This window comes from Salvelinus fontinalis, chromosome 30 (genome assembly GCF_029448725.1).
Source record: "Salvelinus fontinalis isolate EN_2023a chromosome 30, ASM2944872v1, whole genome shotgun sequence".
Taxonomy (NCBI): domain Eukaryota; kingdom Metazoa; phylum Chordata; class Actinopteri; order Salmoniformes; family Salmonidae; genus Salvelinus; species Salvelinus fontinalis.
The window spans coordinates 36,089,213-36,158,938 of NC_074694.1; the positions used below are offsets into that span (position 1 = coordinate 36,089,213).

Sequence of the window (69,726 nt, forward strand, 5' to 3'; positions counted from 1 at the left end):
AAGGGTGGAGAAGGCTCCTCTGCTCTGGTTATCTTGCCAGTGAAACTTACCAGTAGCCTGCTGAGAAGCTGAAAGTGTCTATCTTCACAATCAACTTTGTAGTACTGTATTATGACTAGAAAAGGCAAAAGCAAGGTCAAGTCATCACGTGTAATAACAGTTCTAATAACGTGTTGAGTTTATAAAGTAGGCCAGTAGGGCAGAGTAGTAAACCTAGTCTATATCGTATCACTTGGATTCCTCGAATAGACCTACAGAGAAAAAACTAAAATGTAGTCTATCAGTAGCATACTGTACATAGTGATAAATTAATCGCTCGAGCCGTTTCCTGGAAGTCTAAACAGACCCTGGCTGGGAGAAGTAAATCAGTCAGCACTACTAGGCAGTGCACACAGCAAACCCGCGCACTTACGTAAGGACATCCATGGTATCCAAGCTCGTAACTATGAACCTCCTCTTAAACAACATGGCGCATGTGTACAGCTGCGCTGCAAATATATACGATACATCCAGTTAGGTGGAAAATTAGTCATTTATGCTCACCTAGCACCTAAAATAGATTTCGGCGACACGATCGGTTGCAGACGCTCGCGCGTGTTTACTTTGACAAACAGCATCAGTCTCTGCGCGCTTTGACAACTTTGCGCGAGCTCACCTGTTTACCATGAAGACGAGAGAGCCTTTCAGGTCCTGAACCGTTACTTCGTTTCAGATCGAATGTTTTGTTACTGCGGGTACCGTGTATGCGGGTACTGTGAGTTCTTTTAACTTTTAACTTTAACTTAAAAAAGCTATGTGACTGCGACCTTAACCAGACTTCAACGGATGAAGAAATGCTACTCAACATTATGAGAGAAAATAACACACAACTGCACCAGGGGGAAAGGGAGAGAGATAGACTCCCTCCAATTTCAAATCATTCCTCCGCTGTGAGTATTTTTTACATTTTTTTATTTATTAAATATGACAAAGAAATGTTTTCATGTTCAAATAACAAAGACATCAAATAAAAATGTTAATTAAAAAAAATCATGTGGGATCAATGTCATACAAATTAAGTCATAATGTAAAAATACAATTAAACGTTTAGAAAAAGTGTGTTAAAAATGTGCATAATAGTAACGTACTAACCCATTTAAATGATCTCAGAGCTTGTCCTTTTGGGGAAATGTGTTAACGTTAAAACTGAGGGTGGAACTTTTGGACAGCTCTTCCTACCCTATTATGCTATAAAACAGCATCGCAGCTCTGTGAGTAATGAGTGCTAATATGCAGTGTTGGGGAAGCTACTCAGAAAATATAGTTCATCAAGCTACCAATTACTATACACTGAAAGAAGTTAAGCTATACCAAGCAGTAAAATTTGGTTTAAAAAACAGATACAAATATACCTTATGGAACAGCGGGACTGTGAAGCAACACAAACATAGGCACGGAAACATGCGTACACACGCGATAATATACACACGATACACACGTACGCATGGATTTTGTATTGTAGATAACGTTATGTTGTAGTGGTGGAGTATGGGGCCTGAGGGTACACAGTGTGTGAATGTTTTTACAATTGTATAACTGCCTTAATTTTGCTGAACCCCAGGAAGAGAAGCTGCTGCCTTGGCACTAGCTAATGGGGATCCATAATAAATACAAATTCAAATAGCAAAGCTACCCTTAAAATATAGTTGACTTAATTCAAGTTACTATCAATCAATCAATCAAATGTATTTCTAAAGCCCTGTTTACATCAGCCGATGTCACAAAGTGCTATACAGAAACCCAGCCTAAAACCCCAAACAGCAAGCAATGCAGATGTAGCACTATGAAAAAATAGTTCACCACATCCAAACTACTTCGTGATAAATGATCATATCATAAAAATCTGAAATGTCATAGACTACAAATTGCATGAACAGATCACCCTGGAGTTAACCCGAATGTGTAATTTAGCTTATTAAGTTTCAAGTGAGAATTAGCCGGGTCTGATGTCGAAAATGAAAATCAATTAGGCAGTATTTTCTTTCCGTTAAAAAAAAAGTTGTGTGTAGTTCCAGTAGTCAGCTACAGCACTACATGGCAAAAAAATAAATAATTAACTACTGAAACACTACCCAGATTTGAATTTAGTTCAACTACCACCAAGATACTGCACAATGTTGTTACATTACTAGTTGACCTACATGTAGTTCATTACTCCCCAACACATTATCACTAAAACAAAGCCCACATATTTTACTGTACATTTTGTTTATGTATCCCACTTTTATTTCTGTAGCCTAAGTGCAGCTGTACTTGCTGTGAATGATCAGTATTCTATGCTGTTATAGTTCTCATCTATACTATTATAATTATGATTACATCCAGGACTTAATGTCAATTTTTGGACATCCAAGACTCCATGATATCTGTAATATGAATAATGTTTTTTGTCATAGAGTACTGATCGTGGACCAAAGCTGCCATATCCTTCCCTCAATTTCATCTCAAACCACAAAAAGGAGGCTGGTAGCCACAGCCTCTCCTCCCAGTTTATCCTTCCTGGCATACGGCATGGTAGGTCCCGTCATGGTAACCCTAATGAACACATTACTTCATTCAAGAGTCCGTCTTGAGATTGTGAAGCTCATAGTGAACCAATATCAAAGTGCAGACATGAAGAACTTACTCCAGTTTGATCCCGATAGCATTTCCAACATGAGCTATCAGTATGGCTACCTAGCACATTTTTTATGTTCTTACCTTCAGGTACAGGGTGTCTAACAAAACTGATTTGATGAACAGATATTGTCTGTGGCATCAATCATCTCTAATTGATCAACAGTACTGTCCTGGGATAGACTGCACCTTGGCTGAGTAGGAACAAAGTGTTCAAGAGGAACACATTGAGACTTAGAAATATCAGTGAGATGTTTACAAGGAAATCATTTTCACAGCGCTCACAAAAGAAAGGCTTGTTTCAATTTCAAAGTGACCCAAACAGGCTGCTTTGAAATAATGAACAATACACCAGGCAGATTTGTTGTCATGGCTTCATATTCTTGAGATCAAAGATGTTGGAGAAGACTTGAGGATCATTGATTGATGCAGATGAGGGAGACAAAGGGCCATTCAGAGCTGCTCATCCTTTAGTTGGGGAACTTGTTCTGGGTAAAATGAGCACTACTGTTGTGTTTTCAAAATACAAGATGTTAATATGTTGTTGTCACTTATACTTGTAAGTATGGAGAGTTCATTGACCCATGCAAAAAAAAAAATTATGCAGGTTTCATCTAATGGCTCACAAAGTCCAAGGTTGCAAGTCTGTCCATCTTGTTATATAACAGTTAACTGAGATAGTTAAACTATAATATTGTGGATTAGAGTACCTGTCTTATACACCTTATACTCTGGTACCTGGGCTCTCATTGCCAGTAAGTAGAGTTGATCGTATGAATTACCACCTTCATTTTAGTTAGGAATTGGTTCATGTAAAAAACATTTTCTAGGATGATATATTTGTGTGTGATTATTTGTGTGTTTTTATATGTGGTTACATGTGTTGTTATTCCCCCTGCAGGTAGAGATCTTCCCCCCATCTGTCCTGATGTCAGACAAAAGCATCAACATCGCATCACCATTGACATTCTGCCTCCTGAGGTCAGGGCTCGCTTTGCCTCCGATCCTGTCATCCCCATCCGCACCAAGACAGCCAAAGAGTTTCAGTAAGCACACACACACACACACACACACACACACACACACACACACACACACACACACACACACACACACACACACACACACACACACACACACACACACACACACACACACACACACCTGTGTCATCGTTATCATCAATATTATACTCAAACAGAAACATCTGTTCATATTCATCTAACGTTCACTAGGGAGGACATTGAGAGGGCAACGGTCTCCGGTGATTGGAAACACGTCCATGATTTCTACTTGACCACATTCGACTCCTTTTTGGAACTGAATGCTGCCTTTAAGGTGGGTGATCCCCATGTGTGTGCCATATCCAATCCTGCGGTTCCATATTTGTATCGTCAGTCAAGCCAGTGCTAGTTATACAGCATGTTTTTAAATGACTTATTACACTCAATTCATTTGTATGGATAAGTGCGATGGTAAAATTGCTAAAGCAACAGTGATCATTTTGAAATATGACTGATCTATGCAAATAAAAGGTGACCATTGTTTTGGTGTTTAAAGTCGGTGAATAGAGTCTTTCTGGGAGCCAAGAAAAGGGGAATTTGGAGAGTTGTTTTTGAGTCTGTAAATGAATGAATGAAGTCATTCAGAAGGTTGTAAAAAAAAAAAAGGAGCACATGTGTGTGGTTTCCATAGAGAGTATTAATCATGAGAGCAGAACCTATAAGAAAGCGTATGATCATATATGGCAAGGAACAGTTGGGTAAATGTTTAGCACATGTGATGGTCGACTTAACTAGCTCATGTGTTAGTCCTAATCTAAATGTGTTCTTCATTTCTCTTTTCAGAAAGAAGCAAACGCTCCGTTCAACACGATTGAAGACTCAGGAATCAACACCAAATTTGTCAATGCTGTCTATGACGCGTTAATGCTCACGGTATGTAGAATGATGGAGCAACGAATAACCATGTTCATGCTGAAATGAAAACCTTTCACTAACGTTGATCCAAAATTGATTCAACAGCCTCCTGATACCCAGAGAGCAGTACTGAAGGGGATCATTAACAGCTTGTTAAGAGAATGGAAGGGGTGAGTGGTACTCTCATACATAAGTGCTCTTATATTTCTCACTCAAATCAAGCAATTCCTATCTACATAGTAAAGTTCTATACTTTGTGACTTGAATATTAATGCAAATGTTACATACTGGATGAGAAATTAAATTAATTTCATATTATCTGCTTTGTTTTGCAGTCGACGGACGAAGGATGACCTGAGAGCATATTTCATTCTAGTTCAGGTAACCTCATGCATTATCTACATGTACATACTGCTGGTAGAAATTACATACAGATTTGGCCAAGGAGCTCTTTCGACCGCTAATACTTAATTCCACGCTATATATAGCAAACCATTTCATTACGTAACAAGAGTACATGGTGTACTTTCCAGTAACAATGGCAATTTCCTCATTAGAAGTGAGACAGTTTTTGCACGCAAATGTATGCGTTAAGCACACGCACGCATGTGCTCCACAGCCATCTTACAAAATCTCTTTTTGTTTTGGGGCCTCAGTATGTTAAACACAGCAGCCATCAGTCTAAAGGCGAATCGGAAACACAGGAAACTCTCGATCTGCTACCTCGCCACATGGCCCATTGACTCCAGTCAAAGCCCTGGCAGTTAGTCAGTCTCATTCAGGCTCTGGATATAATGAGAGCAGAGTGTTTACTTCACACATGAGCAACAGACTAGAGGCAGGCTTGGTACTGGCCAAATATGGACACGACCATTAGACACAGAGTCTGGGAAAGACTTGGGGGGGCAGACTGGGAAATGGCTGAATAGAACTGGAAGGATTTCTGTCTGCTAAAAAGTGAGACTTTGGTTAGAGACTTCTGTTTCTATCCCATTCTAAGTTGTATTATTGTTTCAGATGTTTTATGGGGTTTATGGGGCAGTAAATTAAAAAGCACGTCTTCTATCCCTTTCTTACCAACAACCTTTTGTGGCTATTGAGCCTCTACAGTTCTCTCTTTCATCCACATTTTGTGTATGATGATATACGTTTGTCTTTGGGCTGTTGATAGGCTCTCTGACCTATATTTTGGTGGCGGATCCTGTGAAATTGAAAGGCACGAGGCAATTATTGGGTGTGTATCCCAATTGGCACCCTATTTCCTATATAGTGCACTACTTTTGACCGGGGCCTCATTTGGGAAGCAGCCTTAGTAGACGTGTTTGTCTGACATGGTTGATGTCAATCAGCCCCTGGTAATACCAGTGGTATTACTCTCTCTCTCTCTCTCTCTCTCTCTCTCTCTCTCTCTCTCTCTCTCTCTCTCTCTCTCTCTCTCTCTCTCTCTCTCTCTCTCTCTCTCTCTCTCTCTCTCTCTCTCTCTCTCTCTCTCTCTCTCTCTCTCTCTCTCTCTCTCTCTCTCTCTCTCTCTCTCTCTCTCTCTCTCTCTCTCTCTCTCTCTCTCTCTCTCTCTGCCAAAGGAACGGATGAGGTCATGTTTGGAGTGGAAAAGTCTGGTTTGCTCTGTAAAGCCAGACGTCTTATGTTGCTGCTCCAAATGAAAAGCTATATTTCCTTTTTGAAATGCACTGCCACTGCTGAAAAAGCTCCTCTTTGTTGCAGAATCCTCAGTGCACCAGCCCAGCCACATATGTCATCTATGCACACTTACTGAGGCAAATAGCCGCGCTGGCTGAAGCAGACCATAATTTCCTGATGCACTGGTTTAAGAAGTAAGAGTCTGAATTGTTCCTCTGTGTTATGCAGTCCCATGCTTTTTCAAGCCAGAAATCAAGAAATCGTTGTTGTTATTCTTTATCCAGGAAAGTTAAATTAATTACGTAAAGAATATGTTTTCTAAATTGCTTTAGTAACAGTTGGTAGGGATCGAGCAGTCATACTGTAGCTTTCAAACAAAGACCATCTATTTTGACAGTTAAAATGTGTTCCTTGTCGTGTGCTCAGCGTTTTCCATTATATCATTCTGATGATGATGGTGATCCTGATAATGCCTCGATTTTTTTATGATGATTATCTAACTCGTGTCCTCCTCTCCCAGGCTGTCCCAGAAGCGATTCAAACAGCTAGTGGAGCGGCTCCACTTCTTCATCTCCACCCGTTTGTTCCCAGCCAAGCCTGAGGAGCTGCCCCCCATGGCCAAGTGCTACTGGTGGATCCCCTCCGCCACCAAGGTCCTCTCCCTCCTCAGTGAGTAGGACGTCTTCTATATCCACACCCACAGGGAGGTAATGGGGGGTGGTAATGGATTGAACTACACTTTCTACAGACATTGAATTCTCCTGTCCATATACACTGTGCATTCGGAAAGTATACACACCCCTTGACTTTTTCCACATTTTGTTACGTTACAGCCTTATTCCAAAATTGATCAAATAATTTTTTGCCCTCATCAATCTACACACAATACCCCATAATGACAAAGCGAAAATAGGTTTTTAGACATTTTTGCACATTTATTAAAAATAAAACACAGAAATACCTTATTTACATAACTATTCAGACCCTTTGCTATGAGACTCGAAATTGAGCTCAGGTGCCATGAGGTCGAAGGAATTGTCCGTAGAGCTCCGAGACAGGATCGTGTCGAGGCACAGAACTGGGGAAGGGTACCAAAATATTTCTGCAGCATTGAAGGTCCCCAAGAGCACAGTGGCATCCATCATTCTTAAATGGAAGAAGTTTGGAACCACCAAGACTCTACCGAGAGCTGGCCGCTCGGCCAAACTGAGCAATCAGGGAAGAAGGGCCTTGGTCAGGGAGGTGACCAAGGACCCGATGGTCACTCTGACAGAGCTCCAGAGTTCCTCTCTGGAGATGGGAGAACCTTCCAGAAGGACAACCATCTCTGCAGTACTCCACCAATCAGGCCTTTATAGTAGAGTGGCTAGACGGAAGCCACACCTCAGTAAAAGGCACATGACAGACCTTTTGGAGTTTGCCAAAATGCACCTAAAGGACTCTCAGACCATGAGAAACAAGGTTCTTTGGTCTGATGAAACCAAGATTGAACTCTTTGGCCTGAATGCCAAGCGTCACGTCTGGAGGAAACCTGGCAACATCCCTACGGTGAAGCATGGTGGTGGCAACATCATGCCGGGAGACTAGTGAGGATAGAGGGAAAGATGAATGGAGCAAAGTACAGAGAGATCCTTGATGAAAACCTGCTCCAGAGCACTCAGAACCTCAGACAGGGGCGAAGGTTCACTTTCTAACAGGACAACAACCCTAAGCACACAGACAAGACAACGCTGGAGTGGCTTCGGGATGTTGAATGTCCTTGAGTGGCCCACCCAGAGCCCGGACTTGAACCAGATTGATCATCTCTGCACAGACCTTAAAATAGCTGTGCAGCTACGCTCCCCATCCAACCTGGCAATGCTTGAGAGGATCTGCAGAGAAGAATGGGAGAAACTTCCCAAATACTGGTGTGCCAAGCTTGTAGCATCATACCCAAGAAGACTTGAGGCTGTAATCGCTGCCAAAGGTGCTTCAACAAAGTACTGAGTAAAGCGTCTAAATACTTGTGTATATTTGTATATTTATGTATATATATACTTATGATATTTCTGTTTTTTATTTTTAATAAATGTGCTAAAATGTCTAAAAACCTGTTTTTGCTTTGTTATTGTGGTGTATTGTGTGTAGATTAATGAGGAAAAAAACAACCATATAAACATTTTAAAATAAGGCTGTAGCGTAACAAAATGTGGATAACGTCAAGCGGTCTGAATACTTTCCGAATGCACTGTATGTCTGGATCGCCTATCCATATTTGTCTTGGGTACACATAGTTTGAGGGTCAGGAGAAGTTCAGAGGTGTCAAGGTTCAAGCAAACATCTGTCTCCAAGAGACCTTGATACATTTGTATTTTTCTACGTTTTTCATTGTAGATGCAGCCAATAGCATTTCTTGCACTCCCATCATGCCCTTTGTTGACTTCTACAACCTCACACTGGACCACACTGACTTCATGGAGGATTATCACACATGGCAGACTCATGGAAACTCTACCAGGTGAGGCAGGACAATATCAGAGCAAAGCTTATGTTGACCAGTACTGTTCAATTCTGCCCACAACCCGTGTTGTTATGATACCTGTGTTTCTCTGTAAATAAATGGAACTTCCTCTTGTGCCAGCTTTCAGCTTTATAACAACAGATTTATTGTTTATGATATCAGATTGCAACATCAGATACACTATATATACAAAAGTATGTGGACACGCCTTCAAATTGGTGGATTTGTATGAAAGTATGAAATCGAGCACACAGCCATGTAATCTCCATAGTCAAACATTGTCAGTAGAATGGCCTCTCTGAAGAGTTCAGTGACTTTCAACATGGCACCGTCATAGGATGCCAACTTTCCAAAAAGTCAGTTCGTCAAATTTCTGCCTTGCTAGCGTTGCCCCGGTCAACTGTAAGTGCTGTTATTGTGAAGTGGAAACATCTAGGAGCAACAATGGCTCAGCTGCGAAGTGGTAGGCCACACAAGCTCACAGAACGGGACCGCCGAGTGCTGAAGAAAGTAAGGCGTAAAAATCATCTGTCCTTACACAAGCCTAAGATCACCATGTGGAATCAAATCAAATCAAATGTATTTATATAGCCCTTCTTACATCAGCTGATATCTCAAAGTGCTGTACAGAAACCCAGCCTAAAACTCCAAACAGCAAGCAATGCAGGTGTAGAAGCACACCTGCATTGCTTGCTGCCTTTCTAGGAAAAACTCCCTAGAAAGGCCAAAACCTAGGAAGAAACCTAGAGAAGAACCAGGCTATGAGGGGTGGACAGTCCTCTTCTGGCTGTGCCGGGTGGAGATTATAACAGAACATGGCCAAGATGTTCACATGTTCATAAATGACCAGCATGGTCAAATAATAATAATAACAGTGGTTGTCGAGGGTGGAACAGGTCAGCACCTCAGGAGTAAATGTCAGTTGGCTTTTCATAGCCGATCATTGAGAGTATCTCTACCGCTCCTCCTGTCTCTAGAGAGTTGAAAACAGCAGGTCTGGGACAGGTAGCACGTCCGGTGAACAGGTCAGGTTTCCATAGCCACAGGCAGAACAGTTGAAACTGGAGCAGCAGCACGGCCAGGTGGACTGGGGACAACAAGGAGTCAACATGCCAGGTAGTCCTGAGGCATGGTCCTAGGGCTCAGGTCCTCCGAGAGAGATAAAGAAAGAGAGAAAGAGAGAATTAGAGAGAGCATACTTAAATTCACACAGGACACTGGAGAAATACTCCAGATATAACAGACTGACCCTAGCCCCCCGACACATAAACTACTGCAGCATAAATACTGGAGGCTGAGACAGGAGGGGTCAGGAGACACTGTGGCCCCATCCGATGATACCCCCGGACAGGGTCAAACGGGCAGGATATAACCCCACCCATTTTGCCAAAGCACAGCCCCCACACCACTAGAGGGATATCTTCAACCACCAACTTACCATCTTGGAATGCTAAGCGTCGGCTGGAGTGGAGTAAAGCTTGCCGCCTTTGGACTCAGAACGCAGTGGAAATGCGTTCTTTAGAGTGAGGAATCACGATTCACCATCTGGCAGTCCGATGGACTAATCTGGGTACCTGCTCAAATCCATACTGCCAACTGTAAAGTTTGGTGGAGGAGGAATAATGGTCTGGGGCGATTTTTCATGGTTCGGGCTTGGCCCCTTAGTTCCAGTGGAGGGAAATCTTAACACTACAGCATACAATGACATTCTAGATGATTCTGTGCTTCCAACTTTGTGGCAACATTTTGGGGAAGGCCCTTTCCTGCTTCTGCATGGCAATTACCCCGTGCACAAAGCGAGGTCCATACAGAAATGGTTTGTCGAGATCGGTGTAGAAGAACGTGATTGGCTTGCACAGAGCTCTGACCTCAACCCTGTTGAACACCTTTGGGATGAATTGGAGCGCTGACTGCGAGCCAGGCCTAATCGCCCAACATCAGTGCCCGACCTCACTAATGCTCTTGTGACTGAATGGAAGCCGATCCTCGCAGCAATGTTGCAACATCTAGTGAAATGCCTTCCCAGAAGAGTGGAGGCTGTTATAGCAGCAAAAGGGGGGACCAACACCATATTAATGCCCATGATTTTGGAATGAGATGTTTGACGAGCAGGTGTCCACATACTTTCAGTCTTGTTGTGTGTATTTCATTTACAGTTAAACCCAGACATATCATAACATCCAGCTATGATGCAATCTCCAATGAGTATCATACACCAAGAGAACACAATCCCTGATTAAACCAAAACACATGATAAATTGTGAAAACCAAACATCCCCATTCCTACCTGTTCTTCCCCATCCGCAGGTTTACATTCTGCCAGTTCCCCTTCATTCTATCCACGGTGGTGAAGAAAGCAATCATTCAGAAGGACTCGGAGCAGCAGATGATCAGCATGGCCAGGGTGAGACAGAGGTCACTGCTCACATAGGTCCTTGTCATCCATCTATGACAGTGTCATTGTATAGCATGGACAATGCCTCACAGTCTCAGACTAACCCAGACTAACCAGCTTCATGAGGTAGTCACCTGGAATGCATTTCAATTAACAGGTGTGTCTTGTTAAAAGTTAATTTATGGAATTATGGAGTCAGAGTCTCGAGTGTGGGAACAAACATATACTGTCCCACGGTTGAGTAAACAAGCAAGTTCAAGTCAACAAAGAGTCATGAGGCAAATAGCATTAAGGTAGTCACCTGGAATGCATTTCAATTAACGGGTATGCCTTGTTAAAAGTACATTTGTGGAATTTCTTTCCTTAATACGTTTGAGCCAATCAATTGTATTGTGACAAGGTAGGGTTGGTATACAGAAGATAGCCCTATTTGGTAAAAGACTGTCAAGAACAGTGTCAAGAACAGCTTAAATAAGCAAAGAGAAACGACAGTCCATCATTACTTTAAAACATGTAGGTCAGTCAAATATGGAACAATTCACTTTGAAGCTTTGAAAGTTTCTTCAAGTACAGTCACAAAAACCATCAAGCGCTATGATGTAACTGGCTCTCATGAGGCCCACCACAGAAACGGAAGACCCAGAGTTACCTCTGCTGCAGAGGATACGTTCAATAGAGTTATCAGCCTCAGAAATTGCAGCCCAAATAAATGCTTCACAAAGTTCATGTAACAGACACATCTCAACATCAACTGTTCAGAGGAGACTGCATGAATCAGGCCTTCATGGTCGAATTGCTGCAAAGAAACCACCACTAAAGGACACCAATAAGAAGAAGATACTTGCTTTGGCCAAGAAACACGAGCAATGGACATTAGACCGGTGGAAATCTGTCCTTTGATCTCATGAGTCCAAATTTGAGATTTTTGGTTCCAACTGCCGTGTCCTTGTGAGATGCAGAGTAGGTGAACGGATGATCTCCACATGTGTGGTTCCCACCGTGAAGCATGAAGGAGGAGGTGTGATGGTGTGGTGGTGCTTTGCTGGTGATACTCTCTGTGATTTATTTAGAATTCAAGGCACGCTTAACCATCATTCTGCAGCGATATGCCATCCAATCTTGTTTGCGATTAGTTGGACTCTCATTGGTTTTTCAACAAGCCAATGATCCAACACACCTCCAGGCTATGTAAGGGCTGTTAGACCAAGAAGGAGAGTGATGAAGTGCTGCATCAGATGACCTGGCCTCCACAATCACCCGTGCTCAGAGTGAAGGAAAAGCAGCCAACAGGTGCTCAGCATATGTGGGAACTCCTTCAAGACTGTTGGAAAAGCATTCCAGGTGAAGCTGATTGATAGAATGCCAAGAGTGTGCAAAGCTGTCATCAAGGCAAAGGGTGGCTCTCAAATCTAAAATATATTTTGATTTGTTTGACCGTTTTTGGGTTACTAAATGATTCCATATGTGTTATTTCATCATTTTGATGTCTTCACTATTATTCTACAATGTAGAAAAAATAGTACAAATAAAGAAAAACACTTGAATGAGTAGGTGTTGAGTAGGTGTGTCCACACTTTTGACTGGTACTGTTTATTATTAGTAGTATTACTATTATTTGGAATAATTGAAGTATGTTGGACCCAGAGTATTTCCCAGTCAAGTCTTGAAATCAGGAATAACCCTATAAGTATACAATATTTACAGTGTGTATCTCACTGCATCAGTGTCACGTTCCTGACCTATTTCTGTTAGTTTGTTGTATGTGTTAGTTGGTCAGGACGTGAGTTTGGGTGGGCATTCTATGTTGTCTGTTTCTATGTTGGTTTATGGGTTGCCTGGTATGGCTCTTAATTAGAGGCAGGTGTTTGGCGTTCCTCTAATTAAGAGTCATATTTAGGTAGGTTGTTTCACAGTGTTCGTTGTGGGTGGTTGTCTCCTGTGTCAGTGTTTGTCGCACCATACGGGACTGTTCGGTTTGTTTGTTTATCGTCATTTATGTGTAGGCTATTTTCCCTGTTCGTGCGTTCTTCGTGTTTATGTGAGTTCGTCGTCCAGGTCTGTCTACATCGTTTGTTGTTTTGTTAGTTTTAGTCAAGTTCGTGTTTTCGTGTTTTCTTTAATAAATCATGTCTTCACAATCCGCTGCATTTTGGTTCAATCCCTGCTCCTCCTCTTCGGATGAAGAGGAGGACCACCGTTACAATCAGCCTGAAAACATACACTCTCCCACTCTGACAGCAAAGCAGTGGTCCAATGCTAACAGCATGTACTGTGGGAGCAACTGCAAATAAAGAATGCGTCTTGTTATTTATTGCAGCAAAGCCTAGTGGACAAAGTGTCTCGCAGACAGCGAGTTGACATGAGCCTGCTGTTTCTCAACATCAAAGTCAGGCGGCTGCAGCTGGTCAGTGACTCACTGGATGAGGTAATACCATCTCCCATCTTAATCTAGGCACAGTACGCACAGACACACACAAGCATTACTTAAGAAGACAGCCCAGCCCTGGTAGAGTAGCTTGATAGCTATTTCTGTTCATACAAGAGCCAATTAGTTTGAAGCAGTTATTCCACTGCTTTCAATCCAGTGCATTTCAAAACTGAAACGTCCAAGATATGTATAGGTTCAGACATGCAGCATGCCTAGGTCTGATAAGTTCAAGAGAGTTGGCCACAGCTTAACTTGTTCTCTTGCTTTTAGCTTGCTAGAAACCGAGCAGACTTGAAAAAGAAGCTGAAAGTGACGTTTGTGGGGGAGGCTGGTTTAGACATGGGCGGTCTGACCAAGGAGTGGTTTCTCCTTCTCATCCGACAGATCTTTCATACAGACTACGGTGAGACATATGGTACAAACAGATCAGGCATATGTGTTGTCCTGAGCCATAGAGATACAGATGTTTTGTTTGCAACAATAATATTTTTCTCCATAGATAACAGTAGAAGATTATGGGAGTTTCTTCACCTTTAGCCCTAGCTGTCTATATCTCATCCTAAAGTTTCAACAAGTACCCAGACTAAGAATGTTGACATAGCCATAAATGAAGAACACAACTCAAATGTATGATGTTCTGGGTCTTATAGCACTGCAATAATAGATAACCATTCAATTATAGTAACTCCCATTTAGTCTGGGACCTAGCAGTCCAAAAAGGAAATTCCCATGTACTCTATTCTGACCATTTGTTATCTTTCTTTGACTGGAGGCCTGTGTTCTATGTCATGTCTGGGCCAGAGTTGTGTTTAAGCAGAGTTTATTTGTGTCTCCTCTCTGAAGGCATGTTTACATTCTTCAAGGATTCCCACTGTCACTGGTTCAGCAGCTGGAAGTGTGACAACTACTCCGAGTTCCGATTGGTCGGAGCCGTATCCTTTTGTACCATACCGTGATTTTTGGTACTGTGTAGCCTGTGGTGAACTGTAAACAGATTCTCAACGTACAGCAGCAGTCCTCATGTTGTACCCTTTTAACTGGCTTTTTTATCAAGTCACATAGTTAGCTGACTAAAACTCCTGGCGTTACTCTTAAGGGGATCTTTGCACATCCTGGCGTTACTCTTCAGGGGATCTTTGCACAGTTACCATAGATACTCTGAGGTTCTCCACTCTCCCTACGCCATGTTAATTGCTGCTTTGCAGATGATAGCTTTAAGTTTTACAACTATAATTTTGTGGGGATTTGTTTAGAATTTTGTTATCTTCTAAACTGTGGATCCAATCAGAGGAGACTGTAATGCTTTTCTATTTGATACATTACAATCTGATGTAATCTTACAGAATAACTAAAGTATGCAGAATATTACTGTGTTAAGTTAACGGGTCATTCCACAAGTAGAGTGCCTTTTATGTCCTTTTGACATTATGTGTACATTTTGATAAAACACTAATTTTAACATTTACACTCTAACTAAAGTAAACTATGTTAAACAATTCCAATAGTAGTGTGTTTTCATTAAGTTATTTCTGAGGAAAATCCTAATTTTGGCATGTCCCACATGATTGTCCTTATTGACTTATTTTGACCAGGGGTTAGAACCCAAATTATTTTCCAATCATTTTTTTCTGAACAGCACCATTGTAAAGGCAGTCAATGTTGTTCTCCTCCTCAAACGAGGAGGAGCATGGATAGGACCAAGATGCGGATTGAGGGAAATAAGCCATCTTTTAATGAAAACAGCAAAACAATACACTACAAAACAACAAATGAGACTAACCTTCAACTGTCCTGTGAGGACACAGGAACAAACACCCACAAAACACCAGTGAAACCCTGGCTGCCTTTGTATGACTCTCAATTAGAGACAAACAATACACACCTGTCTCTAATTGAGAATCATACCAGGCCGAACACAAAACCCCACATAGAAATACAAACATAGACAAACCCACCCAACTCACGCCCTGACCAACTAAAATGAATACAAAACAAAGGAAAACAGGTCAGGAACGTGACAGAACCCCCCCCTTAAGGTGCGAACTCCGGGCGCACCAGCACAAAGTCTAGGGGAGGGTCTGGGTGGGCGTCTGTCCACGGTGGCGGCTCTGGCGGTGGACGAGGTCCCCACCATAATCAATCCCCGCTTCTTTATCCCCCTCCCAATGACCACCCTCCCACTAACCCCACCTAAATGAAGGGGCAACACCGGGATAAGGGGCAGCACCGGGACAAGGGGCAGCACCGGGACAAGGGGCAGCACCGGGACAAGGGGCAGCACCGGGACAAGGGGCAGCACCGGGACAAGGGGCAGCACCGGGACAAGGGGCAACACCGGGATAAGGGGCAGCACCGGGATAAGGGGCAGCACCGGGACAAGGAGCAGCACCGGGACAAGGGGCAGCACCGGGATAAGGACCAGCACCGGGATAAGGGGCGGCAGGTCCTGGCTGAGGGACTCCGGCAGGTCCGGGCTGAGGGACTCCGGCAGGTCCGGGCTGAGTGGCAGCTCCGGACTGTAGGGCAGCTCCGGACTGTAGGGCAGCTCCGGACTGTACGGCAGCTCCGGACTGTAGGGCAGCTCCGGACTGTCGGACGTCTCTGGCAGCTCCTGACTGGCGGGCGTCTCTGGCAGCTCCTGACTGGCGGGCGTCTCTGGCAGCTCCTGACTGGCGGGCGTCTCTGGCAGCTCCTGACTGGCGGGCGTCTCTGGCAGCTCCTGACTGGCGGGCGTCTCTGGCAGCTCCTGACTGGCGGGCGTCTCTGGCGGCTCCTGACTGGCGGGCGTCTCTGGCGGCTCCTGACTGGCGGGCGTCTCTGGCGGCTCCTGACTGACGGACGGCTCTAGCGGCTCCTGACTGACGGACGGCTCTAGCGGCTCCTGACTGACGGACGGCTCTACTGGCTCGGGACAGACGGGCGGCTCTAATGGCTCGTGGCAGACGGATGACTCAGACGGCGCTGGGCAGACAGATGGCTCAGACGGCGCTGGGCAGACAGATGGCTCAGACGGCGCTGGGCAGACAGATGGCTCAGACGGCGCTGGGCAGACAGATGGCTCAGACGGAGCTGGGCAGACGGGCAGTTCAAGCACCGCTGGGCAGACGGCAGACTCTGGCCGGCTGAGACGCACTATAGGCCTGGTGCGTGGTACCGGAACTGGAGGTACCGGGCTGAGGGCACGCACCTCAGGGCGAGTGCGGGGAACAGGAACAGGGCACACTGGACTCTCGTGGCGCACTCTAGGCCTGGTGCGTGGTACCGGAACTGGAGGTACCGGGCTGAGGGCACGCACCTCAGGGCGAGTGCGGGGAGAAGGAACAGTGCGTCCAGGGCTCTGGAGACGCACAGGAGGCTTGGTGCGTGGTGCCGGAACTGGAGGCACTGGGCTGGAGACACGCACCATAGGGAGAGTGCGTGGAAGAGGAACAGGGCTCTGGAGATGCACTGGAAGCCTGGTGCGTGGTGTAGGCACTGGTGGTACTGAGCTGGGGTGGGAAGGTGGCGCCGGATATACCGGACCGTGAAGGAGGACACGTGCTCTTGAGCACCGAGCCTCCCCAACCTTACCAGGTTGAATGGACCCCGTAGCCCTGCCAGTGCGGCGAGGTGGAATAGCCCGCACTGGGCTATGCAGGCGAACCGGGGACACCACCTGTAAGGCTGGTGCCATGTACGCCGGCCCAAGGAGACGTACTGGAGACCAGATACGTTGGGCCGGCTTCATGGCACTCGGCTCGATGCCCAACCTAGCCCTCCCAGTGCGGCAAGGTGGAATAGCCCGCACTGGGCTAAGCACGCGTACTGGGGACACCGTGCGCTTTACCGCATAACACGGTGTCTGACCAGTACGACGCCCTCTTACTCCACGGCAAGCCCGGGGAGTTGGCTCAGGTATCCAACCCGGCTTCGCCACACTCCCCTTTAGCCCCCCCCCCAAGAAATTTTTGGGTGAGCCTCTCGGGCTTCCAGCCTCTCATACGTGCTGCCTCCTCATACCAGCGCTCCTGGGCTGTGGCTGCCTCCTTCTCCTCCCGAGAGCGGCGATTCTCTCCCACCTTAGCCCAGGGTCCTTCTCCATTGAAAATTTGCTCCCAACTCCATTCCTCTTCTCTCCATTGCCTTAGTTCTTTTTCTCTCTCCTCAATCCGCTTGGTCCTGTTGTGGTGGGTGTTTCTGTAAAGGCAGTCAATGTTGTTCTCCTCCTCAAACGAGGAGGAGCATGGATAGGACCAAGATGCGGATTGAGGGAAATAAGCCATCTTTTAATGAAAACAGCAAAACAATACACTACAAAACAACAAATGAGACTAACCTTCAACTGTCCTGTGAGGACACAGGAACAAACACCCACAAAACACCAGTGAAACCCTGGCTGCCTTTGTATGACTCTCAATTAGAGACAAACAATACACACCTGTCTCTAATTGAGAATCATACCAGGCCGAACACAAAACCCCACATAGAAATACAAACATAGACAAACCCACCCAACTCACGCCCTGACCAACTAAAATGAATACAAAACAAAGGAAAACAGGTCAGGAACGTGACAACCATTATTAGTGCACCATTTTTAGTGCACCATTAGCACGTTTTTGGTTCCGTTGCACTGTTTCGGCCAGCAAAATACAGAACCAAAAAAAATAACCATTTATAAAGTTCCTTTCTGTTCCTTTTAAAACCTTTGAAATCAATTTTCTTTTAACATTAAATTACTTCACCAATCACTGCGAATAGAACAGCTTTCTATGGCGGGGCAAGCTATAGTTATTTATATGAATTGGACAGACAAGTGTAGGGCGCGAGATGAGACTGAAATTTTGCGGGTGGAGAGACAGGGAGAGAGGGTGGAGGAGGAAGCTTGGCTTGAAATGCATCTTCTTATGACATGAATTATCTGAATTAGGCCCACAAAATTATACCTACGGAAGAGCTGCTTCTATGAAGGAACTTTGAATGTCTCTGAACTTCCGAGAGTTAGCTTAACGCTGGACCAGAGCTAGCTAGATTGAGATTCCACCCTTTTTTCACCCACTCAAAAGACAACCAAAAGTTTGTTGAATTCCCAATGTGTTATCCCTCTGCTTTCAACCATCAAGCACAACCAAATTCCAATGGAAAATATATAGGATTTTTGAATTAGTTGTCACCTAAATGTGTTATCACTGCGCTTTCAACCATTTAAAAGCACACCAAAGTACAAATGGGAATTCAATGTCAGATATTTAGTTTATTTAAATACAACAACTTAATGTGTTATCACTGTGCTTGATCTAATAGCACAACCAAATAACCTGGATTGCATTTAGTTGAGATTACGTTAAAGTACATGGTGCAAGGGATCAATGCCGTTTGAGATTTTGTGCAGACCTGAGACCCTGAATGCTTTCTACGATTACATAATAATACATTTACTGTTACAGTAACCTCAAAATGTGTCCATGGATGTGTTACTAATTTTATGGTTGAAATACTGTTACATTAGGTTAGTAAGATAGCCTTAACATTAGGCTATTTACTGTCTTGTAAAAGTAATATTGAATTGTGTTTGGTTGACAACGCAACCAAATATCAACATTTAAAGGAGGTGTACGGTATCTACTGTTTGGATAGTTCCATCTGAGTCACTGGCTTAATCATATTATTTAACATCTCAACCAAAAATAAAAGTTCAAGAATAGGATTAAATCAAATCAAACTGTATTTAAAATTAGCTCCTATTTAAAATGTAGTCCTATTCTTTAACTTTGAGTTTTCATTGAGATGGAGACGTGAATCCAACATATCAATCAATCAATTTTTTATAAAGCCCTTTATACATCAGCCAATGTCACAAAGTGCTATACAGGGTTAAATAATAATAATCACAGTGGTTGTGATTATTCAGCACCTCAGGAGTAAATTGGAGTCAGTTGGCTTTTCATAGCCGATCATTCAGAGTTAGAGACAGCAGGTGGGTAGAGAGAGAGTCGAAAATAGCAGGTCCGGGACAAGGTAGCACGTCCGGCGAACAGGTCAGGGTTCCATAGCCGCAGGTAGAACAGTTGAAACTGGAGCAGCAGCACGACCAGGTAGACTGGGGACAGCAAGGAGTCATCAGGCCAGGTAGTCCTGAGGCATGATCCTAGGGCTCAGGTCCTCCGAGAGAAGAGAGAAAGAGAGAGAGAATTAGAAGGAGCATACTTAAATTCACACAGGACACCGGATAAGACAGGAGAAATACTCCAGATATAACAGACTGACCCAAGCCCACCAACACATAAACTATTGCAGCATAAATAATGGAGGCCAAGACAGTAGGGGTCGGGAGACACTGTGGCCACGTCCGATAGATACCCCCGGACAGGGCCAACCAAGTAGGATATAACCCCACCCACTTTGCCAAAGCACAGCCCCCACACCACTAGAGGATTATCTTCAAACCACCAACTTAGTACCCTGAGACAAGGCCGAGTATAGCCCACGAAGATCTCCCCCACGGCACGAACCCGAGGGGGGAGCCAACCCGGACAGGAAGATCACGTCAGTGACTCAACCCACTCAAGTGACGCACCCCTCCTAGGGACAGCATGGAAGAGCACCAGTAAGCCAGTGACTCAGCCCCCTTAAATAGGGTTAGTGCCAGAGAATCCCAAGTTAATAGGCTTTTTACCGTATTGTAAAAGTGATATGGAATTGTGTTTGATTGTCAACTCAACCAAATATCAACTTTCGAAGGAGATATATCTTCTGCATGGATAGCTCCATCTGTGCCACTGAGTCTGGCTTTAATTCCAGTCTGTCTACAAATTAATACTTGTTATTTTGGATTCACGTCTCCATTTCAACCAAAAAGCAAAGTTAAAGAATATGACTAAATCAAATAAAAGCAAACTTTAAATACAGTTTGATTTGATTTAATCATATTCGTTAACTTGCATTTTTTGTTTGAGATGGAGACATGAATCCAACATATTTATTATTAACTTGTAGACTCCATTTGAAAGGCCCAAATAGCATCATTGATGATGTATGATTGATAAAGTAGGGTTCCATTTCATCTGCACTGTTGAACCTACAGTACTATTTGGACTTCGATAGCAACAGTGAATCTATTAAGTAGAGATTTCTCCCAATTTTTTGTCATGATAGTACAGTACATTGGTAATAGTCAGTGACAAATATCAAAGCTAAGCAACACTGGGCTTTGTTAAAACTCTGGATGGGAGACCAAATGAATAGATGTAGATAGATCAAATCTCCAGTAAGATGTTTCAAATGTACAAATTCAACATATTTTATACAAGGTTTGTCTATGTTGAAAATGGGTTATGATGACATAATCCTATGGTTGAAATTTGACCCTCAAAACAACAGTTTACTACGTTGATGACTTTCTTTGAATCCAATATATTTTCCAAGTAGATTCCACATCACAATACGTTGACAAATGACAATGAAACAACGTTAATTTAACCAGTTTGTTCCCAGTGGGTAGTTACAGTGCATTCGGAAAGTATTCAGACCCCTTCCCTTTTTCCACATTTTGTTACGTTACAGCCTTATTCTAAAATAGATGAAATAAAAACATTTCTTCATTAATCTACATACAATAACCCATAGTGACAAAGCGAAAACAGGTTTTTGGAAATTTTGCAAATTTATTACAAATAAAAACCTGAAATACCTTGTTTACATAACTGTTCAGACCCTTTGCTATGAGACTCGCAGTTCAGCTCAGGTGCATTCTGTTTCCATTGATCATCCCTACAACTTTATTTGAGTCCACCTGTGCTAAATTCAATTGATTGAACATGATTTGGAAAGATACACACCTGTCTATATAAGGTCCCACAGTTGAAAGTGCATGTCAGAGCAAAAACCAAGCAATGAGGTCAAAGGAATTATCCATAGAGCTCCGAGACAGGGTTGTGTTGAGGTACAGATTTAGGGAAGGGTACCAAAACATTTCTGCAGCATTGAAGGTCCCCAAGAACACAGTGGCCTCCATCATTCTTAAATGGAAGAAGTTTGGAACCACAAGACTCTTCCTAGAGTTGGCCGCCCGGCAAAGCTGAGCAATCGGGGGAGAAGGGCCTTGGTCAGGGAGGTGACCAAGAACCCGATGGTCACTCTGACAGAGCTCCAGAGTTCCTCTGTGGAGATGGGAGAACCTTCCAGGAGGACAACCATCTCTGCAGCACTCCACCAATCAGGCCTTTATGGTAGAGTGGCCAGATGGAAGCCACTCCTCAATAAAAGGCACATGACAGCCCTTTTGGAGTTTGCCAAAATGCACCTAAAGGACTCTCAGACCATGAGAAACAAGATTCTCAGGTCTGATGACACCAAGATTGAACTCTTAGGCCTGAAAGCCAAGCGTCACTTTTGGAGGAAACCTTGCACCATCCCTACGGTGAAGCATGGTGGTGGCAGCATCATGCTATGGGGATGTTTTTCAGCGGCAGGGACTGGGAGACTAGTCAGGATAGAGGGAACGATGAATGGAGCAAAGTACAGAGAGGCCCTTGATGAACACATGCTCCAGTGCGCTCGGGACCTCAGACTGGGGCGAAGGTTCACCTTCCAACAGGACAACGACCCTTAGCACACAGTCAAGACAACTCATGAGTTGCTTCAGGACAAGTCTCTGAATGTCCTTGAGTGGCCCAGTCAGAGCCCGGACTTGAACCCGATCGAACATCTCTGGAGAGACCTGAAAATAGCTGTGCAGCGACGCTCCCCATCCAACCAGACAGAGCTTGAAAGGATCTGTAGAGAAGAATGGGAGAAACTCCCCAAATACATTTGTGCCAAGCTTGTAGCATCATACCCAAGAAGACTGAAAGGCTGTATTCGCTGCCAAAGGTGATTCAACAAAGTACTGGGTAAAGGTTCTAAATACTATGTAAATGTGATATTTCAGTTTTTAAATTTTAATACATTTGCAAAAATATATATAAAAAAACAGTTTTTGCTTTGTCATTATGGGGTATTGTGTGTAGATTAATGAGGGGAAAAAACGATTTAATCAATTTTAGAATAAGGCTGTAACGTAACAAAATGTGGAAAAGGTCAAAGGGTCTGAATACTTTCCAAATGCACTGTATGTTATGTGGGTGGACTGACAGCCTGAGTCAGTCCACCCACATACCCTCACACTCGCACCCCTTCCACCTCACTCGGTTAGAATTACAGCACACTGACAGATACTGAAGTGGCTATGTGTCTCTATTTGAAGCGAACACAACAGGGAGGGCAGGGTGACAAAAAATTCCATGTCACAACGGTGCAAGAGAGAAAGAGAGAGATGTAATAGAAACAGAAGGTTTTGTTGTGTCTTATTTTGTGAGCTGCAAGTCTGGTCTGGAGCGGACTGCGTTTCATCCTCCGCCTGTCAGTTCTCATGGAATTATCCCCAAGCCTGCGCCAATATAACTTTAAGCATTTTTCCAAACTCTATTTAGCAAGCTAGGGAGCTCGTAGAGAGAGGGCTCTGCAGCTCAACCTCTCCCACAGAAGTTCCATATGGACGACACGTGGAGTGAGATCTGCCAGAAGCAGCTGGTAGCACTTTAGGAGTTCAGGCTCCCTACAATTTCATTCTAAATGCGTAATACACCTGCTGTTTATATTCCCTGTTCAGATCTGCTACAAGCCAATATAAAGTACATGGCAAAATGCAGTGATAATAGAGTAATGATTGGGATCATTAGCACATGCTGCAGGTCTTTGAAGCTGGTATAAAATGGTGTCATTGTTACGAAGTATGAAGAGCTCAGAAGCAGAATACTTTAACAATGAAGTGAAAAGGTTTTCATCTGAATGTTATGCTACATTAAATGAATATAACTAGCCACATTTTAATCTATTCTAGTGGTTTATATGATTATAACCGTGAGTTATTTTGGTGTTGAAGATACTTGAAGATATTTTGGTCTTGAAGATATTTTCTTTTGTTAAGGATCTGTACTTTGTTACACACTTAACCGTATGTGTGTCAGCTCATGGGCCTGGCCGTGTACAACAGCATCACCCTGGACATCCGCTTCCCTCCCTGTGTCTACAAGAAGCTTCTGACCCCGCCCGTGGTGCCGTGTGACCCCGATACCCCCGTTGGCATGGCAACCCTCACCCTGGACGACCTGCAGCAGGTCATGCCTGTATGTACACGACACAAGCTGTGACTCAGCTCTCTTAGTTACCCTCTCTCACTGGCATTCTTTCCCATTACACTGCACTCTTCTCGTAAGGATCACAAGTACAATAATATTGCTTGCAGTGGTAATAAACCATGGGAAAGTAATATTTGTTTACTTGCAAAGTACTCCGCTTTTCAATAATAATAATGTATATAATCAAATGAATGGATGTGATGCTTATGAGAGTACTGGACTGTTTTAGAAAGGTTTACATTGTCTCTGAAGGGTTTAGTGTTGATCTGCATATGAATATGGCCCACTGGGCAAACACTGGTTGAATCAATGTTGTTTCTACATCATTTCAATGAAGTGACGTTGAACCAACGTGGAATAGACGTTGAATTGAGGTCTGTGCCTAGTGGGTGATGTATGGTTGCTGGACTAAGATGTTATATAGACTGTGTTAGTTAAAAAGACTTTGTTAGAATTAACTGCAATATGCCATTGTTCCTACTTATAGCTAAATGTACAGGAATACATGCAATACGCATAAATAATGTACTTGTGATGATGTGAGTCATAGTACGTACATTGCACAATTGATGTCTGGGGTCTAAGGAAATGCTTGTGCGTCACAGGCGTGTGAAATAATCAACCAGGCTCACATTCCATACAGTCCTAGAGTCTCACCCTGCCACCAGTCTTGTTATAACAGTATGGCTGCAGCCAAGGTGAGATGAGACTGAGCTGCAGCCAGGTCTCAGAGGTGCCGTAACAACCATCATCACCTCACACCCCGCTAAAAGCTGCTCATAGATGTCACACACAGGAGCCCAACACTGCTGATGAAGATCTCCTGGTGATGGCAGCTTTTTTTATTGAACAGGAAGATTCAAGGATGCCAGGCTAGCAGTAGTTTGTTAGCTGTCTAGGAGGAGAGATGGAGAGGAGAGATACAGTTCACGTGGCATGACATGCTTTACTTTATATTTTTTGATGAACTCCCAAATTAATATTCTGCAATTGCCATCAAAGTTATGTTTTGTTGTTATAATATTTCCTAATATAATCCTGTATTTCCTTATAATATGTTGATTTTTTCCTTTGCTAGTCAGTGATTGAAGCCTTGACATTTTCCAATATTCACCAGCAGAGGGCTGTCAAGCCCAACTTTTGCACATTGCCACTTGCATGTTTGAACTCCACAAACTCATATAAAAATGTTTTATGCACATACAATACATTACTGTCACTAAGACTAGTATTTACCTGCTTTTGGTGTAATTGTATAGCTTTTTATGAAGTATGCATCTCATTGCGCTGTGTTTTGTCGAGTCAGCCTTGCTGAGGCCAGATGTTGGTTTTTACTGGGCAGCTGGCCTTCTCTTTGCTTACATAACGGGCTCTGGGCGTTTATTTGCTCCCTGTTGAATACTTTTTCCTAAATTGGTGGAGGACAGGGAAAAAGCTACTGCAAGTTCTTTAAAAAGACATGCTAATAGTGCCCAGCACTGACGTCAAACACATGCAATTGTTCTTCAAATGATTTTGCATTGTAAAATGTACTTCATTTTATGAGGTATGGATTGGAAAAGCATAATCGCAGTGATGTCATGTAAAATACATACAGCATACAATGGCTATTTTGTTTCCTCAGTACGCTTTCTAGATTGTGTAGTGGCAAAGGCTTTACATGATTTTCTTGTTGTTTTGTCTTACAATGCCATTACAGTAATTCAGTAAAGTCAGTCATTAGATATCAATAACAAAATGAAGTCAGATTTTCCTCCATGAAACATTCAATGAACATGGTGTACTGTGCTGCATAGCGTTCCAACCGGGGCAACTTTCAAATGGCAATTTGTTTTCCTCTTAGTTTTTTTCCTATTAGTCCTTCACAGATTTAGAAGAAGACATATACTTCATAAAGACTGGTTGCAATCTACAGTACCAGTCAAAAGTTTGGACAAATCTACTCATTCAAGGGTTTTTCTTTATTTTTACGGTTTTCTACATTGTAGAATAATAGTGAAGACATCACAACTATAAAATAACACATATGGAATCATGTAGTAACCAAAGAAGTGTTAAACAAATCAAAAATTATTTTAGATTTTAGATTCTTCAAAATAGCCACCCGTTGCCTTGAAGACAGCTTTGCACACTCTTGGCATTCTCTCAACCAGCTTCACCTGGAATGCTTTTCCAACAGTCTTGAAGGAGTTCCTACATATGCTGAGCACTTGTTGGCTGCTTTCCCTTCAATCTGCGGTCCAAGTCATTCCAAACCATCTCAATTGGGTTGAGGTTGGGTGATTGGGGAGACCAGGTCATCTGATGCAGCACTCCATCACTGTCCTTCTTGGTCAAATAGTCCTTACACAGCCTAGAGGTGTGTTGTGTAATTGTCCTGTTGAAAAACAAATTATAGTCCCACTAAGCACAAACCAGATGGGATGGCGTATCGCTGCAGAATTTTGTGGTAACCAAGTTGGTTAAGTGTGCCTTGTATTCTAAATAAATCTCAGACAGTGTCACCAGCAAAGCACCCCACACCATCACACCTCCTATTCCATGCCTCACAGTGGGAAACACCTACTCTGCGTCTCATTTGGACTCAGATTCCACCAACCTAATGTCTATTGCTTGTGTTTCTTGGCCCAAGCAAGTCTCTTCTTTTTATTGGTGTCCTTTAGTAGTGGTTTATTTGCAACAATACTCTGCAGCAGAGGTAATTCTGGGTCTACATTTCCTGTGGTGTTCCTCATGCGAGCCAGTTTCATCATAGCACTTGATGGTTTTTGCGAATGCACTTGAAGAAACATTCAAAGTTCTTAAAATGTTCTGGATTGACTGACCTTCATGTCTTAAATTAATGATGGACTGTCGTTTCTCTTTACTTATTTGAGCTGTTCTTGCCATAATATGGACTTGGTCTTTTACCATATATGGACTTGGTATTTTACCAAATAGGGCTTTCTTCTGTATACCAACCATACCTTGTCACAACACAACTGATTGGCTCACAAATTAACTTTTAACAATACTTTTTTTGGTTACTACATGATTCCATATGTGTTATTTCATAGTTTTGATGTCTTCACTATTATTCTACACTGTAGAAAATAGTAAAAATAAAGGAGGAAGTAGTAGGTTTGTCCAAACTTTTCACTGGTACTGTATATAAAAAGCATTGCTTATAGATTTAGTCTTGTGTTTCAGGATCTTGCTCATGGGCTGGCAGAACTTCTCAGCTATGAAGGAAACGTGGAGGAGGACTTCTGCACAACTTTTCAGGTTGGGAAAACACACTCATTGTTGTTCACAATAACACTTGTGAAACATAATATCTTTGACTTCACCATAATCAATACTGTTAGAGCACAAGGGAAGCGCTCCACTAATGTGATGATCATTTTAGGTGTCGCAGGAAGAACTAGGTGTGATCAAGTCCTACAATCTGAAACCAGGAGGAGATAAGATTCCTGTTACCAACCAGAACAGGAAGGGTAAGTGAGGAGTAGACAGACTGCCAAAGACCAGAGAAAAGACAACTGTCCTGCAGTAGCATGTGATATCTAACAGTGCCTTTCAGACTATGTGGCATTTGTTTGTTCTCTCATAGTTGAATGATTGTTTGATTATTCTTGTCTTTGCAGAGTATGTACAGCTGTATGTAGATTTCCTGCTGAATAAGTCCATTTACAGGCAGTTTGCTGCCTTCTTCTATGGCTTCCACAGTGTGTGTGCCTCCGACGCTTTGTTGGTAAGAATATCAAGACTTTTACTATCAAAGTAAATTAATAAATTAATTCCAATTTGTGTGACCAACTGAAGAAAAACATTATGAATTCCAACTTTCATTATAGGTTTTTGGAATAAAGTATATCACTATCACTGAGAATTCCGAGGACATCATTTCAGTGTCAGCTGGTCCTGTTTGAAGTGTCAGGAGCCAAGAGTTTAGTCAACTCCTATAGAAACTTTTCTGATTAGGCAGCATCGTGATCGTGAGGCCCGGAGAGGCAACGAGGAGTGCAGAATTGGAAGCTCAACTGTGAGTGCGTGCATGTGTGTGAGTGAGTCTAGTGTTCCTCGCTGCCTGTTCACAGAGGCTCCCCACCCCCTCTCTTGGCACAGGCCTCCTAACGGGGGTGTTGTGTGTGTGTGTGTGTGTGCTCTGTCTCCACTTAGTGACCAGGGCTCTTTGGGCCAAAAGGGGGAGGCTCATATGAGTGGCCTATTTAAAGAGTACGTAGGGAACCACAGTGGCAGGGTTGACGTCCACCATGAATATCAATCAGACAGACCACAAATCTGCAGTTTTCATGCAGAACCAGCCCAGCTTTAGGGTTAGGTTTGCATGGTTTAACATGGGAGGATCTGGATCACTCTGGTCGTTGTCAGTTGGTTTCCCAATAGTTCCTTAACTGTTGATAGGCTCTGTGAACCTTGTGAGTATCCTCACCGATCTGCTGACAGAAGCCTATCAGCATACTGTGTAACTAGCAAGGAGTGAAATACAGGTAACTGCCAAAATAAAGGAAACGCCAACATAAGGCGTCTTGATAGGGCATTGGGCCACCACGAGCCAGAACAGCTTCAATGCACCTTGGAATAGTTTCTACAAGTGTTTGGAACTCTATTAGAAGGGTGAGACACAATTCTTCCATGAGAAATTCCCTCATTTGGTGTTTGTTGGTGGTGGAAAACACTGTCTCAGGCACAGCTCCAGAATCTCCCATAAGTGTTCAATTGGGATGAGATCTGGTGACTGAGACGGCCATGACATATGGCTTACATCGGCCATGGCATATGCGTCAGCAAAAAAACAAACATCCCTTTTTCCGAACCCTGTCTTTCAAAGATAATTCGTAAAAATCCAAATAACTTCACAGATCTTCATTGAAAGGGTTTAAACACTGTTTCCCATGCTACTTGTTCAATGAACAATAAACAATTAATGAACATGCACCTGTGGAACGGTCATTAAGACACTAACAGTTTACAGACGGTAGGCAATTAAGGTCACAGTTACGAAAACTTAGGACACTAAAGAGGCCTTTCTACTGACTCTGAAAAACACCAAAAGAAAGATGCCCAGGGTCCCTGCTCATCTGCATGAATGTGCCTTAGGCATGCTGCAAGGAGGCATGAGGACAGCAGATGTGGCCAGGGAAATATATTGCAATGTCCGTACTGTGAGACGCCGAAGACAGCGCTACAGGGAGACAGGACGGACAGCTGATCATCCTCGCAGTGGCAGACCACGTGTAACAACACCTGCACAGGATCGGTACATCCGAACATCACACCTGCAGGACAGGTACAGGATGGCAACAACAACTGCCCGAGTTACACCAGGAACGCATAATCCCTCCATCAGTGCTCAGACAGTCCGCAATAAGCTGAGAGAAGTTGGACTGAGGGCTTGTAGGCCTGTTGTAAGGCAGGTCCTCACCAGAAATCACCGGCAACAACGTCGATCTGTGGGCACAAACCCACCATCGCTGGACCAGACAGGACTGGCAAAAAGTGCTCTTCACTGACGCGGTTTTGTCTCACCAGGGGTGATTCGTGGTCGGATTCGTGTTTATCGTCGAAGGAATGAGCGTTACACCGAGGCCTGTACTCTGGAGCAGGATTGATTTGGAGGTGAAGGGTCGGTCATGGTCTGGGGCGGTGTGTCACAGCATCATCGGACTGAGCTTGTTGTCATTGCAGGCAATCTCAACGCTGTGCGTTACAGGGAAGACATCCTCCTCCCTCATGTGGTACCCTTCCTGCAGGCTCACCCTGACATGACCCTCCACCATGACAATGCCACCAGTCATACTGCTCATTCTGTGTGTGATTTCCTGCAAGACAGGAATGTCAGTGTTCTGCCATGGCTAGCGAAGAGCCCTGATCTCAATCTCATTGAGCACATCTGGGACCTGTTGGATCGGAGTGTGAGGGCTAGGGCCATTTCCCCCAGAAATGTACGGGAACTTTGCATGTGCCTTGGTGGAAGAGTGGGTAACATCTCACAGCAAGAACTGGCAAATCTGGTGCAGTCCATGAGGAGGAGATGCACTGCAGTACTTAATGCAGCTGGTGGCCACACTGATTTTGACCCCAGCTTTTTTCAGGGACACATTATTCCATTTCTGTTAGTCACATGTCTGTGGAACTTGTTCAGTTTATGTCTCAGTTGTTGAATCTTGTTATGTTCATACAAATATTTACACATGTTAAGTTTGATGAAAATAAACGCAGTTGACAGTGAGAGGACGTCTCTTTTTTTGCCTGGTTTATATGATTTTTTTACCCCATTTTCTCCCCAATTTCATAGTATCCAATTGGTAGTTACACTCTTGTCTCATCGCTGCAACTCCTGTATGGACTCGGGAGAGGTGATGGTCGAGAGCCATGCGTCCTCCGAAACACGACCCAACCAAACCGCACTGCTTTTGTATCCCTCATTTACTCAAGTGTTTCCATTATTTTGGCAGTTACCTGTACTACATCAACCATCCTTAATAGGCAAACCATGGTCCATATCTGGACCCAGAACAGCGTTAATATAGACCGAAGGTGACATATGCACAATTAAGACATGCCAAAATGGTAAGAATTGCAGGAAATAAGTTTTAAAACTGCAACAATTTCTCTCCACCAACAAGAGTTGTGTGTGAACAGTTTGTCGTGGACAGTGCCTGTGTTGAGGTAGGGGTTTATTACTACACTGATAGATGGCAATGTACATCTGGACCTTTGCTACCTAGGAAATGTGTGTGAATTGACCCTTTCTAATAGTATTTGAGTACCCCTGGACTACACCAAGTAATCAATCAATTAAAATTGACTGGGGTACTGCAATTAACTGTGTGTAGTGAACTGTCAGATGAGCTGACAGCAGTAAGCTCAGGGATGGACAGTTCCCTCGTTGTTTTATTGCTGTCAATAGTATCTGTCTGGACAAGGAGTCTGCTGTACAAATATTTGACTGTTCAATTATCTGTTTGGTGTACGTGTCAGTGAATGCCAGAGTTGGTATTTACTGTTAATTAATTAATTAACCTAACTCCTTTTCCCTTTGCAGCAAATGTAGCATGCTGATTCATCCTTTTTGGATACTGTAGATAGAAAAGAAACACAAAAATAGAAATCTAGTATGCGTGTACCAGCAATATCATTTTCAACAGGATCAACCCCTCCAAAAATATCCATCAATTATAATCCACATAATAATTCACATTTCCTGTTGCTGCTGGATTATTTCCCTGCTGCAGCAAACCTTGTCAAATTACTATCCTACATTTGTATTAGTCCACTCAGTTCTTGCAAATCAGGAGATTTTCCCTCTTTGCTTTCCAAGGCAGTGCATGCGCCTATAAACAGGCTCGTACTATACATGTATGTTCATGCTGGTCAATGATAGTGTGACAGTGGGATAGAAGCATGTAATGTACATGTAGGAAAAGTCAGCTATAGCTGCACCACGCCAGCGAAAGCAATCGTCTTTCAAACGAGCTCATTGTGACAGTTACGCAACAGTTGTCTACGCTCTCATTGGTTATGCAACGCTGCTTTGACAGTTATAACTCACCAGCTGCCTGGTGGGGTGAGGGAAGAGGGGGTGTGGCAGACAAGGTTTGAACTGTCCCAGATTCTTCAGTAACTCTATATCCCAGCTGGAACTTGCCATTGGCTTGGCTTGCTCTAACTAGTCACCAGGTTGTATTTCTGTTTGCACTCCGTGGTCACAGTGAAACTCAGATGCTGTGAGGTGGTTGTGCAGACCGTGCACTGCCTGACACAGACGTCTGGGTGTGTTTTGATAAGGTGGAGTCACAGATATGAAGAATGCATGGGAGTGAATGTGGTCAAGGACCGAGTGATACAGAGAAAATGCAACTATGTCAAATAGGGTTTGCAAAATGAGGCCAAATGTATCAAGTTAGCAACAGATTGGATACTGTATCTGATAAATACAGTTTAGACAGTGTGTGACACAATGATCCATGCATATGGCATGCTGATCATGCACCCCATGCCCTTACTATGACACTGTACCATAATCATTGATTGCTCTGTTTAAGCGAACATTTTGTGCAGCACCAGTGCAATGAACAGGGATTCATGATTCAGACTACCATGATCGTAACTAATTGTCTTGTGTCATGCAGTAGGTTAGTTTTAAAGGGCAACTCCACTTCCTGATTTAGCTTCTTTTTTTGGGGGTTCATTAAGAAATGCTAGCAATTAGCTTCAGCCGGCTGGTGTGCGACTGTGGCAAAGTCGGTTTGACTTTGGATAGCCTAGCTCTGGGGCTAGTTAGGGACCCTCAACACAATGTAAATGAGACAATATTTTCATGTTGCACACCTTTTAGTTTTCTCATGAAATGCTTTCAATATTTGAATTTGAATTTCGACAATGTATAATTAGTTTGAGGTTTTAAGTCATTGAAATTTGGAGCTATTGGAATTTTTACGTATTGTCCAATGTACATTGTGTAATTTTACAGATAGTCGCTAACCAGCCCTACAGGGATATCCAGTCAACCCAAATTAACCACAAGCATTACAATCGGGTTGCGTGCAGCTGTAGTCCGAATTGATGATTACTTGTGTGCTGCCAGCTGTGGTTATGTGGGTAGGATTGAAACAAACTCAAATTTACTGCTAGGATGCAGTAATGACTACAAGTCTCACCAAACTCAGTTTTTGATTAGAGTGGCTGACCAAAATGATCCTATTTCCACTTTGTAGTCAATTTTGACAGTAGAATAAATATTTCTGACACATATTGTTGCCACATAGGCTGTTTTCTAAATGAGAAGTTGCTCTTTAATGGACAAAATTCCATCCCATTGGGAACATACTAGTTGAATCAACGTTGTTTCCACGCCATTTCAATTAAATTATGTTGAACCAATGTGAAATAGACATTGAATTGACGTCTGTGCCTAGTAGGATGGTAGTGATTGGTTGGCTTGTGAAATCCTCTAGTTTCACTGGAATCCCAGGTGTCCTGTATTTTCATATTCTGTAGTTTTACTTGTCAGACTACCATGATATTGATTCCTTGTCTTGTCCCTCTTGTTTTAGTTGCTGAGGCCAGAGGAGGTGGAGATCCTAGTGTGTGGTAGTCCCAACCTGGACATGAGCTCTCTGCAGAAGGCAGCCCAGTATGAGGGCTACAGCAAGACTGACCCCACCATCAGGTACTGTAAACCCATCATCATATCATTCATTCTGTAAAAAGGCCTGATATTAAAGCCATTATCCTGAGTTTCTAAATGACCATTGAACAGTAGGAAATATCCCAGATGGTGCATTTAACGCAGGGATGAGCCCTGACCTCAACCCCATTGAACATCTTTAGGATGAATTGGAGCGCTGACCGCGAGCTAGGCCTTCCATTCAGCCACAAGAGCATTAGTGAGGTCGGGCACGGATGTTGGGCGATTAGGCCTAGCTCGCAGTCGACATTCCAATTCATCCTAAAGATGTTCAATGGGGTTGAGGTCAGGGCTCTGTGCAGGCCAGTCAAGTTCATCCACATCGATCTCGACAAACCATTTCTGTATGGACCTCGCTTTGTGCACGGGGGCATTGTCATGCTGAAACAGGAAAGAGGCTTCCCCAAACTGTTGCCACAAAGTTGGAGGCACAGAATCGTCTAGAATGTTATTGTATGCTGTAGCGTTAAGATTTCCCTTCACTGGAACTTAGGGGCCTAGCACAAACCATGAAAAACAGCTCAGACCATTTTTCCTCCTCCACCAATTTTTACATTTGGCATTATGCATTCGGGCAGGTAGCGTTTTCCTGGCATCCGCCAAACCTAGATTTGTCCATCGGACTGCCAGATGGTGAAGCGTGATTCATTACTCCAGAAAATGTGTTTCCACTGCTCCAGAGTCCAATGGCGGCAAGCTTTACACCACTCCAGCTGACGCTTGGCATTGTGCATGGTGAGCTTAGGCTTGTGTGTGGTTGCTTGGCCATGGAAACCCATTTCATGACGCTCCCGACGAACAGTTATTGTGCTGACATTGCTTCCAGAGGCAGTTTGGAACTCGATAGTGAGTGTTGCAACTGATGACAGACAATTTTTACGCGCTACGCCCTTCAGCACTCGGTGGTCCTGTTCTGTGAGCTTGTGTGGTCTACCACTTTGTGGCTGAGCCGTTGTTGCTCCTAGCCATTTCCACTTCACAATAACAGCACTACAGTTGACCGGTGCAGCTCTAGCAGTGCAGAATTTTGACATACTGACTTGTTGAAAAGGTGGCATCCTATGACGGTGCCATGTTGAAAGTCACTGAGCTCTTCTGTAAAGCCTTTCTACTGCCAATGTTTTTTTATGGCGATTGCATGGCTGTGTGCTCGATTTTATACACCTGTCAGCAACGGGTGTTTCTGAAATAGCCGAATCCACTTGTTTGAAGGGGTGTTCACATACTTTTGTATATATAGGGTATACACTGCATTCGGAAAGTATTCAGACCCCTTGACTTTTTCCACATTTTATTACGTTAACCTTATTCTAAAATTAATTCAATTATTTATTTTTTCTCATCAATCTATACACAATACCCCATAATGACAAAGTGAAAACAGATTTTTAGAAATTTTTGCAAATGTATTCAAAATTAATAACATAAATACCTTATTTGCATAGGTATTCAGATTCTTTGCTATGAGACTCAAAATTGAGCTCAGGTGCATCCTGTTTCCATTGATCATGTTTCTACAACTTGATTGGAGTCCACTTGTAGTAAATTCAATTGATTGGACATGATTTGGAAAGGTAAACACCTGTCTATATAAGGTCCCACAGTTGACAGTGCATATCAGAGCGAAAACCAAGCCATGAAGTCGAAAGGAATTGTCCGTAGACCTCCGAGACAGGACTGTGTCGAGACACAGATCTGGAAAGGGTACTAAAAAATGTCTGCAACATCGAAGGTCCCCAAGAACGCAGTGGCCTGCATCATTCTTCAATGGAAGAAGTTTGCAACCACCAAGACTCTTCCGAGAGCTGGCCACTTGGTCAAACTGAGCAATCGGGGGAGAAGGGCCTTGGTCAGGAAGGTGACCAAGAATCCGTATACTGGAAAAATATATAAACGCAACATGCAACAATGTCAACGATTTTACTGAGTTATAGTTCATATGAGGAAATTGTTCAATAAAAAGAAATACATTAGGCCCTAATCTATGGATTTCACACGACTAAGAGGGCATAGGCCCACCCACTTGTGAGCCAGGACCACCCACTGGGAACCAGGCCCAGGTCTCAGACGATCCCGTAGGTAAAAAAGATGGATGTGGGAGCCCTTGGCTGGCATGGTAACACATGGTCTGCGGTTGTGAGGCCAGTTAGACATACTGCCAAGTTCTCTAAAAAGACATCAGAGGTGGCTTATGGTATAGAATTTAATATTACATTTTCTGGCAACAGCTCTGGTGGACATTCCTGCAGTCAGCATGCCAATTGCAAGCTCACTCAAAACTTCTGTGGCATTGTTTTGTGTGACAAAACTGCACATTTTAGAGTGCCCTTTTATTGTCCCCAGCACTGTGTAATGATCATGCCGTTTAATCAGCTTACTGATATACCACACCTGTCAGGTGGATGGATTATCATGGCAAAGGAGAAATACTCAATAACAGGGATTTAAACAAATTTGTGCACAACATTTGAGAGAAATAAGCTTTTTGTGAGTATGGAAGATTTCAGGGATCTTTTTTTAAGCTCATGAAACATGATGCTAACACTTCACATGTTGCGTTTATATTTTTGTATATATATATACAGTTGAAGTCAGAAGTGTACATACACTTAGGTTGGAAACATTAAAACTCATTTTTCAACCACTCCACACATTTCTTGTTAACAAACTATAGTTCTGGCAAGTCAGTTAGGACATCTACTTTGTGCATGACACAAGTACCTTGTCCAACAATTGTTTACAGACAGATTATTTCACTTATAATTCACTGTATCACAATTCCAGTGGGTCAGAAGTTTACATACACTAAGTTGACTGTGCCTACTGTCCTACCTTCAAACTCAGTGCCTCTTTGCTTGACATCATGGGAAAATCAAAAGAAATCAGCCAAGACCTCAGAAAAATAATTGTAGACCTCCGCAAGTCTGCTTCATCCTTGGGAGCAATTTCCAAACGCCTGAAGGTAACACGTTCATCTGCAAACAATAGTACGCAAGTATAAACACCATGGGACCACGCAGCCGTCATGCCTCTCAGGAAGGAGACGCGTTCTGTCTCCTAGAGATGAATGTACTTTGGTGCGAAAAGTTCAAATCAATCCCAGAACAACAGCAAAGGACCTTGTGAAGATGCTGGAGGAAACAGGTACAAAATTATCTATATACACAGTAAAACGAGTCCTATATCGACATAACCTGAAAGTCCGCTCAGCAAGGAAGAAGCCACTGCTCCAAAACCGCCATTAAAAAAGCCAGACTACGGTTTGCAACTGGGGGACTGGTGGGGGTGGGGTCTCAGATGGTTAAGGGGCAGCTCTTGGGGAACTGTGGGGTGAGATCTTGGAGGGCTGGTGGCCTGGCGGTTGGGAGCTTGGGCCGGTGGTTGATGGATTGCTGGTTCGGGTCCCCGTTTTTGACCTTGTGGGAGTTCTGTCGACGTGCCCTTGAGCAGGGCGTTGACCCTGGTTGCTCCTGTGTGTCGATCTGGATGATCTGTTAGATGACTAATGTGATGTAGTTGTTGAGCAGCTTCACTGCAAGTATTTTGGATCTTTTAATATTCAATGAAAAAAATATTTTCAAAAAATACTTTCTGGAGGTAATGCATCTAATGAGTTAAATTGTCTGTCTCTGTGGTCAGGGCATTCTGGGACGTGGTGCTGGCCTTCCCTCTGGAGCTCCAGAAGAAGCTGCTCCATTTCTCAACAGGAAGTGACCGTGTCCCCGTGGGAGGAATGGCCGACCTCAACTTCAAGATCTCCAAGATTGATGCATCCACCGACTGGTGAGATGTCCTCACTGTGTTCTTTCTTATTAATTGTAAACATTTTGAAAAGTACTAAAAGCAGACCTCCTTTAATCAGTTGCTATTGTCACATTTGATTTATATAGAACAGCAACTTTGAACAAACGTGAATTCATCATTTACATTTTCTTCCTCTCTAGGTTGCCTATATCTCACACATGTTTCAACCAGATCTGCCTGCCAACATACAAAAATAAAAAAGAACTGAAGCAGAAGTTAACTATTGCCATTTCAAACGCAGAAGGGTTTGGACTGGAGTGAACTCTGATCTACAAACCACAATGGTGAAACTGTCATTTATCTTGTTTTGTGGTCAGTAGGGTGTGTACATTTGGATATGTTCAGACGTGCTATTGGTATACCAGTAAGCTCTCCGCTTCAAATGTTCTTAGCAATTAACTTAACCAATCTGTTTGTATAGAAATATGAGTGAAACGTTATATTACAGGTAAAGCTTTCAGAGCACTTGTGTTTGTGCTCTAAATACCTTTGCCTTTTGGAAATCGAAATGGACATGGAAAAGGTTCTGCCCAGTCCAGTAACAATGAAGTCGTTTATTAAAGTAAGGGGTTGAATGTAGGTTAGATCCGTCCTGTTTTGGACTGTGATAAAATATCTAGACAGCATGTCAGTACTGAGGTGTAGGTTCTTTGTGACAGAGCCCATCTCTCTTCCTGAACAGAGTCCCTGTACTTTCTGTCTTTGACAAAGGCCTTTTCAGGCTTAAGATTGAACTCATTCTGAGACTGTTGGTAAATTATGAACACAGAGATTGTCTCCTTGGTATTTATACTAATATATTTTGTTGTCAGAGGTCTCAGTGGTTTTAAAACATTTGGACGAAGTTCCTGTTATGTTATTTGTGAGCAGACTTTGTAGACGATCCTTTCAGGATGTTTTAATGTAGAGCCTGAAAGGGAATCAAGCTTCAGTAGGGTTTTATCATGTTACAGTAGTTGTGCTGGTTTATGACCATTGTTAATGTGAGAACTTTGGGTATACCTCTTTTGCTCCCCAATTGTCGGTGATGCCTCCCGATACAGATTACGTCTTATGGATACGCTTGGTACATTTGGCATATTGTATAGAAAGGTATGAAATGGTAACGAAACACCAATAGGATCGTGATTGATATCAAGGCAAATAAGAGTTCTATGGACCTCACACACCTGCAGGTTAGAATGATGAAACGGGTGTATGACTTGTACAGTGTCGAGAACTATATAATTTAATGCGGTTGTAAAGTGATCTCTATTGTAAAGTGACACCTCTTGTGTTGTAGTAGTTAGCTCACTCTCAGGATGTCCACATTTCATGTACTGTACGACTTCTTAAATGATGATCTTGATAAGAAAAATAAGGTATTTGTTAACGCAGTGGAAAGGTAAACTGTTTTATTATTTAAAAATTGATAGTGCATGGGTGACGGAGAGAATCAAAATGGTGCAGTGTGAGGCCATGGTGCGGAAAGTGATGCGGGTGCTAGAGATGGGGGTGTGTGCTAGTGGGTCTGGGCAGGAGTGAAGTTGTGGATTTTTGTATGATGTCGTTTGTATGTGTATATTTTGTATTGTTTATCAAATAAAATAAAATATTTTTAAAAAGGTATTTGTTTAAACAGATCCGTTATGTAAGTGTCACTCCTGTTTTATTTAGCATCATAGTAACCAAGGTTACCAGACTTAGAAGATCTTGCCTTAGATTTAGGCCTCCCTCATCACTCTCTCCTCGGAGAATGGACACTTACAGTACAGAAAGACTACCTGTGCTTCTGTCACAGGAGCAAGCTGTTATTTTGATTTATGGGCCCATGTCAGCTGTTTATACACTGCTCAAAAAAATAAAGGGAACACTTAAACAACACAATGTAACTCCAAGTCAATCACACTTCTGTGAAATCAAACTGTCCACTTAGGAAGCAACACTGATTGACAATACATTTCACATGCTGTTGTGCAAATGGAATAGACAACAGGTGGAAATTATAGGCAATTAGCAAGACACCCCCAATAAAGGAGTGGTTCTGCAGGTGGTGACCACAGACCACTTCTCAGTTCCTATGCTTCATGGCTGATGTTTTGGTCACTTTTGAATGCTTGCGGTGCTTTCACTCTAGTGGTAGCATGAGACGGAGTCTACAACCCACACAAGTGGCTCAGGTAGTGCAGCTCATGCAGGATGGCACATCAATGCGAGCTTTGGCAAGAAGGTTTGCTGTGTCTGTCAGCGTAGTGTCCAGAGCATGGAGGCGCTACCAGGAGACAGGCCAGTACATCAGGAGACGTGGAGGAGGCCTTGGGAGGGCAACAACCCAGCAGCAGGACCGCTACCTCCGCCTTTGTGCAAGGAGGAGCAGGAGGAGCACTACCAGAGCCCTGCAAAATGACCTCTAGCAGGCCACAAATGTGCATGTGTCTTCTCAAACGGTCAGAAACAGACTCCATGAGGGCCCGACGTCCACAGGTGGGGGTTGTGCTTACAGCCCAACACCGTGCAGGACGTTTGGCATTTGCCAGAGAACACCAAGATTGGCAAATTCGCCACATTTGTGCTCTTCACAGATGAAAGCAGGTTCACACGCACATGTGACAGACGTGACAGAGTCTGGAGACGCCGTGGAGAACGTTCTGCTGCCTGCAACATCCTCCAGCATGACCGGTTTGGCGGTGGGTCAGTCATGGTGTGGGGTGGCATTTCTTTGGGGGGCCGCACAGCCCTCCATGTGCTCGCCAGAGGTAGCCTGACTGCCATTAGGTACCGAGATGAGATCCTCAGATCCCTTGTGACACCATATGCTGGTGTATTTGTCCCTGGGTTCCTCCTAATGCAAGACAATGCTTGACCTCATGTGGCTGGAGTGTGTCAGCAGTTCCTGCAAGAGGAAGGCATTGATGCTATGGACTGGCCCGCCCGTTCCCCAGACCTGAATCCAATTGAGCACATCTGGGACATCATGTCTCGCTCCATCCACCAATGCCACGTTGCACCACAGACTGTCCAGGAGTTGGCAGATGCTTTAGTCCAGGTCTGGGAGGAGATCCCTCAGGAGACCATCCGCCACCTCATCAGGAGCATGCCCAGGCGTTGTAGGGAGGTCATACAGGCACGTGGAGGCCACACACACTACTGAGCCTCATTTTGACTTGTTTTAAGGACATGACATCAAAGTTGGATCAGCCTGTAGTGTGGTTTTCCACTTTAATTTTGAGTGTGACTCCAAATCCAGACCTCCATGGGTTGATAAATTTGATTTCCATTGATAATTTTTGTGGGATTATGTTGTCAGCACATTCAACTATGTAAAGAAAAAAGTATTTAATAAAAATATTTCATTCAGATCTAGGATGTGTTATTTTTTTGTTGTTGAGCAGTATAGTTCTCCCCAACAGTGAGAAAGTGAAGTTGAAATGCATACCACCAACTGTGATGTAATGGAAGTTGTTTAAAATATCAGCTTTGTCTTATAGACTAGACTATACTGGACTATACTAACATAGTAAACAAATCTGGGACACTCAAATTAGTTTGATATTTTATGTTTGGTATGGTTACATGAGACCACTGCTACTCTAACTTCCGCGATGCATACAACGCCCTCCCCCCGGCAAATATGACCATGATGTCATGTTGTTGCTCCCATCCTATAGGCAGAAACTAAAGCAGGAAACACCCTTGCTCAGGTCTATCCAACGCTGGTCTGACCAATCGGATTCCACACTTCAAGATTGCTTCGATCACGTGGACTGGGATATGTTCCAGGTCGCCTCAAACAATAACATTAATGTATATGCTGACTCAGTGAGCGAGTTTATTAGCAAGTGCATCAGAGATGTTGTACCCACTGTGACTATTAAAACCTTCCCTAACCAGAAACCGTGGATTGATGGCAGCATTCATGCAAAACTGAAAGCGCAAACCACCGCTTTTAATCATGGCAAGGCGACTGGAAACATGACACGAATACAAACAGTATAGTTATTCCCTCCGCAAGGCAATCAAACAAGCAAAGCATCAGTATAGAGACAAAGTAGAGTCGTAATTCAACAGTTCAAACGCGAGATGTATGTGGCAGGGTCTACAGTCAATCACGGATTACGGATTCCTTCTCCGTGGCCAACGTGAGTAAAACATCTAAACGTGTTAACCCTCGCAAGGCTGCCCGGCAAAGATGGCATTCCTAGCCGTGTCCTCAGAGCATGCGCAAACAAACCAGCTGGCTGGTGTGTTTACGGACATATTCAATCAATCCCTATCCCGGTCTGCTGTCCCCACATGCTTCAAGATGGCCACCATTGTTCTTGTTCCCAAGAAAGCTAAGGTAACTGAACTAAATGACTATTGCCCCGCAGCACTCACTTCTGTCATCATGAAGTGCTTTGAGAGACTAGTCAAGGATCATATCACCTTCACCCTACCTGATACCCCACTCCAATTTGCTTACCGCCCCAATAGGTCCACAGACGATGCAATCGCAATCACACAGCACACTGCCCTATCCCATCTGGACAAGAAGGAATAACTATGTAATAATGCTGTTCATTGACTACAGCTCAGCATTCAACACCATAGTACCCTCCAAACTCATCATTAAGCTGGAGCCTCTGGGTCTCAACCCCAACCTGTACAATTGGGTCCTGGACTTTCTGACGGGCCGCCCCCAGGCGGTGAAGGTAGGAAACAACATCTCCACCCCGCTGATCCTCAACACTGGGGGCCCACAAGGGTGCGTTCTCAGCCCTCTCCTGTACTCCCTGTTCACCCATGACTGTGTGGCCATGCATAACTCCAACTCAATCATCAAGATTGCAGACGACACTACAGTGGTAGGCTTGATTACCAACAACGATGAGATGGCCTACAGGGAGGAGGTGAGGGCCCTCAGAGTGTGGTGTCAGGAAAATAACCTCTCACTCAACGTCAACAAAACAAAGGAGATGATCGTGGATTTCAGGAAACAGCAGAGGGAGACCAGGTAAGCCTCTCTAGCCTCCTGCAGGGCCATCACGGCGGAATTCTGGAAGCGCAGGTCGGTCTTGAAGTCCTGGGCGATTTCTCTCACCAGGCGCTGTAAGGGCAGTTTGCGGATGAGCAGCTCAGTGGACAACACATCCGCCACGCTGATCCTCAACACAGGGGCCCCTCAGGGGTGCGTGCTCAGCCCCCTCCTGTACTCCCTGTTCACTCATGACTGCACGGCCAGGCATGACTCCAACACCATCAATAAGTTTGCCGATGACACAACAGTGGTAGGCCTGATCACTGACAACGACGAGACAGCATATAGGGAGGAGGTCAGAGACCTGGCCGTGTGGTGCCAGGACAACAACCTCTCCCTCAACGAGATCAAGACAAAAGAGATGATTGTGGACTACAGGAAAAAGAGGACCGAGCACGCCCCCATTCTCATCGACGGGGCTAGGTGGAGCAGGTTGAGATCTTCAAGTTCTTTGGTGTCCACATCACCAACAAACTAACATGGTCCAAGCACACCTAGACAGTCCTGAAGAGGGCACGACAAACCTACTCCCTCTCAGGAGACTGAAAACATTTGGCATGGGTCCTCAGATCCTCATAAGGTTCTACAGCTGCACCATCGAGAGCATCCAGACTGGTTGCATCACTGCCTGGTATGGCAACTGCTCGGCCTCCGACCGCAAAGCACTACAGAGGGTAGTGCGAACGGCCCAGTACATCACTGGGTCCAAGCTTCCTGCCATCCAGGACTTCTATACCAGGCGGTGTCAGAGGAAGGCCCAAAAAATTGTCAAAGACTCCAGCCATGCTCGCCATAGACTGTTCTCTCTGCTACCACATGGCAAGTGGTATCGAAGTCTAGGTCCAAGAGGCTTCTAAACAGCTTCTACCCCCAAGCCATAAGACTGCTGAACATCTAATCAAATGGCTACCCAGACGATTTACACCTTTTACACCGCTGCTACTCTCTGTTGTTACCATCTATGCAAAGTCACTTTAATAACTCTACCTACATGTACAACTAACCAGTGCCCCCACACATTGATTCTGTACTGGTACCCCCATAGCCTCTTATTTTACTGCTGCTCTTTAATTACTAGTTACTTTTATTTCTTATTCTTATCCGTATTTTTTAAACTGCATTGTTGTTTAGGGGCTCTAAGTAAGCATTTCACTGTACGGTGGACACCAGTTGTTTTCAGCGCATGTGACTAATACAATTTGATTTGATCTTCAACGTCACCGACGGCCACTGGCACGCACGTTTTTTCATGGGACCTCTTGAGTGCATGCTCTTGTGTGTAATTTTTTTTTAAAGCACAATTTATGGGTATAATAGGAAATACCACAGGCATCTCCTGAGTTTCAAGTTTATGGAAGCTTACAATTTATCTTACCATTTCTACGGGTCTGCTGCCAGTTATGATTATTTTTATATGTGCATTTTCGTGTAACAGTTTAATTTCAATAATACTGTTTTCGTTTCTCAAAGTCAATGTCACGTGGTTAATCATAAAAAATAGTAAGAGTAAAATAGTAAAAGTTCAAATTCAACTAAGGGAAGAGCACCAGCTTCACATGGACACATTGATACACTGTGATCCATTGGCTGTAAGTAAAATACATAGGCCTAAAGTCGACAAATAAAAACAGTAGATACAATCCTGATGAAAATTACGGTTCTTTCAATCACATTCATCTATACGCCGCGTGTCTGCCTCACTTTCCATCTGTCTTGACTGGAGCTATTGCTAGTGAAGTTCAGCATTGTATCAACTACCCTATTCCAGGCCCTCAGAGTTTCCTACGCCACTGAGCTCGGGACAGACAGGTGTTTTTTATGTTTCCACTGGATATATGGGATCATCAGATCATGATATTTTGCTCTATCACACCGAGGCTTGGTGATTATCGAGGCGGGAGTGTTGGATTTTTTTTTTAAATACTGAGGAACTATCATGCACAATGTGTGTTTAAAAAAAACAGACTTGGTTGACTTACTGTGTGAGGTGAAGAAAAAAACGGACTTGGTTGACTTACTGTGTGAGGTGAAGAAAAAAACGGACTTGGTTGACTTACTGGGTGAGGTGAAGAAAAAAACGGACTTGGTTGACTTACTGTGTGAGGTGAAGAAAAAAACGGACTTGGTTGACTTACTGTGTGAGGTGAAGAAAAAAACGGACTTGGTTGACTTACTGTGTGAGGTGAAGAAAAGACCGGACTTGGTTGACTTACTGGGTGAGGTGAAGAAAAAAACGGACTTGGTTGACTTACTGGGTGAGGTGAAGAAAAAAACGGACTTGGTTGACTTACTGTGTGAAAACGGAGAAACTCAGCTTATTAGTGGTGTGTTAAGACAATCAGAAATCAGACATTGACAGATAGGCACTTTCCTACATGTGCATGCATTCTGGAGAGCGACGCACCATATCTTTGCTACACACCCCTCCCCTTCTTCTTGATGCAACATTTTAAATTATACTCGAGACACATTATCTTCATAAATATTTTAGACGCTTTTCATTGACAGCCGTAACTCAACCAGACCTATTGCCAGGCACACTACCCAAATTGCGGTATTCCCAAATAGGCATAGGCTACATTACACACTTGTAATTTGAAACAATCGATAGCTATTTTTTTTAAATGTATCTAATGATGCTCTGTGGCTAAATCATGCTCCCAGGTGAAGTATTTTGAATGATTTCATTTAAACAGGAGTAATTATATAATTTGGGCGAAACATTAGGGCAAACCTTAGGGCAATCCAGCATCATAACAGTGCACTGTGCACTCGCCAACTTTCCTTTCCAATTCGCAAGTGGCTCTGAAACCAGACCTGAATATAATGACAAGATGTTCATGTCTCTGCCGTAACAATAGGAGTCTTTGTCCCAAAGGTGGGAAGGCAGGCGACAAGCTTAGGTCTGTATATTATTCCAGTTGAAACGCAATGGGTATTTTGAGTTTATTCTGGACAGATTTTGGCTAGAGTGAGCCCTTTCGCTTAGCCTCTTCCTCTCTGCTGAAACTATGTCACCGGAGAAAGCATCCGTGCAAGCGAAACAGCACCCCTTTGTATGTAGCCCACGTATTTGATGCTGTGTGGACAGAAATAGTCAAACATGCCATACTCTTTTGGTCCAGACAGCATCAGATACATGGTCTACACCTACTGAGACAGAGGAACGTTGTTTCGCTCGCTCGTATTCTTTAACTGAAATTGATGCATCTTTCTGTCGGCGCACGTCTCGGTCAAATAAATGATCAATATTTCAATATGAGGTACGGTAGGACGGGCCAGGCCCAATGTTATAGTAACAAATTATAAAACTACTCGCTATAAGACCTTCCTTATAACTGTAAAATATATATGTTCATATTTATTACCATTTCATAGAACTGATAACAGAGAATGTTCTGCCCTGTCCTCTGAGCAGTGCAGAGACGCCATTTTGTTTTCTGTACTCCCTTAGAGTCCTGGCTGAACACTGACCCAGCCTAGGGCCATCACAATAGAATGGAAATGATGAATGTTTCCACTTTTCAATCCATAAATTACATGCCTTTAGTGCAATGTAAAAATTTCAGGGTCAAAAAAGTGTTTATACTGAGTCTTGGTGGCACCATTTTTTTTGATGCTCTAGTATTGCTCAAGCATTAATATGTCAGTTAACCAGTCTCTAAATTAAAAATGTTCTGAATGCTGTTTGGTACTGTGCATGGCGTTCTTTCAGTGAGACAGATTCCATCACAGTAATTCTAAGCATTCTGATGAAAATACTTAACAAAAAGGTGTAATTAAGTCTACATAGTTGTGGAATATGAATCAATAGGTAATGGACATTTTACAACATATTGTTAATATACTGTATTTGGCATTGCACACTTTTGATGCATGTTTGAAGGATAGTGAGGTCAATTTGTCAGGTGATGTTTGCATGATCAGGCGTTATCATTTGACATTTGGTGGTTTCACTGCCAGCTGAGTCATCCATTCTTCTGGGCATGATAGGGAACATATCAGTTTCTCACGGTTAAACAGATCAAAAGTCAAATGAATAGCCATGATGAGTTCACATCTGCAGTATTTAAACGGGGCAGCTTCTTTTCTCAGTAAGTGAATCCATCCTGGGGTATCCAACACCTGCACTAATCCTGTTTGATATGCGTAGGCTTTACACTTTTTTTTGTGAGATTGGAGAACACATTGGGAGGGATCTTAGACCATTCCTCTATATATAGTATTTCCATAGGCATTTAGACAGGTTACCTTGGCATTCTTGGTAACAGGGATTATGGTGGTCTGCTTGAAACATGTAGGTATTTCATACTGGGTCAGGGAGAGGTTGAAAATGTCAGTGAAGATACTTGCCAGCTGGTCAGTGCATGCTTTGAGTACACGTCCTGGTAATCCGTCGGGCCCTGCGGCCTTGTGAATGTTAACCTGTTTAAAGGCGTTACTAACATCGACTACGGAGAACATGATCGCAGAGTCATCCAGAACAGCTGGTGGTCTCATGCATGGCTCAGTGTTGCTAGCCTCGAAGCGTGGATAAAAAGCATTTAGCTCGCCTGGTAGGCTCACGTCACTGGGCAGTTCACGGCTGGGTTTCCATTTGTAATCCGTGATAATTTGCAAGCCCTGCCACATGCGACGAGCATCAGAGCCGGTGTAGTAGGATTCGATCTTAGTCCTGTATTAACCATTTGTTTCCTCAGTTCCTTTCAAAACACATCGGAGTAGAGGTTCCAAGGTCTCCCACTCGGACCTCCTCCTCGAATGGCCTTTGATAGGAAATGAAAAGGGACAACAGGGTGCAAGGATTTAACAGCTTGTACATTTTCTAGCAGACCAGAGTGAACTGATGTGCAGTGGCTTGCCCTGGTTCTGTCTTCCTCATCCATCCAATCAGTTGGTTCGTGAGGCAATGCACCCACCCTGCTCAGTCCTATTCAGATCTCAGACCACGCAGAGCACTGGAGTGGGGTGAGAGAGAGGGGGAGGCCTCTTCTGTAAGGGAAATTAAACAGAGCTGCACATAGCTCATGGCTGCATCTACTCATCTCTGTGGCTAGAAGTGGCTGTTAGGGTTGAGAGAATAGGTCAGGCTATTGTACTAAGGATGTTGTTGTCCTCATGAAAATAGAAATCACTTGGAAGCACACAACGGTGTTCAGGTTTATTTTGTTACTTTGAACTGTTCTCTCGATCCGGCACATGGCATGTGGATGTGAGCACATGACACCTAAAGAACATATGACTGTTCTGAGCTTTTTTAGTTGACTTGTTTATATAAACCTTATCTGATGTGACAATGGCGCAGTGCGTGGTGCTTATCATGAGCACTGGTGCCTATAGTCTGTTCTGTCTTTTCAAGGAAAATATGCTTTTAGCACGCTGAACACTTGTTGCTCCAGCACAATGTGCACTTGTTTATTTTGTGAAATATAGATGCAATCCTGAAAAGCTTATGCTATTGCACCAAGACTTAGAAATGGTAACGAAGGCATACTGTAGGATACCTGTAGGTTGGTCCTATATATAGGGTTAGGGCTTTTATCTTCTTCTCAATAGGGGGTGCTGTTTGCACTTTGTAATAATTTCGTTCCCAAATTAAACTGTCTCGTACTCAATTCTTGCTCGTACAATATGCATAATATTATTACTATTGGATAGAAAACACTCTCTAGTTTCTAAAACCGTTTGAATTATATCTGTGAGTAAAACAGAACTCGAGTTGGAGCCTTTTTCCTATGAGGATGTGAGAATGCTGAATTCTGCAAGCTGTTCCCAGGTCAGTTTATTAATTTGCCTGTCTTCTATTGGCTGAGATGCACTGCATACTTCTTCCCCTGGGTGTCAGCGAATAGTGAGAATTGAAATGGAGTTGCTAGGCAGAACTGAGAGGTTATAAATGGCCTGGGAACCTAGGGTCCGGCCTTTGTTCACTTCGCTCTGACGCAGGAAGGACCTCTGGCTGTGGCTCTAGAACGCTCCGGTTTTAGGCCTTAGATATATCCGGCTATGTTTTTATTAGATATAGGTTAATCTGTTTGGCGTGCAAGCCCGACGTCGGTACACTTATGACAACAGCCACTTCAAGTGCAGGGCGCAAAATTCAAAAGATATATTTTTTAATATTTAACTTTCACACATTAACAAGTCCAATACAGCATATGAAAGGTACACATCTCGTGAATCCAGCCAACATGTCCGAATTTTAAAATGTTTTACAGGGAAGACACAATATGTAAATCTATTAGCTAACCACGTTAGCAAAAGACTCCACTTTTATTACTCTTTACTACAATCTTTGTTATGATGTGTATTAGCATACTTATAAGCCACTATAAAATTGCTTTAGGTAAAGTGATGAAATGTCTAAGGCAGACAGTTATAATACACCAGAGGTAGGCAACTAGATTCAGCCGCAGGACAATTTTTGTCGGAGTGGATGGTCGAGGGCCCGGAACATAATTATAATAATTTGTACACTGCAAATTGACCCCAACTAAGCCCCCCCCCAAAAATGTATTTGAAAAAAACAATTCTAATCAAATCAAAGTTTATTTGTTGCGTACACAGTTTAGCAGATGTTATAGCAGGTACAGCAAAATGCGTGTATTACTTGCTCCTAACAGTGCAGCAAAAAGTACACAAGTAATAATCAAAAACTAGAAACAGAAATACACTGTATCACTAATCCAAATGTGATCTATGCGTATATATACCAAAGATATATACAGTACTAGGATCAGTATATACAGTATGATATGTACAGCAGCATATATAATGCAGCAAGCTATGCTGAGAATCCAGTGTATAAATAAACAGTGTAACAAAATAGCAAGGTAGGCTACAGCAGTAGATATATTAGAATGAGCTATGTGAAGAATATAGTATGTGAATACACAGTGTGAAAAACAGTAAAGAAACGGTTCAGTGTGTGATATTTCTATATACATGGGACAGCAGCGTTGGCTGTGTGTGTGTGACAATCATTTAATACCTTGATTACATTGAGACATTATCACATATGTCTCTTTTTTTTAATTCATGGGAAAATATTTGCTAAATTAAACACATTTTTAGCAGAATTTATTTTTTCACAAAAAAACATTGGGGGCAAAACAAAATCACTCGGCAGACTTTCAAGGTGGATGGTGGCGCCATTGAGGTAATCGTACCACAAAACTCTTAAAAGAACACCTGAGAGTAGTTGAATGGGAATACTGGCTTGCAAGAAATCACAGATACACAAATATAATGTGCATGAGTGTCAGTGACTTTGCACACAGTGTAAGCTAATGCCTTTTCCAATAAAAGTGAGAAAGCTCTGAGGAATTTCATCCTTACATCAAATCAAACCAAATCAAGCTTAATTTCTAATGCACATTTCAGACATCAATGCACTGCAACGCGCTTCAAATAAAAAAAAAACGATTTAAAAAATAAAAACAGAAATACACTATCTGTACAATAGTCATTGGACACCCCATTCAAATTAATTGATTTGGTTATTTCAGCTACACCCGTTGCTGACAGGTGTATAACATCAAGCACACAGCCATGCAATCTCCATAGACAAACATTGGCAGTAGAATGGCCAGACTGAAGAGCTTAGTGACTTTCAACGTGGCACCATCATTTGGAATGAGATGTTCGACGAGCAGGTGTCCACATACTTTTGATCATGCAGTGCATTTACTACACAACGAACATACTGTAAGAGGATAAAAAAACAAAAGAATAGCAATAAAAAATGGAGTGAAAAAATATCACCTTAAGGAAAAGCAATGCTAAAAAAGGTGTGTTTTAAGACCTCTTTTAAATACGTCCACAGTTTCTGCCCCTCAGGTTTTATGGCAGGCTATTCCAGAGGCAGGGGGCAAAGTAATAAAAGGCTGATCTCCATTCCTCTTGGTCCTAGGCTTTGGGATAGTTAAAAGGCCAGTGTCAGAGGACCTGAGGATCCTACTGGGTACTTACCTCAAAAGCATGTCTGATATGTATTGGGTTGCACAATCGTGAATTGATTTAAAAACCAATAGAATTACCTTAAAATGAATTCTAAAAATCGCAGGCAGCCAGAGCAGAGACTTTAAAACTGGTGTAATGTGTGCTCTCTGTCTGGTCTTGGTCAGTACCCGTGCTGCAGCATTCTGTATGTTTTGCAGTTGAGCAATGACTTTCTTGGGTGGACCAGACAGAAGATCATTACAGTAGTCAAGCCTGCTTGTAATAAAAGCATGGATGAGGCTATCTGTATCAGCCTGAGATAGAAACGACCGCACCTTGGCAGTGTTCCTCAGGTGGTAAAAAGCTACATTGGTCACAAACCCAATGTGTGATTCGAAATTGAGTTCAGAATCTAAAATGACACCTAGGTTTTTTACCTGGTGTTTTATCTTTATTGCCCGTGAATTAAATGTGCGGACAGATTCTCCCCCTGTGCTTTGGCTCCAATATAAAGTACCTCAATCTTGTCTTGATTTAGCTGGAGGAAGTTGTGAGACATCAAGTATTGAAATCACTAATACAGTCTAATAATTTATCTGTGGAGCAAACATTTTCTCCATGACACAGAAAATCAATGCTGTCTGGTTGGTTGGTGGAAATCATAATCAGATAAACAACTTTTTAATCTTCCACCCCAATGGCCTTGAGACTTTTTTTATATAAGGTTGTTATGGAAACCATATTTGAAAACAGTTGTGACCAAGGTTCAGCCTCCTGGCATGAAAATATAGCTCTACGGCCAAGCACACCAGTGGTGTGAGACTATTCTCTGAACAGCTTCTACCCCGAGCTATAAGACTGCTAAGCAAGACTACTAAATAGCTAATAAAATATCTACACGGACTACCTGCATTGACCCTTTTTTGCACTAACTCTCTTGCATTGACTCTATGCACACACACTGAACTCTACTCACACACTCACACATACCTACACTGACACCCCAACATACACATTCACACAACAGAATGCACGCACGCACGCACGCACGCACGCACGCACGCACGCACGCACGCACGCACGTACCTCAATTACCTCATACCCCTGCACATCGACTCAGTACTGGTACTGTGTATAGCCGTTTATAACAGTTTATGGTGTATTATTTCTCTCTGCCTTAGGCATTTCATCACTTTACCTAAAGCAATCAAAGATGAATTTACAGTGTCTTATAAGTATGCTATAATTAAGATTTTGATTTAGTAACAATGATGTGCTGCTCAATGACAAAAAAAAAATGAAATGCATCACACTGGTGGTCATTGTAATTATGATTACACTTACAATGCATTAGGAGTATTGGTTAATGGAATTATGAGTCTATATATGAGTCTATAACTATACTTATACTGCATTACTACTCTGTCACATGAGTACAACTATAATGCTCTATTATGCATTATGCATATAGTTTCATAGAAGGGTAACCAAGGTTCTTTTCTGGGCAGGTCACAGGGCCATGGAAAATTCAGGGACCTTCCTATATGGCAAACTCCATTCAACCCTGTCTGGCTCTATCTTTAGAGTGGACATTGAGCACATTCACATTTACCCTTCTTTCTGGCACATGAAAGCCCTCTAAAAAATCTACCTGATTTATGGCCTGACAGCATGTGTCTGGCCATTACTCTGTGTATCCGATCCCCTGGAGTCAAATGTACTGTAGGTTGTGCACGGTCTCAACCACTCCAATTCCTCACAAGAGCCCAGCCTGCCTGAGTCAGGTGCTATGAAATAATTTAAGGACATGCTGGTGTCTCTCCTGTGTATTGTTTGTGGAGGAAGGCTTTATGGCTTAGATTAATTTCAAGGTATGAGCTTTGAAAGTGCGTAAATGGATGTTATGGCTTTTGGCACTATATGCAGGTCTATGCTGGCATGCATGTTTTCTCGGTGCACACATAAGCTAGGTCCTTTTCCAATAAAAAAAGGAAAAACTCTGGTTGGTTGTTGGAAATCATAATCAGATAAACATTTTAATCTTCCACCCAAATGGCCAGAGAGAGCCCTGCAAGCTTGAGACTTATTAATAGCAGGTTGTTATGTAAACCATATTTGGAAACAGTTACGGCCAAGTACCAGCCTCCTGGCATCAAAATATAGCTCTTTGGCCAAGCACAACAGTGGCAGGTTTGGCGTTGAAAGAAAGATACATATGCAGAAAATAACCCCATACCTACTGTAAAATATGGTGGTGGATCTTTGATGTTATGGGGCTATTTTACTTCCACTGGTCCTAGGGCACATGTTAAGGTCAACAGCATCAGAATCTTAACCCAGTACCAGGACATTTTAGCCCAAAACATGGTTGCCTCTGCAAGGAGGCCCGAAACTTGACAGCATGTGGATATTCCAGCAAGACAATAACCCCAGGCACACATCAAAATACACAAAGAAATGGTTAATTGACCACAATATTAACATTTCGCAATGGCCATCTCAGTCCCCGGATTTGAACCCCATTGAAAACCTGTGGTTAGAATTGAAGAGGGACGTCTAGGTTTCAAGATCAAGTTTCACACGAAGGATATTAAGGATCTGGAAATATTCTGTATGGAGGAATGGTCTAAGATCCCTCCCAATGTGTTCTCCAATCTCATAAAACATTTTAGAAAAAGGCTCTGTCCCATTATTCCAGCAAGGTGAGGTAACCTGTCTAAGTGACTATCTCCTCGTAGCACTCACATCTGTAGCCATGTAATGCTTTGAAAGGCTGGTCATGGCTTACATCAACACCATCATCCCAGACAGCCTGGACCCACTCCAATACGCACACAGCCCCAACAGATCCACAGATGACGCAATCTCTACTATGTTTCACACTGCCCTTTCCCACTTGGACAAAAGGAACACCTACGTGAGAATGCTGTTCATTGACTACAGCTCAGTGTTCATCACCATAGTACCCTCGAAGCTCATCACTAAACTAAGGTCACTGGGACTGAACGCCTCCCTCGGCAACTGGATCCTGGACTTCCTGACGGGCCGCCCCCAGATGGTGAGGGTAGGCAACAACACGCAAACGACTCCAACACCATCATTAAGTTTGCCAATGACACAACAGTGGTAGGCCTGATCACAATGACAATAAGACAGCCTACAGCAAATAGGGTCAGAGACCTGCCAGTGTCAGTAAGACAAAGGAGCTGACTACAGAAAACGAGCTGTGGTGAAGTGGGTTGAGAGCGTGGACTACAGAAAACGAGCTGTGGTGAAGTGGGTTGAGAGCTTCAAGTTCCTCTGTGTCCACATCACTAAGGATCTATCATGGTCCAAACCCACCAACACAGTCGTGAAGAGAGCCCGACAATGCCTCTTCTACCCTCAGCAGGCTGAATAAAAAGTTATACAGCTCCACCATCGACAGCATCTTGACTGGCTGCATTGCCGCTTGGTATGGCAACTGCTTGGCATCCGACCGCAAGGCGCTACAGAGGGTAGTGAGTATGGCCCAGTACAGCACTGGGGCCGAGCTTCCTGCAATCCAGGATCTCTATACCAGGTGGTGTCAGAGGTAGGCCCAGAAAATTGTCAAAAACTCCACCCACCCAAGCCACAGACTATTCTCTCTGCTACCGCATGGCAAGTGGTACCAATCCCCCAAGTCTGGAACCAACAAGACCCTGAACAGCTTCTACCCCTAAGCCTTAAGACTTCTAAACAAGATTGCTAAATAACCAATCAAATGGCTACCTGCATTGACCCTTTTTTGCAATAACTCTCTTGCACTGACTCTGTGCACACACTGGACTCTACTCACACACTCACACATATTTACACTGACAGCCCAACACACACACACACACATAGACGCACGCACACGCAAACACACACACACACACACACACACACACACACACACACACACACACACACACACACACACACACACACACACACACACTTTCACCATATATACGCTGCTGCTAGGTATTCGGAGTGGGCCTCTAGTCAAACTCAGGAGGAAGACACGCTATCCACCGCTTCCGAGTATATTACTCGCTAATGTTCAGTCTCTTGACAATAAAGTAGACAAGCTCAGGGCGAGGATCTCCTTCCAGAGAGACATCGGGGACTGTAAGATACTCTGTTTCACAGAATCATGGCTCTCTCCGGATATTCTGTCTCTGTCCATAAAGCCAGCTGGGTTCTCAGTACATGGCAGACAGGAATAAAGAACTCTCCGGGAAGAAGAAAGGCTGTGGTGTATGTTTCATGATTAACTACTCATGGTGTGACTGTGATAACATACAGAAACTCAAGTCCTTTTGTTAGCCCGACCTAGAATATCTCACAATCAGATGCCGGCCGTATTACCTCCCAAAATAATTATCTTCGGTTCTAGTCACAGCCGTGTATATTCCCCCTCAAGCCAATACCACGACGGCCCTCAAGGAACTACACTGGACTTATGCAAACTGGAAACCACATATTCTGAGGCCACATTTATTGCTGCTGTGGACTTTAACCAAGCAAATTTGAGGAAAACGCTACAGAAGTTCTATCAACACATTGACTGTAGTACTCGCGCTGGGAAAACACTTGACCACCGCTATTCTCACTTCCGGGATGACAGATCACTTCTGTCATCATGAAGTGCAGGGCTCTCCAGGGGGCACAACGCATCACCGCATCAACGCATCACCGGGGGCACACTGCCTGCCCTCCAGGACACCTACAGCACTCGATGTCACAGGAAGGCCAAAAAGATCCTCAAGGGCATCAACCACCCGAGCCACGACCTGTTCACCCCGTTATCATCCAGAAGGCGAGGTCAGTACAAGTGCATCAAAGCTGGGACCGAGAGACTAAACAACAGCTTCCATCTCAAGGCCAGTTAAATAGCCATCACTAGCCGGCTACCACTTGGTTACTCAACCGTGCACCTTAGAAGCTGCTGCCCTATATAACATAGACTTGGAATAACTTTAATAATGGATACTAGTCACTTTAATAATGTTTACATACTACTTTACTCATTTCATATGTTAATACTGTATTCTATTCTACTGTATTTTAGTCAATGCCACTCCAACATTGCTCGTCCTAATATTTATATATTTCTTAATTCCATTACTTTACTTTTAGATGTGTGTGTATTGTTGTGAATCGTTAGATACTACTGCACTGTTGGAGCTAGGAACACAAGCATTTCGCTACATCCGCAATAACATCTGATAAATATGCGTATGTGACCAATAAAATGTTATGTTTATTTACCCCTACCTATACAGTATATACAGTACATATCTACCTCAGTTACCGCGTACCGCTGCACATCCACTCCGCACTGGTACTCCCTGTATATAGCCATCTTTATTTTCTTCTCCCTATAAATAGCCATGTTATTTTTACTCTTTATTTTGTATTTGTTATTCACTGTGTCTCTATTTACATTTTGTATTTCATGTTTTATCTTATCTTTAACTCTGCATTGTTGGAAAAGGACCCGTAAGTAAGAAGTTCACTATTAGTCTACACCTGTTGTCTACAAAGCAAGCACGTGACGATTACAATTTGACTGATTGATGTTGAAAGGTATTGAAAACAGGGGTGCCAATAATTTTGAGAATTGTTTTATTTAGTTGTGAAACAAGTCGCTTTCACTGAGGAGTTGTAGTAATATATCACGTTTTTTTAAGCATACAGTTTAGCTCAGTATTTGTACTGATTTTTATACAGTCTTTTTTGCTCTTTATCAAGGGCGCCAATAATAATGGAACTGACTGTGCATGGTTAGAGTAAATGCTTTCATACTAATGTACGAGTGAATAAACAGATTATAAAATGGATACCACCACCCCACTGCCCTTGACAGTGGTCAAGGAGTAGTGACAAAGGGTACTGTAGAATTAACATGTTATTCAGTAGCTTCCAATGCTTATTGAAAAGAAGAGGGCATGCACGACATTCCAACGATGCACGACTCCGGGCACATTTTTGTTATCTGCCTGTGGCGAGATAGAGTTATAAAACCCATTTCCTGCTTGGACTTAGATCAAAATTGCTATCTCTCAGGACAGGTAAAGGCCTGAAAACCAAACAAAGAAATCAAATCCACACCCACTTTCAGAGTCTGAGCTAGATCACACCATTGACACGGTTGGATGGATGACATTAATTCAACAGTTTGATGGTGAAAGGAGGATCTAGACATTCTGTCATTTTCTTCATCTGACACGAAGTCTGCCTAAACAAGACTCATTCATTTTGAGGCACACGTCTGAATGAATCATTTTTAGAAACGGGAACGTTTCCAAGACATGTCTGTCATTCCACATTCATCATTGCCTCTGTGGCTGGGCAGCACAGTCAGAAAGGATAGAGTGTGCTCAGTGAAGAACGCATGCTGGGAATGCACTTGCTTAGTCACTCACTCACACCCATCCCTTTAAGTGCTGTGCAGGCCTGAGGGTGGAGCAGATGGTGCTCTCAGATTCTGCTCTTAAAGGCTGGTCTGCCCCTCTCTCTCTCTCTCTCTCTCTCTCTCTCTCTCTCTCTCTCTCTCTCTCTCTCTCTGTCTCATCTGCTGTTGTGGGTACAAGAGTGCAGAGAGGCAGGTCGTGTCAAAACAACAATGGAGCCTTGCTTCACACCTTAACCTTTATGTCCACAAGCTACAAAACGTCTGCATCAAAGAGGGAATAAGGTGAATACTGTACTGTCATCTCCATGTAGACACGATCTGCTGCATCACAGATTGGTGATAGGTCTCCTGTTATCCCACATCCACCCCCCACCCCCCCTGATTCTCGATCTGGCCCAGTTATAGAGGCTGTTTTCCTGTCTGAGCTCGTCATCTACTGTGTGTTTGCTTAATCAGGAAGCTCTTGTTTTGTGGTGTGCACACCACTGGTAGACATGTAAACATCACTGTGGATAAGTTATTTTGACTCTCTGTGTCACGCCCTGACCTTAGAGATCCTTTTAATTCTCTATTTGGTTAGGTCAGGGTGTGACTAGGGTGGGCAATCTATGTTTTCTATTTCTTTGTTGGGCTGGTATGGTTCCCAATCAGAGGCAGCTGTCTATCGTTGTCTCTGATTGGGGATCATATTTAGTCAGCCTTTTCCCACCTGTTGTTTGTGGGATCTTGTTTTTGTGTAGCTGCCTGTGAGCAGCCCAGAATGTCACATTTCGTTTTCTTCTGTATTGTTTTTGTATTGTTGTACGTTTCGTTGGTTTCTCTTTCTTGGTTTGTTGCTGGTTATCATTAATAAATATGATTAACCTATCCCACGCTGCGTCTTGGTCCGACCACACTTACAACGACGAGCGTTACACTGTAACATAGTGATGGCTTTTGATGGCCTTCGATACTGTACACCATAAGATGTATTTTTCAGTTGATAGCTGTTATGGTATGAAATGTATTTAGATTATGGGGTAGCTAAGTGTAAAAACGGTCAGCTCATCTCCTTTCCAAGACCCCAACTTTCTTTTGATTTTCTTATTGAACCAAGGTCACGCCAATCATCATCATTTTATTAGCCAATAAGCAGACTATTTTCCCGGCACTTAGCATAGGACTCGACCAGGCAGGGCCTCAGTCAGTCAGTAGTTTCTATTACGATGACCAACCGGTTTACCCTCCTGCTTATTCTACCTCCTTAAAGAGAAATTGCTTTTCTGTTCTGATGTTTGTTATGTGTGCAGCTAAATAACCCAAATTAGTATCAGAGTGGTGTTGTATGTGTGTGTGTGTGTGTGGATCTTCATTAAACCCTTGAACTGGAACTACTGCTTCCCGGTGTTCTGAACAGACACCCTGTGGTGGTTGCTACCGGCCTAAAATCAAGCACCTATGTTTTTATCCCTTTTTATTTGTCCTACGAATTCATAAACAACCCATATTTTTCACTAAGGCTATATGCTAACTTTTACTATGATAAAAACATATATTGCATAATTTGTACTCTGTAGGCTGTTATTTATACCCAGAACACATGTTACAGTTGACTGTTTATCATTACAAGTCATGTCAAAAGAGAGCTTATCCCTCTGGGCAAAAACTGGTTGAATCGACATGGTTTCCATGTCATTTAAACCAAAAAATTCAATGTGGAAAACTGATTGGATTGGAAAACAATCATCAACATAAGGGAATTTCTTATTTTGTTACCCAACTTTTAACCTAAGGGAGTTTAGCACTCACTGTACAGTACCAGTCAAACGTTTGGACACATCAACTCATTCCAGGCCTTTTCTTTATTTTTACTATATTCTACATTGTAGAATAATAGTGAAGACATCAACACTATGAATTAACACATATGGAATAATGTACTAACCAAAAAAGTGTTAAACAAATCAAAATATACTTTATATTTTAAGATTCTTCAAAGTAGCCACCCTTTGACTTGATGACAGCTTTGCACACTCTTGACATTCTCTTAACCAGCTTCATTAGGTAGTCACCTGGAATGCATTTCAATTAACAGGTGTACTTTGTTAAAAGTTCATTTGTGGAATTTCTTTCCTTCTTAATTCGTTTGAGCCAATCAGTTGTGTTGTGACAAGGTAGGGGTGGTATACAGAAGATAGCCATATTTGGTAAAAGTCCATATTATGGCAAGAACAGCTCAAATAAGCAAAGAGAATCGACAGTCCATCATTACTTTAAGACATGAAGGTCAGTCAATCCAGAACATTTCAAGAACTTTGAAAGTTTCTTCAAGTACAGTCGCTAAAACCATCAATCGCTATGATGAAACTGGCTCTCATGAGGACCGCCACAGGAAAGGAAGTCCCAGAATTACCTCTGCTGCAGAGGATAAGTTCATTAGAGTTAACTGCACCTCAGATTGCAGCTCAAATAAATGCTTCACAGACACAACTCAACACCAACTGTTCAGAGGACTCTGTGTGAATCAGGCCTTCATGGTTGAATTTCTGCAAAGAAACCACTACTAAAGGACACCAATAAAAAGAAGAGACTTGCTTGGGCCAAGAAACACGAGCAATGGACATTAGACCGGTGGAAATCTGTCTGACAAGTCCAATTTCTGATTTCTGGTTCCAACCGCCTTGTCTTTGTGAGACGCAGAGTAGGTGAATGGATGATCTCCGCATGTGTGGTTCCCACCGTGCAGAATTGAGGAGGAGGTGTAGGGGTGCTTTGCTGGTAACACTGTCAGTGATTAATTTAGAATTCAAAGCACACTTAACCACCATGGCTACCACAGCATTCTGCAGCGATACGCCATCCCATCTGGTTTGCACTTAGTTGGACTATCATTTATTTTTCAATAGGACAATGATCCAACACACCTCCAGGGTGTGTAAGGGCTATTTGACCAAGAAGGAGAGTGAAGGAGTGATGCATCAGATGACCTGGCCTCCACAATCACCCGACCTCAACCCAATTGAGATGGTTTGGGATGAGTTGGACCAGAGAGTGAAGGAAAAGCAGCCAACAAGTGCTCAGCATATGTGGGAATTCCAGTCTTGAGAATGTTGGAAAAGCATTTCAGGTGAAGCTGGTTGAGAGAATGCCAAGAGTGTGCAGAGCTGTCATGAAGGAACATTTTATTAATATTTAATTAACTAGGCAGGTCAATTAAGAACAAATTCTTATTTACAATGACGGCCTACCCGGGCCAAACCCTAACCCCGACGACGCTGGGCCAATTGTGCCCCGCCCTATGGGATTCCCAATCACGGCCAGTTGTAATACTGCCTGGAATCAAACCAGGGTCTGTAGCGCCATTGGGGAGCCCAAATGCAGTAACAATGATGTGCTGCTCATTGACAAAAACGTTTGAAATGCATCACACTGATGGTCATTATAATGATGTATGATCCTTGAGCAACAAATGACCAGCAATTATGAAGCACTATGTTGCTGTATATTACAAGTGATTATGAGTATGCTTATAATGCATTAGGATTATTTATATACAGAATTATGAGTCTATATTTTATTAATTTTTATTTATTTCACCTTTATTTAACCAGGTAGGCAAATTGAGAACACGTTCTCATTTACAATTGCGACCTGGCCAAGATAAAGCAAAGCAGTTCGACACATACAAAAACACATAGTTACACATGGAGTAAAACAAACATACAGTCAATAATACAGTGAAAAATAAGTCTATATACAATATGAGCAAGTGAGGTGAGATAAGGGAGGTGAAGGCAAACAAAATATATATATAAATAAATAAAAATAAAAAAAGGCCATGGTGGCGAAGTAAATACAATATAGCAAGTTAAAAAAAAAAAGTAGAGATAGTAGAGATAGAAAAAGTAGAGATAGAAATAATGGGGTGCAAAGGAGCAAAATAAATAAATAAATAAATACAGTAGGTAAAGAGGTAGTTGTTTGGGCTAAATTATAGATGGGCTATGTACAGGTGCAGTAATCTATGAGCTGCTCTGACAGCTGGTGCTTAAAGCTAGTGAGGGAGATAAGTGTTTCCAGTTTCAGAGATTTTTGTAGTTCGTTCCAGTCATTGGCAGCAGAGAACTGGAAGGAGAGGCGGCCAAAGGAAGAATTGGTTTTGGGGGTGACCAGAGAGATATACCTGCTGGAGCGCGTGCTACAGGTAGGTGCTGCTATGGTGACCAGCGAGCTGAGATAAGGGGGGACTTTACCTAGCAGGGTCTTGTAGATGACCTGGAGCCAGTGGGTTTGGCGACGAGTATGAAGCGAGGGCCAGCCAACGAGAGTGTACAGGTCGCAGTGGTGGGTAGTATATGGGGCTTTGGTGACAAAACGGATGGCACTGTGATAGACTGCATCCAATTTATTGAGTAGGGTTTTGGAGGCTATTTTGTAAATGACATCACCTAAGTCGAGGATTGGTAGGATGGTCAGTTTTACAAGGGTATGTTTGGCAGCATGAGTGAAGGATGCTTTGTTGCGGAATAGGAAGCCAATTCTAGATTTAACTTTGGATTGGAGATGTTTGATGTGAGTCTGGAAGGAGAGTTTACAGTCTAACCAGATACCTAGGTATTTGTAGTTGTCCACATATTCTAAGTCAGAGCCGTCCAGAGTAGTGATGTTGGACAGGCGGGCAGGTGCAGGCAGCGATCGGTTGAAGAGCATGCATTTAGTTTTACTTGTATTTAAGAGCAAATGGAGGCCACGGAAGGAGAGTTGTATGGCATTGAAGCTCGCCTGGAGGGTTGTTAACACAGTGTCAAAAGAAGTGCCAGAAGTATACAGAATAGTGTCGTCTGCGTAGAGATGGATCAGAGAATCACCAGCAGCAAGAGCGACATCATTGATGTATACAGAGAAGAGAGTCGGTCCAAGAATTAAACCCTGTGGCACCCCCATAGAGACTGCCAGAGGCCCGGACAACAGACCCTCCGATTTGACACACTGAACTCGATCAGAGAAGTAGTTGAGGATGTGGTGATTGACAGAGTCAAAAGCCTTGGCCAGGTCAATGAATACGGCTGCACAGTATTGTTTCCTATCGATGGCGGTTAAGATATCGTTTATGACCTTGAGCGTGGCTGAGGTGCACCCATGACCAGCTCTGAAACCAGATTGCATAGCGGAGAAGGTATGGTGGGATTCGAAATGGTCGGTAATATGTTTGTTGACTTGGCTTTCGAAGACCTTAGAAAGGCAGGGTAGGATAGATATAGGTCTGTAGCTGTTAGGGTCAAGAGTGTCCCCCCTTTGAAGAGGGGGATAACCGCAGCTGCTTTCCAATCTTTGGGAATCTCAGACGACACGAAAGAGAGGTTGAAAAGGCTAGTAATAGGGGTGGCAACAATTTCAGCAGATAGTTTTAGAAAGAAAGGGTCCAGATTATCTAGCCCGGCTGATTTGTAAGGGTCCAGATTTTGCAGCTCTTTCAGAACATCAGCTGACTGTATTTGGGAGAAAGAGAAATGGGGAAGGCTTGGGCGAGTAGCAGAGGGGAGGGCAGTGCTGTTGACCGGGGTAGGGGTAGCCAGGTGGAAAGCATGGCCAGCCGTAGAAAAATGCTTATTGAAATTCTCAATTATAGTGGATTTGTCGGTGGTGACAGTGTTTCCTATCTTCAGTGCAGTTGGAAGCTGGGAGGAGGTGTTCTTATTCTCCATGGACTTTACAGTGTCCCAGAACTTTTTTGAATTTGTGTTGCAGGAAGCAAATTTCTGCTTGAAAAAGCTAGCCTTGGCTTTTCTAACTGCCTGTGTATATTGGTTTCTAGCTTCCCTGAAAAGTTGCATATCACGGGGGCTGTTCGATGCTAATGCAGAACGCCATAGGATGTTTTTCTGTTGGTTAAGGGCAGTCAGGTCAGGAGAGAACCAAGGGCTATATCTGTTCCTGGTTCTAAATTTCTTAAATGGGGCATGTTTATTCAAGATGGTGAGGAAGGCATTTAAAAAAAATATCCAGGCATCCTCTACTGACGGGATGAGATCAATATCCTTCCAGGATACCTCGGCCAGGTCGATCAGAAAGGCCTGCTCGCTGAAGTGTTTCAGGGAGCATTTGACAGTGATGAGTGGAGGTCATTTGACCGCTGACCCATTACGGATGCAGGCAATGAGGCAGTGATCGCTGAGATCTTGGTTGAAAACAGCAGAGGTGTATTTGGAGGGCAAGTTGGTTAGGATGATATCTATGAGGGTGCCCGTGTTTACGGAATTGGGGTGGTACCTGGTAGGTTCATTGATAATTTGTGTGAGATTGAGGGCATCAAGCTTAGATTGTAGGATGGCTGGGGTGTTAAGCATGTTCCAATTTAGGTCGCCTAGCAGCACGAGCTCTGAAGATAGATGGGGGGCAATCAGTTCACATATGGTGTCCAGAGCACAGCTGGGGGCAGAGGGTGGTCTATAGCAGGCGGCAACGGTGAGAGACTTGTTTTTAGAGAGGTGGATTTTTAAAAGTAGAAGTTCAAATTGTTTGGGAACAGACCTGGATAGTAAAACAGAACTCTGCAGGCAATCTTTGCAATAGTTTGCAACACCGCCCCCTTTGGCCGTTCTATCTTGTCTGAAAATCTTGTAGTTGGGGATGAAAATGTCAGAATTTTTGGTGGTCTTTCTAAGCCAGGATTCAGACACGGCTAAAACATCCGGGTTGGCAGAGTGTGCTAAAGCAGTGAACAAAACAAACTTAGGGAGGAGGCTTCTAATGTTAACATGCATGAAACCAAGGCTATTACGGTTACAGAAGTCATCAAAAGAGAGCGCCTGGGGAATAGGAGTGGAGCTAGGTACTGCAGGGCCTGGATTCACCTCTACATCACCAGAGGAACAGAGGAGGAGTAGGATAAGGGTACGGCTAAAAGCTATGAGAATTGGTCGTCTAGAACGTCTAGAACAGAGAGTAAAATGACGTTTCTGGGGGCGATAAAATAGCTTCAAGGAATAATGTACAGACAAAGGTATGGTAGGATGTGAATACAGTGGAGGTAAACCTAGGTATTGAGTGATGATGAGAGAGATATTGTCTCTAGAAACATCATTGAAACCAGGTGATGTCATCGCATATGTGGGTGGTGGAACTGAAAGGTTGGATATGGTATAGTGAGCAGGGCTAGAGGCCCTACAGTGAAATAAGCCAATAAACACTAACCAGAACAGCAATGGACAAGGCATATTTACATTAAGGAGAGGCATGCTTAATCGAGGGATCAATAAGGGTCCAGTGAGTAGAGGTTGGTTGGGGTCACGGCGATCCAGACAGCTGGCCGGGAAGATGGCTATCGGTAAGATAGCATAGGATGGAGGTCTATTTTTAGACACCTCGTGCGTTTCCGTCGGTAGATTAGTGGGGTTCCGTGTCTTGTAGAGGGGATCAATCCAATTGGCAAAATAGATATAGTGACCCATGAAAAAAAAAATTGTCCGATATACTTATTCAGATAGCAGCCGATAAGACAGCTAACGATTAGCGGGCCCCAGATGAGCGTTCAGGTAACGTCGCGACGGAGGTGCCAGTTGGATAACTCCCTCGGGCAGATAACGTCGGCAGTCAATCGTGAAGGCCCGGTGGGGCTCCGTATCTGCAGAAAAAAAAAACGGGTCCGGATAGGTGACTGTAGCCCAGGAATGGCTGATGGAACTCCTCAGCTGGCTAGCTCCGGAATAATTTAAGTTTGCTCCGGGATCGACGTAAGCCAATAGTCACACGGTTTGCAGCTAACTAGCTGCGAAATCAAGGTGCAAATGTCCAGAGCCTGCGGCTGAAATCCGGGGAAACTGAGAGAAAAAAAGGCCCGGTATGCTCCGGTCCGAGTCGCGTTGCACAAAAGTGCCGGTAGATTATCGAGCTAAAGGAATAGCTGATGACCACAAAACGTGGGCAGCTGAAACACCGACGCTAGCCAGCAAACCGGCTAACTTCTGGGCAGCTTCAGATTAGCTTTCGGCTAGCTTCTGGTTAGCTTTCTGGCTAACTTCTGATTAGCCCCTGGTTAGCTTCCACTGTGGATTTTCAGATTTGAGGTAAATAATATATATTTTTTTGTAATTGGTGAGGCGGGTTGCAGGAAAGCTTTTGTAGTTGAGTTCTTGGATAATAAAATATATAAAAGATATGCGAAGAAGGTGTAAATATATATGTAAATATATATATACAGGACAAGACAGTACGAGGACAAAAATGACGTCTGAACTGCTAAGCCATCTTGGAACGAAAGATGATATGAGTTTTTATGTGTGTCTATAAATATTCTTATATTGCAGTATTACTCTATCATTATGCATTATGAGTATAATGCTGTATAATGCATATGGGCTTCATAGAAAATGATACTAAAACCTCTAGGTCCAAGTTATGGGCTATATAGTTAGGGCACAGAGTCTTTCCTGGTTAGGTCATGTGGTCAGATAAAAGCCCTAACCCTATGTATAGGACCAACCTACAGGTATCCTACAGTATGCCTCTAAGGGTGGCTACTTAGAACAATCTAAAACATAACATACATTTTGATTTGATTAACACTTTTTTGGTTACTACATGATTCCATATAGTTTTTTTTCCTTTATTTTTATGAACAGAATTTCTTTTCCACATCCGGTGATGACATACAGTACCAGTCAAAAGTTTGGACACACCTACTCATTCTTTTTTTCTTATTTTTTTTTACTATTTTCTACATTGTAGAACACGTCTAAACTACGAAATAACAAATGTCGTTATTTCAGAGTTTTGATGTCTTCGCTATTATTCTACGATGTAGGAAATAGGAAAAATAAAGAAAAAAAATGCAATGAGTAGGTGTGTCCAAACTTTTGACTGGTACTGTATGTCATCACTGTATGTGGAAAAGAAAATTCTGTTCATAAAAATAAAGGGGGGAAAAAACATAGATCCAAGTAGACACAGCGGTAAAACAACACTCTTTCCTTACATAACTGTAACGACTTGTGCTCTCCTCATCCTCAGACGAGGTGAGGAGAGAAGGATCTTCAGACCAATACGCAGCATTTGGGAAATAAGCCATCTTTATTATAAATGCGATGGCAACACGAAACGAAACAAAACACTTTCCAAACTACAAAACAAGAAAACGACGTTGACGAAACCTGAACATAAACTTACATAACTAAACATAAACTTACGTACAGGAAACAGACGACATCGAAAACGAAACGAAACAAACAAACGCTACAGTCCCATGTGGTACGAACATACATACAGACACAGGAGACAATCACCCACCAAACAGTGAGAATGCCCTACCTAAATATGACTCTTGATTAGAGGAAAACGCAAACCACCTGCCTCTAATCAAGAGCCATACCAGGCAAACCAAAACCAACATAGAAACAGAAAACATAGAATGCCCACCCAACCTCACGTCCTGACCAACTAACACACATAACAACTAACATAAATAGGTCAGGAACGTGACAGTACCCCCCCCACAAGGTGCGAACTCCGGACGCACCAGCACAAGGACTAGGGGAGGGTCTGGGTGGGCATCTAACCACGGTGGTGGCTCAGGCTCCGGGCGCGGTTCCCACCCCACCATAATCCATCCTAGCTTCCTCCCTCCAAAAATGTCCACCCTCTTTTCTCCCCCACAAAATCCTCTTAATAACATACCCAATAAGGACAACACCGGGACAGAGAGATAAATCAATACAGAGGGATAGATAAGAATATAGAGGTAGATAAAGATAGAGAGGGAGATCAGGATAGAGGGGCAACTCCGGACTGAAAGGCAGCTCCGGACAGAGAGACAGCTCTGGACTGATGGGCAGTTCTGGGTATCTAGCCTTTTTAGGCTGAAGGGCAGCTCATGGCTGACTGACGACTCTCGACGCTCATGGCTGGCTGACGGCTCTCGACGCTCATGGCAGGCTGACGGCTCTCGACGCTCATGGCAGGCTGACGGCTCTCGACGCTCATGGCAGGCTGACGGCTCTCGACGCTCATGGCAGGCTGACGGCTCTCGACGCTCATGGCAGGCTGACGGCTCTCGACGCTCATGGCAGGCTGACGGCTCTCGACGCTCATGGCAGGCTGACGGCTCTCGACGCTCATGGCGCTCTGACGGCTCTGGCTGCTCATGGCTCTCTGACGGCTCTGGCTGCTCATGGCTCTCTGACGGCTCTGGCTGCTCATGGCTCTCTGACGGCTCTGGCTGCTCATGGCTCTCTGACGGCTCTGGCTGCTCATGGCTCTCTGACGGCTCTGGCTGCTCATGGCTCGCTGGCGGCTCTGGCAGATCCTGTCTGGTTGGCGGCTCTGGCAGATCCTGTCTGGTTGGCGGCTCTGGCAGATCCTGTCTGGTTGGCGGCTCTGGCAGATCCTGTCTGGTTGGCGGCTCTGGCAGATCCTGTCTGGCTGGCGGCTCTAGCGGCTCCTGTCTGGCTGACGGCTCTAGCGGCTCCTGTCTGGCTGACGGCTCTGTAGGCTCATGGCAGACGGGCGGCTTTGCAGGCTCATGGCAGACGGGCGGCTTTGCAGGCTCATGGCAGACGGGCGGCTTTGCAGGCTCATGGCAGACGGATGGCTCAGACGGCGCTGGGGAGACGGATGGCTCAGATGGCGCTGGGGAGACGGATGGCTCAGATGGCGCTGGGGAGACGGATGGCTCAGATGGCGCTGGGGAGACGGATGGCTCAGATGGCGCTGGGGAGACGGATGGCTCTGGCCGGATATGGTGCACTGTAGATCTGGTGCGTGGTGCCGGAACTGGAGGCACCGTGCTAAGGATAAGCACCTTCCTACTAGTGCGGGGAGCAGGGACAGGGCACACTGTACTCTCAAAGCCTACTCTATCCCTGATGCGAGGTACCGGCACTGGTGACGCCGGGCTGAGGACAAGCACATCAGGATTAGTAGGGGGAGAAGATACAGTGTGTTCAGGGCTCTGGAGACGCACAGGTGGCTTAGTGCGTGGTGCCGGAACTGGAGGCACCGGGCTAGATACACGCACTACAGGGAGAGTGCGTGGAGGAGGAACAGGGCTCAGGATACGCACTGGTAGCCTAGTGCGTAGTGTAGACACTGTAGGTACTAGGCTGGGGCGGGGAGGTGGTGCCGGAAATACCGGACCGTGGAGACGTACTGGCACTCTTGAGCATTGAGCCTGCCCAACCTTACCTGGTTGAATGCTCCCGGTTGCCCGACCAGTGCGGGGAGGTGGAATAACCCGCACCGGCCTATGTAGGCGAACCGGGGAAACCATGCGTAAGGCAGTTGCCATGTATGCCGGCCCGAGGAGACGCACTGGAGACCAGACGCGTTGAGCCGGCCTCATGACACCTGGCTCAATACTCAATCTAGCCCTACCAGTGCGGGGAGGTGGAATAACCCGCACTGGGCTATGCACTCGTACAGGAGACACCGTGCGCTCTACTGCGTAACACGGCGCCTGCCCGTACTCCCGCTCTCCACGGTAAGCCTGGGAAGTGGGCGCAGGTCTCCTACCTGCCCTTGGCCCACTACCTCTTAGCCCCCTCCCCAAGAAATTTTTGGGAATTACTTACGGGCTTTTTCGGCTTCCGTGCCAGACGCGTTCCCTCATAGCTCCGGTTCCTCTCCCCGGTAGCCTCTGCTCTCCTCAGTGCCTCCACCTGTTCCCATGGGAGGCGATCCCTCCCAGCCAGGATCTCCTCCCAAGTGTAGCAACCCTTTCCGTCCAAAACATCATCCCATGTCCATTGCTCCTTTCTCTCCTGTCCCTTACTCCGTTTAATTTTCCCTTGCCGCTTGGTCTTAGCGTGGTGGGTGATTCTGTAACGACTTGTGCTCTCCTCATCCTCAGACGAGGTGAGGAGAGAAGGATCTTCAGACCAATACGCAGCATTTGGGAAATAAGCCATCTTTATTATAAATGCGATGGCAACACGAAACGAAACAAAACACTTTCCAAACTACAAAACAAGAAAACGACGTTGACGAAACCTGAACATAAACTTACATAACTAAACATAAACTTACGTACAGGAAACAGACGACATCGAAAACGAAACGAAACAAACAAACGCTACAGTCCCATGTGGTACGAACATACATACAGACACAGGAGACAATCACCCACCAAACAGTGAGAATGCCCTACCTAAATATGACTCTTGATTAGAGGAAAACGCAAACCACCTGCCTCTAATCAAGAGCCATACCAGGCAAACCAAAACCAACATAGAAACAGAAAACATAGAATGCCCACCCAACCTCACGTCCTGACCAACTAACACACATAACAACTAACATAAATAGGTCAGGAACGTGACAATAACCTTCTCTTCCTTCTTGACCTAATTGGGGCTTGGAAGTACTCTTAAAAACCTTGGTAGAATCTAAAACTCCCTCTTTGAATATAAATGAAAGCCACTAAATTTAACAGGCTATTTGGCTTTTGGTTTGCTATCTATTCAACGAATGGGGACTATTTGAAACCAGCAATATCTCAATAAAATGTAAGAAAAAGGCAATCATTCTTAAAGTGGCAATCCGTAGTTGCTACATCCATTATAAATGATTGAAATATACTCATTGATTCTTGAAGAATATAACTTACAAATGCCCCATGAGCTTAGTTCAACTGTCGTACCCCATCAGAACCCAGAAATATAAGCTTGTTTTACTCCAATGTTTGTTAACATTGTAAATTGCAGCTTAACAAACACTGTATACCTTCAAAATATGCTTTAAACAATGATTTTGATATTTTGAATGGTCAGTCCTTGCATCAATAGCTATGTCTATGAAAATAAAAGTGGTTACATGTCTTCATGCCCATCCCTCAGCTTTTTACCAAAATACAGAGTGACAGGTTTGTTATTGTTTCAACTCCGGATTGCCACTTTAAATAAGGGTGACCGTTGGGACCCACCCTCTCCCTTTGTCTTCATGTTTGACCTATAAGCTGTGACTGGGTAAACTCAGTACACAGTCCAGGATATCATGACATGTTGTATGCCACACATGGTACATGACACCAGTACTTCCCACATGATGCATTCCATTCTCCGGTCTGTAATCAGATTTCAGATCAGGTTCACAGTTGCATGTTTGGAATCATGCCCAATCAAAGATAAACAGCCTAGCACCATCTAAACTTCTCAAGTGTCAATGCTACTCTTCCGAGAGAGATTTTATAATAGTAGCTGAGCCCCTGGTCAACCAGATTTAAGGATAGAGGGATGGAGGTATAGATGGACGGGGGATGGGGTGGGATTATTATGCCTTGATGTTTTCATTAATGGAAAATCCTGGCAGGATTTGGAAAGAATTTAGTGGAGCGTGCCGTTACGCTGAGGCGAAACAAGTGAAGTCTTTGAAAATAAGTTTTCAATTTCCCCTTATTTGATAGGATACCCTGTCATCTCTATGCCAAAGCTCAAGGCTCTGACCAGAGGCTATTCAGACATACCTTGCTATCAATATGAAAGTACTGTAGCTCTCTTATGATAGCCTCTGCAATAAAAGTTTGACCTCTTGAACCGGGTCATATTAGAGTGTACTGTATATCTAACAAGACAAATCCACTATACGCTGTTGAGGGTCTTAAGGCTTTGTATAATCACAATTTAAATAGGGTATGAGCAGCATTTTCATTGAAACAGGCTAACATATGTTAGCTTGGCTTCATTTTGTAAATAATCAGCTGA

The 69,726-nt window shown here is 43.6% G+C and overlaps 1 protein-coding gene across 1 annotated transcript; it reads left to right on the plus strand.

Annotated features, from left to right (window-relative positions):
• Positions 1-231: 231 nt before the first annotated feature.
• LOC129829140 (probable E3 ubiquitin-protein ligase HECTD2) lies at positions 232-38,298 on the plus strand. The gene is made up of 21 exons (XM_055890707.1): positions 232-929; positions 2,436-2,553; positions 3,557-3,701; positions 3,891-3,993; positions 4,503-4,592; positions 4,680-4,744; positions 4,910-4,955; positions 6,297-6,406; positions 6,733-6,881; positions 8,586-8,709; positions 11,020-11,116; positions 13,425-13,532; positions 13,806-13,938; positions 14,379-14,467; positions 23,522-23,680; positions 26,882-26,956; positions 27,081-27,168; positions 27,319-27,425; positions 32,755-32,870; positions 36,528-36,671; positions 36,833-38,298. Exons 1-21 carry the CDS (start codon positions 834-836, stop codon positions 36,951-36,953), a joined length of 2,283 nt encoding a protein of 760 aa, XP_055746682.1. The 5' UTR covers positions 232-833; the 3' UTR covers positions 36,954-38,298.
• The last annotated feature ends 31,428 nt before the right edge of the window (positions 38,299-69,726 follow it).

Bases quoted from the DNA above. Each gene is read 5' to 3' on its own strand.
- LOC129829140 (XM_055890707.1), top strand. From the start codon at position 834: ATGCTACTCAACATTATGAGAGAAAATAACACACAACTGCACCAGGGG. The intron at 13,939-14,378 runs GTGAGACATATG...TCCTCTCTGAAG, and splicing joins GATCTTTCATACAGACTACG to GCATGTTTACATTCTTCAAG. The intron at 23,681-26,881 runs GTATGTACACGA...CTTGTGTTTCAG, and splicing joins ACCTGCAGCAGGTCATGCCT to GATCTTGCTCATGGGCTGGC.